The sequence below is a fragment of the Cupressus sempervirens genome, chromosome 1, assembly GCF_028749045.1.
Source record: "Cupressus sempervirens isolate cs-2001-9-10 chromosome 1, ASM2874904v1, whole genome shotgun sequence".
NCBI classification, from domain to species: Eukaryota; Viridiplantae; Streptophyta; class Pinopsida; order Cupressales; family Cupressaceae; genus Cupressus; species Cupressus sempervirens.
This window is the reverse complement of record NC_143118.1, coordinates 247,871,645-247,943,733: the sequence shown is the minus strand read 5'-3', so window position 1 is coordinate 247,943,733 and position 72,089 is coordinate 247,871,645. Positions and strand designations below refer to the sequence as shown.

General features: G+C 33.4%; 1 pseudogene; it reads right to left on the bottom strand.

The window, feature by feature from the left end:
- Positions 1-44,728: 44,728 nt before the first annotated feature.
- Positions 44,729-52,217, bottom strand: LOC149577087 (uncharacterized; annotated as a pseudogene).
- Between the last annotated feature and the right edge of the window lie 19,872 nt (positions 52,218-72,089).

Sequence of the window (72,089 nt, the reverse complement as noted above, 5' to 3'; positions counted from 1 at the left end):
GTCAAAAGATAGAATAAAGAAAGTGGCTTATCAAGAGTGCTCAAGAATTTATAGCACTAATGATTATAGCCTAGAATTGAGAAAAAATATTGATAGCAAGTAGCCAAGGAATAAGGTAGCCAAATATTTGACTACTGAACAAAAAGAGATGTCAAGCTTATATACAAGAGACTAAACCCATCTTTTCAACTTTAGACCATACTAGACATGAAGATTTTAGACCAAACTATGGTAAGACAAGGCAAAGCATCCCTAATTCAACTAAAATGCAATCTAGACTCAATTTTGAAAGAAAAAAGAGCCAGACAATATTTCACAACACAAGTGATAAAAGCTCAACAAATATTATCATATGATATTTTCTACAACAGTCATGTGATACGTTCTAAGAAGATGATACTTCTTGGTAGAGAGTATGACATAACCTAACATACACATTCATTAGAGTTTGTGTAGTAATCTAATACTTTTGTACATGCAAAGTATCACACAATATTTCTCTAGATAGACATATGATAAAGGGCTAGTAAACTCTATAATAGTTGAACAAGGGATAAAGCAACCTTTCCAAGACAAGAACTTGTGATATAAAAAATAAAATACTATGAACACTAATGTTGTATGTATATCAAAAATATTTCCATGGGTCTATCACATTCAAAAACACATTCCAAAAAAAACTACATAAAATTCACAACTCATTACTCAATAACTTGGCCCATGCTTGATGCCCCCTCGCTTCACACAAAGTGGTTTTGCACAATAGATGTTGGCTTTGCCATGGATCTGCCATTGGGAAAACCAAAGGGACACAAATGGTGAATGTAAAATCTTGGGGTGATCTAGGTAGTCCACTAGGATCGATCCTTGCACCAAGATTTTGAGAGGATAACAAGGGTATCTTCTAATCCTAAGGTATTTAGAAAGGTTCCCATTCACAACACTCCTCTTGTACCTATAAATAGGACACCCTACCTTGTGCTAGGTAATGAACCTAGTGGCAAAAGAGTACCTTAAGCATTCTTGCTTAGTATTTTCCTCATGGTCCCAATCCCACAAGTAATTTTACTAAACAATAATAAGTTCTATGTCACCAAGGCTTTGGCCTTTGTTAAGAGGTTTTTTATTATAGTGGGTCAGGTTACTTGGGTTGTGTTTGTTCCCACTTTGGGTCATTCCTATTGGTATCTTTCTACCAATAGCAGGATCTCTAAAGGTAATATCTCAATAGGAGATAGGAAAAAGATAGATCCACACCTAGAGGTCAAGATGTTTGATTCACCCAAAGGGTGATGAGCATACTCTCCTATTCCAAGTGCTTCCCCCAAACACACCAAGAAAAGTTAATTAAGACCACTAAAGAGTGGAACATGACACTCACTTTTGAGACTCAATGAAGGTTCAATATTTCTTATTCACCTCAATTTGTGAAGAGAATACTCTCCTACCAACAAAGAGACCTACTTGCAAGTTTTATGTGCATATGAAAAGAATAACAACTAGTTCATGTTGCACATGGAAATGAAATAAAAGAAAGCACACTTAGATTTTTTGTTTTCTCTTTTCTTAGAAAACCCTACAAAATTTTAGTAGCCCCTTTAGTAATTTTTATTTTCCATGCATTCTTTTAATAAATAATTTTGCAAGAAACCTAGGCAACCCTACAAAGCCAACGAGTTAGCACATAAACAAGGGTTAGCAAAAATATGTAATAAACCTGAAAGGCACTGGTCAGACAAAAAATAATGTATAAAACTTGAAAAGAGATGTTGCAAACACTCAAAATGCCAATAAAAAATGGAAACAATCCTTTGCCCAAAACCAAATGATACCTTTTACTGCACAAATATCATGCGATACTTTGATGTATGGCTAGGTGATATTTCAATCCCATGTGATACTTTGTATTAAGGAAGAGGATATAAATCTTAACTGTCGTGTGGCAAAATCTTACACTATGTAGGATACTTTTAACTCATAAAGTGTCACACCAGTATAGAAAAAAGTATCATATGATACTGGAAGAGTAATGCATGATAACTTTTTCAATAAAAAGAAAAAAATGCCAAAAATAAAAAATGCAGAAGTGACAAAAATGCACAAAGAGGGGAAAAACAAAACTATTTTGTCCCATGGTGGGTACCAAACATGTACACACCAAAATGTGCACTTCTCTAGGTCCTTCTATTCAAGAGATGTCATGGATTGAGAGTCCCAAATGGAAACCTAGAGCTTCCTAGTCATGGAGTGCAAAGGAATGCAAAGTATGAATAAAGGGATATTAGCTAAGCCTAAGAGATGCAACTCCTTACAAGTACACCATGAAATGGGAGGTTCAAAGATAAGAGAAAGGATGTTAGTGTTCAAGAAATACCATGAAATGCTATGAAAATGCAACTAAAGCTATAGAAATGCAAAGAAAATGCAAAGTAAGCTAACACTATGAAAGTATTACAATTCCTCTAATCAGCCTAAGTGTGTTATTCTAATGCACAAAGAAAACCATGCTAATGCTATATGAAGCTAAGATAGAATGTGATGCAAGAATGGATGCCAAGCCACAAATCCTCCATAAGATCCAAGGGTATCTATAGAAAAACTTGCAGCATAACACTAATGCAAAGATGATTCATTCTAGATGTGAAGAGAGCTCTCTAGTTTAAAGAGGTACAGATAGTAGAAATCATGAGACAAGAATATCTAATAAAGGGTGGGGAGTTTAATTTTTCATGATCTATGTGCAAGATCATTTCCACCAATAAGAAAGAGTTGACTATTTCATCTCCATGTGAGACAAAAAGTCATTTCTTTTATTTCTAAATTGGGGAAAATGCTTTGTGTGTAACTTAGGATAAGAAGTGAAAGGGGTATTTTTATTTAATTAAAGGGGGGATATTTTCCTTTTAATTAAATATGAACTTTACAATAAAGTGGTCAAACTATGGGATAAAATCAAATAAATTGATTTTTTAAAGATTTGATCTAGGAAAATGATTTAATAATTTAGCAAAAATGCTGAGAAGGGGGCTAATAGTCTAGATATTCATTTTTGGGTGATTACAGTTATAGCCTAACATAATAAATTAGTCAACATATCAAAGTATTACATTTCAAATATCAAATAAGGGCTAACACGTCTGTAGGAGAGTCATATAGAACATTAACAAATAAGTATACAATTATAGAAAAGGAGGAATATTACACATACAAACCTTATTTCATCTTGAAAGCAATCTTCCACTTATCACCTTCATTGATTTCGATATGATGATACCCACTCTTCAAATCAATTTTGGTAAAATATTTTGCTCCACTCAAACAATCCATTATATCATCCATCAATCTATACTTTACTATTATCTTATTAATAGCGCTGGAGTTAGTAAACATTATCCACTCATGACCATAATTCTTAGGTTCCAATACACTAGTTACAACTCATGGACTCAAAATTTCTCTAATCAAATCTTTCTGTAACAACCCTTTTAATTTCTTGTTATGTTATTCATTCTCGGTAGGGGTCAATCTATAAGGTGCTTTATTTGAAAAACTATCTCTAGGAATTAGATCCATACAATGACTTATACTCCTTATCGATGGAAAATCATCAGGTGCATTCTTTGAAATAATCTCTAATACTCAATGAGCAACCTTTCAACTTCTTCTAGAACTCAAGCAATACTATCATTACCTAATGCACTAGGAATCACAAAAAAACAAACCTTCTCTTTCCTCATATCTTTCACAAATTGATTTCCATAAACCATGTAAACATGTACTATTTGAAAATAACTTTTATCTAGTTCCACTATCAAAGGTAATAGGACTTGTCTTTTTCCATTTTCCCAAATAGTATATTGATTCCATCAATGATCATGCAATGCTTGTCTATTATACTTCCAAGGTCTACCCAAAAGTATATGACAATGATCCATAGGCATTATATCAAAAAAACTTCATCATAGTAATTCCCAATCTTAAATTTCACAAGGCATTGTTCACTTACCAATAGTTTATGCTCATCTATGATCCAAGCAGCTTGATAGGGTTTAACGTGTTTCATTATTTGCAACTACAACTTATTAATCAAGTCCCTTGATGCCAAATTTTTTGAAGTACCACTATCAATGATAACATTACAATATTTTCCTACAATCTTGCACATGGTCTTGAAAATAATTCTCCTCAGGAGGGATTCTTCATCAATTCTCTCATTACACAAAGTTCTCCTTACCATCATATTTTTACCATTCTTTAGGTCCATTTGGTAGACTCACAAATTCTCCATGAACTAAAGTATTTATGCTACCACTTTCAATTTTCTTACATTCAAATGATCTATGTCCTTCACCGCATTTGAAATAGGTTCCAAGAAGTCCTCTTCTTCCATTTCTACATTGGTAAGAACCACCTCTTCCTCAATAAGAGCTACCACCTTTCTACTCTGCCTTACCTTTCTCATTTCTTTTCTACTTGGTTTTTTCTTGCTCTTGTACAATATTCTTAGTCTATTATTTTCTCCATAAGATATAACTCTACCTCTTTGAAATATTCCTCCCCTATCTCTTTGTCTTTTTTCATGAATCTTTATCAAGATCTCCTCAACTTTCAAGGCATATTGATATGCTTCTTCCACACTATCCAATTTCAGAAAATTGATTTCATCTTGAATTGTAATTCTCAAACTATTCAAATATCTAGCTACTTTCTATACCTTATCATCAACATGTCATGATCTAATTTCTAATCTATAGAATTCCTCAATATACTCTTCCACACTCATATCCTTTTGCCTCAAATTTGACATGCTATTACATTGTTTCCATTCCTAGGTCCTAGTTGAATGATCTATAATATGAAATCTCTTGAAATATGTTCAAAGTTGTTGCACTTATATAACATGACTCCATTTATTATGACATTGGTTACACCAATAAGTTTGTTACTGTAAGAAATGATAATGTTGAGCAAGGAACGAGAAACAATCCAAGTAAGTTAAGTGTGAAACAATGTTACCATAAGATAAGCAACTCCAAGATCATACACCAAGATGGTTCAACAATGGAGACAAGGATTTATAATGGGAAAGCAAATAAAACCCCTTGTGAGTATTATGAATGAAGGCAAATGCCTAGAGAAGAGAGAGAGAGAGTGTGTTGGAGCAAAAGTAGCTCAATACAATAACATCAAGTGCTTAGAGTGGTGTTGTAGTGTGAAGAAAGAAGGAGGAGCATCTCTTATATAGAGATGAGAGAGGAGTTGCATTTGTAACTCCCATTTCTATGAATGCCACATTCATAATAGGTGTGTGCAAAGTGTCACAATCCTCTTAAGGAGGATAAACTAAATAAAGAAATAAACAAGAGTTGTCCTCACATGTGGAATAAAGGACAAACAATGACATGTCCTCCACATGTGTACAAGTGGACAAACTACATGTAGGGACCCTTGGAATATCCCAATTAAAATATATCCAAGGAAAAATTAACCTTTCTAACAGTTACCTATAGGGTTAGTACATTGATACATATTATTATTGAATCTAGGCTTGCTACATTCATTAGATTTATTTGCATGGTCATAAAAATTATAATAATAACCAAAAATAAGGTTAGTATACTTACTTGTAAATCCTTCTTCATGGGACCAATCATATTGCACACAAAGAATCTTCTAGTGAATATTATCTTTACTTGAGGTTTTTCATATTGTTTGGTACTTTTTCCACATCTTATTTTTGTTGTTCAAGCTATTGGATCACAAGATTGGGTTCCTCAATAGCTTTAAATCTCTTAGATCATTCTTCTTCATCATGTCTAATACCATTCTTATCATAAGTAGGTATTTGTGCCATGATCTTCTCATAAAGATTTTTAGTGTTGGAATACAATGTATCAAGATTTTTCTTTGTCTATGTAAGCTCTCCTTTCACAATTTTATTGTACTTCTCAAGTTTTTTATATCACAACTTGGTAGTCTCAAATTTAAGTGACACCTTGGTAAGTTTGTATTTTAGATATGCATTCTTAGTTCTCCAATCTAATTGACTTTTCTTTTCATCCTCCATCAAACACATCTTAAGATTGGTAATTTCAAGTTCATGCTTTAGGATCCCATTCTCCTTAATTAGGTTAGAAATTGCATCACTATCCTTGATTTGATCATTTGACTCATTCTTCTTGGAATTAGTAGATTTATTCTCATATTTCAACTTTTGAATATAAGTTTTTTCCTCTTTGTATTTGTTCTTCAAAATGCCTCTTTCTTTTGTGATTGCATCAAGTTCTTCAATAACTTCTTCCAGATTCTTTTGTAACTGATCCATATCCACATTGATCTTACTCAAGCAGTTAGAAATAGGAAAGAATTTGGGGGGGGTGGGGGGGTGAGTGGGCTGGAGGTGAATCAGTATTCCACAAAGTCTTACCCAACTATGGATATCTTTAAAAACCTTAAAACATGTACATATGAATAAACTAAAAAGTAAACATAGCAATAAAACAATGCAGCTCATAACACCATTATTTTTTAACTTAGGAAACCCTAGCCAATGGAAAACCTTGTCAAGGATGGTACCCACAAAATGATCCACTAATTTAAAAAGTATCTTGTGAAAGATATTGGCCCTATTAGGAGTCTATTACATCAATATTGTCTCTCTCTCCATGCTAGAATCCTCAACCCTGTTAGGAGTTGGTATAAAAAAGTATGCAAGATGAGCCGACTTATAAAATAGGCAATTACAATTATATATTTTATACATAAAAGGTATAGATACAAAAACCTTTTAATGCTATTTATATCTTCAATATCTAATTTTTTCTTTGTAGCTCTCTATACACAACTTCACATATACTATCCTTTCTTCACTCTAGCATAAAGTTCACATCATATTTAAAGTAGATTTCAATATCCCAAGACATCACACAACTTTGCATAAAAAAATATTTCCTTTATACCATTCTGATTTGTTCTTTCAACATTCTAGTCTTCACACGTGTCCCAAAACACAAAATTGACTTTTGCTAAGTTAGGGTTAACATCTAGCATGTCATCCCTAATTAGTTAAGCAATTATTTTGGTAAACCAAAATAATTCCTTAACACAAATAACCATTTATTTTCTTCTTCTCTATTCTGCATGTACATGACCATAACTGATAAATCACTTATATCTATGTTTGTACAGCTCATAATGGCTTGCACTCTGAGATGTAGGATCATCATACCCTATTCTATCTTTCCTAATGTTTGCCCATGCCAATTCTCTCTCTATGAACTTTGAAAACCAAAAAGGTGTCTCTGTTGACAATTATCCTTTGTAACATAGACAATTTTTTGCATTATCTCCTCCAAAACATAACTTTAGAATCTTCTCACTAAACATATGATATATATTTCCATAAATGATAACCTCAATATATTTTCATACTCATCTCTTAGCCTATTTTCTAACAATACTTACATACATATAAAAAATAATTAGCATGAAGAAAATGTAGGAAAAAAGGAAGAAGACTCCCGAAGAAAAAATAACAAAGGAAGACTCATGAAAGACACTAAATAACATGAACGTGAATAACACCCACACTAATGACATAGAGTGATAGGGAGAAGGAAGGTTGAGGAGGGGGAAGAGGAGAGAAACCAAGACATACAAAAAAATGAAGAAGTGAAGGGAAGGGGGGTGGGGGCTAGAATGACCAAGCATGAAGCAAAAGAGGGAAAAGGATCAACTTCACATAAGATGACTACTATCAAGAAAGGAAAAAAAAGTGTCCATGAGGGGATCAAGATCCAACCATCATCTTGATTGAGGTTGATATGATGGTTGTTAATTTGCACTACTTCCTTTTAAAATAGTTATCCTGATTAGCAAGGATTTGTGTGTTTTCAAAATGAAATATGATATTTGGTTGAGAAACAATACTTAACTAAGGAAAACTTGTGGATCCTATCATTCCTAATGTCACCACTATTCTCTTTATTTATAGTGTGAAAAGAGTGGCTACTTTTACCAATATAGGGAGTGTGACAAGAACAAACCACCTTATAGACTCCTAAGTTAGCAAAAATGTCTTTGGAGTCTTTCATGGAGGGGGGGTGTTAATTTACTGTAGAGAACATAAAAAATAATCCTTTAATAAAAACTTGCATTCATATGTGTGTACCAAAAATGTGTAAATGTTTATTAACATCTAGCATCATCCCCTTTCTAGGCAAGATAAAATAATCCCTTGCATGGTATCTCATTATCCTCTTCCTAATGAAAATCATTGAGAAAAAACTAACTCATGGGCATATACACCAAGATCTTGTGCAAAAAAGTGGACACCATGAAAAAAATGTCAAAAGTACACATAATGTGATTATGTTATGTGTAATTTTCATCAAATTTCAAAATGGGCCTTGGCTCATTAATGAGCCAAGAAAAAAACATTAAAAAAATTGAAGTTGGAAATAATAGGATCATGTTATGCTTAACCAAACACAATTGTATTATTAAGATCTAAAAGTATTGCTTCTTGTTCTCCATAACCCCATCAAGGTTATAAAGAACCAAGATATATGTGAGTGAGATATAGAGAGAGAGGGTGGATAGGTGGTGGTTAAAGGAGAGAGAGAGAGAGAGAGAGAGAGAGAGAGAGAGAGAGAGAGAGAGAGAGAGAGAGAGAGAGAGAGAGAGTTCACATTGCTCTATAGATAATTCCACAACACTTATCACTTCTCTATATATAATTTTATTTTGAGTGAATGTGCACTAAAGACCTTCTTTCACTACTTGATCTACTAATAGATGGTGAGTATTCATCATCATCATCATTTGACATAGGCTCACATGCATATCTTACTTATTTCCTTTGTTTCTTTCCCCTTTCTAACTCTTCACATCCTTATCTGTAACTTCTATCATGGGTTGAAGAAGTTGTTCCCACTATTTTCCATTAACTAGGTGGGCTTTATCTCTTAATCCTAAGTAATTATAGTTTAATTATTAACAAAATTCATAACCAAATTCTCCATAGCTAGTTTTCTTCTTGATTGCTACAATATTTCCTCCTCAACTAAACATTTTGTAATCAGCTGATATACAGTCACAATTTTTTCTTGGCCAATCGTTTAATATCACAATTGAGGATGCAGATGCACAAAATGGTTGAAATCTAGATCTGGTGGAAGAATAGTATTAGATCTATCAAGTGTTCCCTAAGGGGTTGTAAGCCCCCTTATGTAACACTTGATGGTTTTAATGTATCCCAAGTGGTCATATGGGATGATAAGGGGTTAGCTAATGTCCCTTTTGAGAAGTTCTAGGACCCTTTATGGACCCTTTTGACACATTATAGCCATCAAGTGTTCCCTAAGTGGATCTAATACCATTCTTCTGCTAGATCTAGATTTCAACCCTTTTGTGGATCTACAAGCTCAATTAAATGCCTAAAGGATTGGACAAGAGAAAATTTTGATTGTATATTAACTAATTACAAAATATTCAGTTGAGGAGAAAATATTGCAACGATCAAGAAGAAAACTGGCTATGGAGAATCAGGTTATGAATTATGTTAAGAATGAAACTATTAATGAATTACATAGGATTAAGAGACAAAGCCCACCTAGTTAATGGGAAAGAGTGGGAAGAGTTTTTTGGACCCACAAAAGAGGTTACAAATAAGAACCTGAAGAGCTAGGAAAAGGAAAGCAACAAAGGAAAGAAGTAAAATATGCATGTAAGCCTATGTTAGATGATGATGAATAATTACCATCTACTAGTAGCTCAAGTAGTGATAGAAGGTCTTCAATACACATGTACTAAAAATTAAATTTTTAAGGGATCTTATAGGATCTTAAGGGGTTCTAATGTCTCTATCAACATACTAAGACCCCTTTTGATACATTAGAGCCAACAAGTCTCTAGATGCACTTATATTTGTCAATGGAGGACATACACCAATTGGATCTACAATAATCTTAGATATCTCACCTCAATCGATGTCGTCAACTCTGAATATTTCTCTAAACTTGACTTCCTTTTCCTTTTATAGTACCTGCATGAAAACAAAATTTTGAATTTCAATGATAAGCTCTACATTTACCTTGAAAAAGAAGGTGCATTGTTATGATGGAAACAAGGTTATGTATACAAGTAACAAAATGATTGCAACATATGAAATTAAGTGTACCACATAGGATAATGATGGTTGCATTTCCATGCCCTCCAAATCTAGTGGTGGTGGCATATTGGTAGGCTCTAATGATTCCTGAGATTTTTGAGACTAGAAAGACCTAGTTAACATTCACCTTGGTTGCACTTAAAACGTGATATGCATGTGAGCCTATGTTACATCATGATGATGATGAATACTCATCATCTACTAGTAGCTCAAGTAGTGAAGAAAGGTCTTTAGTGCACATGTACTTAGAAACAACATTTTGAGGGATCTTATGAGATCTTAAGGGGTACTAATTTCCCTTAAGATACACTAGGACCCCTCATGACCCCTTTCAACATATTAGAGCCAATAAGTCTCTAGAATACTTATAGTTATCAATGGAGGAGATACACCCATTGGATGTACAATAACTTTATATCTAGAGAGAGATGAATGATAGGGGTAAGGAGGAGAGAGAGAAAATGGAGGTTAGGGGTACAAGGAGAGGGAGGGAGGGAGGGAGAGAGAGAGAGAGAGAGAGAGAGAGAGAGAGAGAGAGAGAGAGAGAGAGAGAGGTTGTGATGAAGATGTCACCTGTAACTAATAGAATATCAAGGAAAAATTGTGATGAAGATGGCATCACTAACTACTAGAGTGTCATAGAAAACTTGTGATGAAGATGGTACCTACAAGTACTAGACTATCATGGAAAACTTGTGATGAAGATGACACCTACAACTACTAGAATGCCATGGAAAACTTGTGATGAATATGACATCTCCAACTACTAGTATGTCATGAAAAACTTGAGATGAAGATGGCACCCATATCTATTGGACTATCATGGAAAACTTGTGATGAAGATGGCACTTGTAACTACTAGATTTTCATGGAAAAATTGTGATGAAGATGATACTTGCAACTACTAGACTATCATGGAAAACTTGTGATGAAGATGACACTTGTAACTACTAGAATATCAATGTAAACTAGTGATGAAGATGACACCTCTAACTACTAGTCTATCATGGAAAACTTGTGATGAATATGACACCTCCAACTACTAATCTGTTATGGAAAACTTGTTATTAAGATGGCACATGCAACTACTAGACTATCATGAAAAAATTGTGACGAAGATGGCACCTCCAACTACTATACTATCATGGAAAAATTATGATGAAGATGAAACCTACAACTACTAGAATATTATGGAAAACTTGTGATGAAGATGAAACCTCCAACTACTATACTATCATAGAAACTTGTGATGAAGATAGCTCCTCAACTACTAAACTATCATGGAAAACCTATGATGAATATGACACCTCCAACTACTAGAATGTCATGGAAAATTTTATCTCTCTTGTTTTTAATTGAGAGAGAGAGAGAGAGAGAGAGAGAGAGAGAGATGAGAACCTCCACAATTATATCCACCAGAGCACTAATCAACATGTTTCATTATTTCAAGATCTACACTAAATTGGCTATCAATATTGAGCATCAATTTTTATTTCATCTCAGCAAGAGCTCTAATAATTTATCTAGCCATTTGAGAAGAATATTGTTGTATATTTCCTTATTTGTCATGGAAATCCACCCTTGGCTCAATTTTAGACCCTTCTTCCTCCTTTTCTTGACATACACACAAAAACCCATAACTAAATTTTCCTACATGATAAAAATCAAAGAGAAAGTTGACTGAAATGAATTGACATATGTTGCAACCTTCAAAGAAAGTCTTTGTCATTTCTTTAGAAGATGATTTATCTTCTAGTTCAACCACAATTATCTCTCTCCTATATCCCAACCTTACATTGTGTTTTTGCATTGCAATTAGGTCTACCTTGTAAGGGTCACCATTTTGATGAACAACAAGCTGAATGATTCCGAGATTCACAGTTTGAGTTCTAGAAGCTAAGATTTTCTTGATAGAATTGACACTTGAATCTTTGGATAAAACCCACTGTGCATCTTCCCTACACCATACTCTTTTTGTGGTGGGATATGGCTAGTCTTTGGTAATACACATATTTTCCTTACACAGTTTTTTCTAATTTCTCTCATAATATTTTGAACTAGACAACGAAGCAATTGAAAAAAGTGACGGTTCTAATGTGTCCCATGCATGGCTCATTCAAAGCATGAAACTCATGATTTAGAATTTTTTATAGTTCCCTGGTTGATCCAATCATTTATTTGATGAAATCAATTCATTTTTGGGTAGCTTCTTCATTAATTGGGCCTCATTAGGCTTATTAGGCCTTTGAACAATTGACTATACTTTTACACAGACACAACATGATGACATTATTGCTAGCATAGTCATACTAGACATAACATGATCATGTTATGTCTAGTATGATAGTTTAGTCATACAAAGCATTACATGATCATGTTTTGATAACAAAAAAATATGATCACGTTTAGGCTTGGTAATAGGCCTTTTAAAGTACCCAAAGACTGGGGTTGATGTTTTCCCTACATTTTTCATTGTTTTAGACATTTTTTCATCTTCTAAGATAAATTGTTATCTTTGACTTCATTAGGTTTTCAAATGGTGAAGTAAGTATCTCTTAAATTATCATCATAATCTCACACACTTTCTTACCTTTCTAACCATATTTTTAATTTTTAGAAAATATTAGCGTTGTGAAGTTAATTTTTCTATATCAGTGTCTTGATAGTCCTCTTAGACACATGTCTACCATCTTTTTAATAACTTGTGATCTACTTAACCAAATAGAAAAAAATTTATATATTATTGTTCTATACCTGATTCTATAAACTTTTATTAAAAAAGTGTTGATTTTAAATTATTTTGGTGCAAGTTATGCCCAACACATGAAGAGGTACTAGAATTTTAAGATGGAGTCACTTTAATAAATCATAGAAAAGAACTACCCATCAGAAAATTATAAAAAAATACACAACTTATAGATCTCACTCTTACCTATCATCCTACCAAAAGGGTTTTTCAAAATACTAAATAAAACTATATGTTTTGTTGAGCACACATAAACATCTATGTTATTTTTTTCAACAAAAAATAGGAACAATTTTTTTGTGCACGTGTGTTTTGATCCTCTTAATCTTATCCATTTAAAAAAAATCCTTAGTGTTTTGGAAAATAGATTTAGAGTACTACATTTTTTGTGTTTTACACATTTTCTCATTTTGAGTGAATGATCCTCAAATGGGTATTCCAAGATTAGGTTTACCTGATTTTAGAAAAAAGTGTCCACTTATACCCCGCTTCTTGCACACCATCATGATGTAGACACATTCCTATTTCTAAATTTTTTGGAACCAACCTATTAGAGACACCAAATACCACATCTTAGCACCAACTTAGCAAGAGACACCAACCCTTCCATTAGGAAGCACTAACTTCCAAACTATGCTTCCACCTTCAATGTTGCTTCTTCAATATATGATAGATAATCTAAGATCTATTTGAATATGATGTACTCTACCTTCAACACTTCTCACAAGTTTCATAACAATTTTTCATAATCTTCTTTGACAAGACGATCACAAATATTGCATTACCTTCCTTCAAAATCTTCTCTTACATGCCACCTATATTCTTAATCATGTAATCTTTAAGCATGAGTTGCACATAATCTTTAATATAAATTAGAAACACTTTTCATATATTTCCTCCTCGTCTTTGCCTACATTATTGTCTTTTGACAATTACATAGAATTTTTTTCTTAAATTTATTTGTATGCAAAATGATATTTCTTTTTATCTCTCATCTCTCCCTTATTCCTTCTCCATACACATTTCTTATTGATGTATCTTACATACTTATATTTATTCTCATGAATGTTATCTCTCCTTACCCTCCATTAATCACAAAAAGACCATCCCTTATTAGCTTAGTTATTAAAGAACCAAGCAAACAATATGGTAATATAATATTTTATTTATTTAATTAACATAATAATATTTCAAGATACTCCTATAGCTTCCTTATAATCATTCATTTATTATCTCATCTTTGCTTTGCATTTATACTTAATTATAATACTATGACAATGTTGCCCATTTAACTTCTCATTTGTTGCATATTAATTATGATGCTCATCACTCATATTCATAGAAGACAATCGGTGGCATATAATGTTGATGTCTTTCTTGGTTAAATTTTCTGTTGAATGGGAAAAATAAAAATAAAAATTGATTTAATTCTAATTTCAATTTCAATTCCATCTCTTGAAATGGAATTAACAAATCCTCATTTCAAGACCAAAATAAGAATTAAAGAAACTCATATTCCAATTCTGATTTAATACATCCAAACTGAAGATCATTTTTTTTAGAATTTGTTACTACCAATTTGAATTCAATTCCAACAAACAAAGAGGCCTTATTGATTACATTCAAACATTTTTACCAAATTTGAAATATTCAAAAGAAAAATAATTAACAACAATTTTACAAATATTCACAAAAATAATAATAATATAAAAAAATGTTATGCATTGGGCAACTCCCAAAATCAGCATTATCATATTTTGTGCAAGTTTCATTACATCCTTTCAAAAATGGATTGCAATTTCCTCTATATGTACCACTATAATAGCTGCAATGCCCCTCGTAGTCATATATCATGGACTCTATGTAACTATCCTAAATAAATTCAAATTAATAAATTATGCATATTACGAAGTATTTGGAAAATAAATATTGATTGAAGAGGGAAAAAAAAGAATGTATAAATATTTTAGGAGAGGCAAAAGCTGAAAAGGCCACAACGAATAAGAAGAACACATACACAAATGCATCTCCCTTCACCATTTGTTCTTTCAATCTTAGTATGTGAGGAAAGAAGTTAAATAATGCTATACTCTTTATAGTTGAACTAGGCAATTTAAATGTTTATTGAATCTTGAGAATAAATTTACATTGCCAATAAATGAATCGGCTTTTACATAGATGAGATGGTACTTGCAAAGCTTGAAATATTGCCCAATTCGGAGTTTGCATTTGAATATTAAATCAATTACTTTGGAGTTTTGCATAATATTTAGCTAATAAAGAAATGAGCAATATAAATTTATGTGAAATTCTAATAACTAGGAGTTACACGCTTTTTTGATTACAACGATAAGCTAATAGGTGTTCCATAATAAAATTATTATTTAAAATATTATCTTATGTGAACAAATTAGATTATCAATTATTTTTAATTTAAATAATAGAATATTTACTAAAATAATTTAGGTAGATTAATAAATATTATTTATTAAAATTCAATTTATCAAATATTAAAAAAATCATTTAAAAAACTATCAAAAAAATATATTATGAAAAATTAATAAGAGAGATCGAAAAAGGTAATATAAAAAATAAACGATATCCCTAACAAATATTCTATTGACTAAATAAATTATAGAAACAAAAAAATAATATTTAAAGAAAAAACTAAACTAATATAAAAATAATAATTTAAATATTAAAAACTAAATCAATTTAAAAAATCAAAAGTTAAATAAATAGAGATCACAACATAAACTAATATGAAAATCACAAGTAATTATTATTTTAAATAAATAGGAAAAGAAAAACAACAATTAAAAGTGGAGATTTAAAATATAATCTTATGTGAACAAATTAGATTATTAATAATTTTCAATTTAAATAACATAATAATTACTAAAATCTTTTAAACATTTTTTTTTTTTTTTGTTGAAAAAGAGGGGTTAAAACTTTATTGAAAATCAAAATAGAACATTACAAAATAGCAGAGGTCCAAAACCCTAGGGACCAAAAGAACCACAAGAAAAGCCAAGAAATAGATCACCCTTCCCCAATACCATTCACATCCTCTGCAAGAATCCTCTCCAAATCCTGAACTAATTAATTGGAAACCTACTCCCACCTATAAATCTTCTCACCATTTATACTCTCTAATGCCCACTTGGCCAAACAATCATTTGCCCTATTCCCAACCCTTGGAATATTGACATATGACACTGACTCCATCAAAGACCTAACCTGTAATATCAATTGCACCATCCTAGCCAACTGCCAGCTAACACCAAAAGTCTTCCTCTCAAGAAGTAAATTGACCAAGACCTAAGAATCTAACTCACAAATAACCTTATGCCATCCTAAAGCATACACCCACTTCAAGGCATAGAGGATAGCCAATCCTTCCATCCTATTGATAGTTTGTATCCCTTCATAAGCAAAGAAAATAAAAATCGTTGATCCAGAAGAATCCCTACCAACCCCATTGATCCCAGTGGGTCTAGGATTTTCCCTAGAAGAGCCATCCATATTGATTTTCAAAAAGCCAATAGAAGGGGGCAACCAACTCCCCTCTCACTAAACTCTTTGTCTCACACTCCTACCTCTCCTAACATAAGTAGACACCAACAATAGCCCATGAATTCCTAACCAATCCACCATCTCAACATTGCCTTTCTCTAACAATAACAGAATCTCACCTTTAGTTTCAATAGTATCCTGGATCATTCCCAAAATTCTAAACCAAACTTCTTGAATCTCCAGCTTTTCATCATGAAAGATTCTTCAATTCCTTTCCAACCAAACTTTCCATAGCAGAAAGATGGGACCAACATACCACACATCCTACAAGAAATAGGTTGAGGAGGGGGGTCTCCCCAGACTAGTCCAAAACTCAACCAGGGAGGAGGTATGAAAGCATGAGTGTTTCCAAAGACCCCACTAGAAATGCTAGAGCTATAAGGTGAAGGAAAAATGAAAGAACAAGTGAGAAGAATCCTCCTCCCCACATCCGTAGAGAATACACCTAGATGGACTAGAAAAACCCCTCTTCTAGATATTATCCCAAGTCAAACACCTATTCCAAGCCAAAGTCCAAATAAAGCAATTACACTTCAGCCAAGAAAACTTATTCCAAACTTTCTTCCACCATGAAACCTCCTCCCCCACAATCTACTTGGAGAGCAACACTTGATACCCAAAATAAATAGTGTAAGCACCCTTGGGGTTGGGAGACCAAGCTAGCGCATACCCATCCTTGAGGATGCTATAGCATTGAAAAGAAATAATGTAATGAAGCTCAATGCACTCCTCCACCAAATCAACAATAGGCCATTCCTCTTAGTTCTTCCATCTCCTCTCCACTAATTGCCCTTGAAAGGAAAGAGACTTAAATTTTCACACCCTTGACCATCTTGCTTCATAGAATATTTGGCACAAAGTAAGAAAATAAGGATACTAAGTAACAATGGGAGAGTGACCATCCCAAGTGTCATACCAAAAATGTGCCTCTACCCCATTCTTGCAAATCTAGAATAAGCCCCCTGTCATGTCCCCTATTCAAATAATTAAAAAAAAAATAAACTTTGTTAAGGCAGGCAGGCTCCAAAAAGGTGAAATTTTGGAAAAAAGGGTTAATCTTTGGGAACCAATGGACTAATAAATAAAAATTATTATTAAATTATATTTTATTAACCCCTCTTGGACGTGAGTTAGGGTTATGCCCTCTTTAAAAGGGGTTTGGAGGCATTTTGGGCTCATTCTACATCTTGATTCTTGCTAATTTTCTTGTTGTTCTTCAGAGGCTGCCAAACCTGTGGAGAAGGAGACCTAAGAATGGGAGTTTGCAGGTTTCCAGGAAGGCTAAGGATGGGAGTTTGAAGCCATTCCATGTGCATGCTCATACAGAGTTTGCCCTTGTGCTGAATAGTGCCGATTTGGGTATTTTCGGGGTTGTTTTTAGTTTGAATTTGGGTTTTCAGTTGAGTGTTTCATATCAGTTTGGTTTGCTGTTGTATTTTAGACTTTATGATGTTAAAATAGAGCTGAATATATGTATTGGGTCGTCATTAAACTTCTGAGATAATTTATGAGTGTTTGTGGTGTTTTCGGGCATTTTTGTGTTAACTTCGGGAGCCCGATTGAGCATAGTTTTGCCCTACATTTGTGATCTGTTGTGTAAGGGCTATACAAATCTGGAAATGTCATTTTGTAGGCTGTTATGCTACTGAAATTTCTGTAAAAATGTCCATTTTCAGATTTATTAATAATTTGTGAAGTTGTGAAGTTTTTGGCACTAATTTGGACATACCCGATTTGGGTTTTATTGGAAAATTGGCAGATCTTTGTAATATTGGTTGTTTGATTTTAAAGTTCTGATTTGAGGCTGTAAATATCATAAAAAAATCAGTAAAGGGACATGACAGTGGTATCAGAGCCGTGATCTTGCCAGCCTGAGGGTTTGTAGAAGTTGCATGTCAGTTTTAACAACTACCCAAATCTTGCATGTCAAGTTTTGATAACTACCCAGATCTTGCATGTCATATTTTATGATTGCATGCAACTAAGTGAAAGAGAAAAAAGATATTTGCAGCGAGAAAAGAATAAAGAAATTTTGATCAAACCCCCAGTTGAAAGAAAAAGTACAAAATCTAAGGAAGAAAAAGGTATGGCTGATCCAGATGAGATGGCAAAGAAATTCTTCTAAGACATCCAAAATACTCAGAAGTAAACAGTGGATGGTTTGGCGGAAACTAGAGAGGCTTTGTGAATATTGACAGAAAAATTACAAGGAATTGCATCTATTAATGAGAAAGGGAGCACTTCAGAGGAGCCGAGAAATGGGAGATCCACACCATCTAAATCAACCAAATCTATTTTCTTGCCTGCAGATGAGCCACCAGTACCAAATCTAGCCATTAATCCAGTGGAAGAGGTTACAGGTAATTTGATTACATTAAGAGCTACTTACAATGGCTTAGATGATGACTTTCATAGTTCAGTTCCTTTTAGAGAATATGTGGATATGATGAACGCTTTGATGCCCAAGAAAGAGAATAGGAGGGAGCATGACACAAGTGGAAGAGAGCTCAAAAATAAAATAAGCAAGTTTACAGTGCCTACTTTTGATGGAACAAATAAAATTTTAGCTAGAGCATGGCTACAAAAATTAAAAACTTTCTTCACACTTAACCCCATGAAAGAGAGTGATGTTATTCAATTTGCAAGTCTACACTTGGAAGATGCAGCCTATGATTGGTGGTATCATGGAATGACTACTCAAGGTCATGATCAGGTAACTACATTTGAAGATTTCAGTCAAAGGGTGATAGATAGATTTGACCTCAAGGATGATGAAGAGTACTTTAAAGAATTGTCAAAGTTGAAGCAAACCAAATCAGTTAATGAGTATATAGAAGAATTTCAAAAAGTGGCTGTTATGGTACCTGATATGAGTGAAAAGAGGATTGTTTATCTTTTTCTTGATGGTTTAGAAGATTCTGTTAAGGGTTTGGTTAAGGCTTTCTCACCCTCAACCTTACAGGAAGCTATCAAAAGAAGCTTGCAACTTGAAACTTGTGTGCCTATGAAATCAATCACTAATCAAAAACCCCCAAATCTTTGGCAACATAAGGGAAATTTTCAGAAAAAGACTTTCCCAACACTACCACCAAAAGATGTGACAAATGTGGCAAAAAAGAAGGTAGATGAAGAGACTAGGAGTGAATTACGAAGGAAAAAGCTTTGTTTTACTTGTAGAGAACCATGGGTTCCAGGACACAGATGTTTGGGGAAAGGTCAAGTGCACTATATTGAAGTTGCTTCAGAATCTGATTCAGATGAGCATGAGGAATTTCATGATACTAAGGAGGAGGTAGAAGAAGAGAAAGTAAAAGAAATCAGCAAGGATGGCACTTTAGCAGCATTATCAAGAGTCCCAAGATACCATCCCTTCCGAATTCGAGGGGTACTAGCAGGGCAAAGGTTGACTGTTCTTCTTGATAGTGGGGCAACTCACAATTTTATTGATGAGGGATTTGTCATGAAAAGAGGGCTTAAAGCAGAAGATTTTGAGGGATTCAATGTTACTGTAGCTGATGGATTCACTATGCCTTGCACACGGGTGGTGAAACAACTCAAGATGACCTTAGGAGATTATGAGTTATGTGATGACTTCTATGTGGTTGGTATTGGGGAGACAGATCTTGTATTGGGTGTTCAATGGTTGCACTCTATCGGAGGCTATTACATGAACCATCAAACTATGGAGTTTAAATTTCATTCCAATGGGAAAGAAGTCATATTGAGAGGGTTATCGAATGGAGCACCTAAGGCGGTCTCTGCAAAGAGGATGGAGAGGACTTTTCGAAGAGGACAAGTAACATGGGCAGCAGGAGTCATAATCCAACCAACAAGCTCTCCCAAGAATCAAGGTAATTTCCATTTTGAAATTCAAAATATTCTTGATAAGCATAGTATAGTTTTCAATGACTTGCCTCTAGGATTACCACCAGATAGAGGTTTTGAGCATGTTATAGAGTTAGAACAGGGTGCCAAACCAGTTATAACAACCCCATACCGCCATCCAAGAGGTTATAAGGAAGAAATTGAAAAAACTATTAAAGAACTCCTGGACATGGGATTCATAAGGCCTAGCTCTAGTCCATTTGCATCATCTGTGGTACTTGTCAAGAAAAAGGATGGTACAATGAGAATGTGTATAGACTACAGGGCTCTAAACAAGAAGACCATAAAAAATAGATATCCCATACCACACATAGATGAACTCATTGATGAGTTACATGGTGCTGTATACTTCTCAAAAATTGACTTAAGATCAGGCTACCATCAAATCCGAATGAGGAGTGAAGATGTGAAAAAGACTGCTTTCAGATGTCACTATGGGCACTTTGAATTTCTTGTTATGCCATTTGGACTCACTAATGCACTAGCAACATTCCAATCTTGTATGAATAAGGTATTCAGTCAGCATCTTCGAAAATTTGTTTTGGTATTTTTTGATGATATCTTGATATACAGTAAAACATGGGAAGAGCATCTAAAGCACATAGACACTGTTTTGGGAATCTTGGAGCAGCAATCCTTCTATGCTAAGCTATCTAAATGTGAGTTTGGTTTGACAGAGATCCTATATTTGGGACATATTATAAGCTCTAAAGGAGTACAGGTTGATCAACAAAAAATCCAGGCAATTTTGGATTGGCCTCCACCCACTAATCTTACACAGTTGAGAGGTTTCTTCGGGTTGTGTAGCTACTATAGGAGATTTGCCAAGGGATTTTCTCAGCTTGCTGCCCCCTTGACTGATTTGACAAAGAAAGGAGCTTTTGCTTGGACAGAAGAGGCACAAAAAACATTTGATAAGCTTAAGGAGGTAATGAGTTCATGCCCTGTGCTTGCAATTCCAGATTTCTCTTTACCTTTTGTTGTTGAATGTGATGCTTCGGGAGAAGGTATAGGGGCTGTCCTAACTCAAAGGGGACATCCAATAGCATTTGAGAGTCAAAAATTAAATCAATCAGAGAAAGGGTACTCCATCTATGATAAGGAAATGTTGGCAATCATGCATGCACTTCATAAGTTTAGACAATATTTGGTATGTGGGAGATTCATTGTAAAGACAGACCATAATAGCCTTAGGTTCTTCTTGAACCAAAGGGATTTGAATGATCGTCAACAAAAATGGGTAAGCAAATTGCAAGCTTATGATTTTGATATTGAATACATGAAAGGAAAGAATAATGTGGTTGTTGATGCTCTCTCAAGAAAGCCCACTTTGTGTTCCTTATCATCTATCTCTGCTGATTGGAAAGTCTCCATAATTTTAGAGTATGCTAAAGATTCATTTGCCACCAAGATTTTGGATAAATTAGTGGATGATAATAGGTACAAGGTTGTTGATGAATTGATTTATTACAAGAACAGGATCTTCTTAGTGCCAGGGTCAAAAACTAAGGAGAGGATATTGAGGGTCTTTCATGACACACCTTTGGCTGGTCACCAGGGATACTTCAAGACATACAGGCAAATTCGAGAGCGGTTTTCATGGAAGGTTATGAAGGAGGATGTCCTTAAACACATTAAGGAATGTATGGTATGCCAACAAAGCAAGAGTGAGCAAAATTTTCCTGCAGGGTTGTTGCAGCCACTTCCTATTCCTGAACAAAAATGGGAAAGTATTTCCATGGATTTCATCACTGGGTTGCCCAAGGTTCAAGGTAAGGATTGCATATATGTGGTGGTAGATAGACTAACTAAGTATGCACATTTCTTTCCTATCACATCTGATTTCAAGGCATCACAAGTGGCCGAATTGTTCTTCAAGGAAATTTTTAGATTACATGGTTTGCCTAGAAACATTGTTAGTGACCGGGACAGTAGATTCCTCAGCTCTTTTTGGAAGGAGCTCTTTCATTTGGCAGGAACTGAACTCACTCCCAGTACTAGCTATCACCCTTAAACAGATGGACAAACAGAGATAGTTAATAAATGGATAGAAGGATATTTGAGGAACTATGTTTCAAATCAACAACATGCTTGGGTGAAATGGTTACACCTAGGGGAGTATTGTTACAATACATCTCATCACATGTCTATTGGTATGCCTCCTTTTCATGCTCTTTATGGTTACGATGCCCTTTCCTTTGTTGATCTAATACTTTTCGATAGCAGAGTACCCGCAGCAAGTGATTTCATCAAGCAAAGCCAAGACATAATAAGGTCCCTCAAGGATAATCTACAACATGCACAAAACCAACAAAAGATATATGCTGACAGGAAAAGGATTGAAAGATCTTTTGAGGTGGGAGATTTGGTATTTTTTAGGTTGCAGCCATATAAGCAAAGCACCTTGAAGAGAAGTGGGGCAGAGAAACTCAAGCCAAGGTTCTATGGGCCTTATAAAATCATCAAGAAGGTAGGAGAGGTAGCTTATGAATTAGAGCTCCCACCAAACAGCAAAATACATAATATTTTTCATGTATCTTGCTTAAAGAAGGTTCTAGGCCAACAAACCATAGTATCTACAGAATTACCACCTCTTGATGATGAAGGGAAATTAGTTTTGATACCAGAAGAGATTTTGGATACAAGAGAGAAAAGGTTGAGAAATAGGAGCATCACAGAGCATTTGGTCAAATGGAAAGGATTACCACTAGAGGATGCAACTTGGGAAGGAGAACATATTCTTGAGAATTCCAACCTTCATTGCTTGAGGACAAGCAATATTTGGGAGGGGAGGACTTGTCATGTCCCCTATTCAAATAATTAAAAAAAAAAAAAACTTTGTTAAGGCAGGCAGGCTCCAAAAAGGTGAAATTTCGAAAAAAAAGGTTAATCTTTGGAAACCAATGGACTAATAAATAAAAATTATTATTAAATTATATTTTATTAACCCCTCTTGGACGTGAGTTAGGGTTATGCCCTCTTTAAAAGGGGTTTGGAGGCATTTTGGGCTCATTCTACATCTTGATTCTTGCTAATTTTCTTGTTGTTCTTCAGAGGCTGCCAAACCTGTGGAGAAGGAGACCCAAGAATGGGAGTTTGTAGGTTTCCAGGAAGGCTAAAGATGGGAGTTTGAAGCCATTCCATGTGCATGCTCATACAGAGTTTGCCCTTGTGCTGAATAGTGCCGATTTGGGTGTTTTCGAGGTTGTTTTTGGTTTGAATTTGGGTTTTCAGTTGAGTGTTTCATATCAGTTTGGTTTGCTGTTGTATTTCAGACTTTATGATGTTAAAATAGAGTTGAATATATGTATTGGGTCGTGATTAAACTTTTGAGATAATTTATGAGTGTTTGTGGTGTTTTCGGGCATTTTTGTGTTAACTTCGGGAGCCCGATTGAGCATAGTTTTGCCCTACATTTGTGATCTGTTGTGTAAGGGCTATACAAATCTGGAAATTTCATTTTGTAGGCTGTTATGCTGCTGAAATTTTTGTAAAAATGTCCATTTTCAGATTTATTAATAATTTGTGAAGTTGTGAAGTTTTTGGCACTAATTTGGACATACCCGATTTGGGTTTTATTGGAAAATTGGCAGATCTTTGTAATATTGGTTGTTTGATTTTAAAGTTCTGATTTGAGGCTGGAAATATCATAAAAAAATTAGTAAAGGGACATGACACCCCCCTTAATGAGTGCAGCCCCTTTCTTGAGTGTATTCCAAATCACAGAACCCTTCCTTGTCAGGCTATAACAAGGGATATCACTTGGAAGAATTCTTGGGAAGTACTTTTGAGTCAAAATTCTAGCCCACACCTAGTCTTGTTCCACAAACCAACACCAATACAATTTAGTAGCCAGAGCTATACCACATAGCAATGACTACATTAGCCCAAGGCCACCAAACTGTTTAGGACTACATACAACATCCCATCTAACAAGGCTCCACTTGGAAGATAATAAACTAGCAACCCATAAAAATTGTCTTACTACGGTATCTAGATCCTTAACAAAACCTATTGGTGCCACTTGAATCATACTCCTATAAAGAGGGAGAGCCTGAACCATAGATTTGAGCAACTACACTTAACCTAAAAAAGATAGCCAATGAAGGGTCCAGTGAGTGACCTTAACACAAAAAATTTCCAAAATGGCCTACCAAATATCCCTAGACAACCTACTCACTAAAATGGGAATCCCAAGGTAGGTCAACAGGAGGTCCCCAATTTGAAATCTGAGAATATGAGCAACTCTCCTCTGAATGGAGTGCAGAGTATTAAAGAAAAAGATGGAAGACTTACCCTCATTAATTAATTGGCCTGATGCAGCAAGATAAACATCTAGCAACTTGTGCATGTTTGAAGCCTCCCTAATGGTTTCCATGCCCATCAAAGCAATGTCATCCACAAACTGTAAGTGAGATTGCACAAGTAGGCCACCTCCCCATTTCCATCCTTGAATGGATCCCTCCTCCACGTAAATTTTTATCAAATGACCCAAACCTTCCACCAAAAGAGGAAACAAGTAAGGAGAGAGGGGATCACCTTGTTGTAAACCCCAAGAAGCATCAAAGAGTTCAGAGTGTTCCCCATTAATCAAAACAAAGAGAGAAACTGAAGTCACACAGCTCATAACCCAATGAATCCACTCCTCCTCAAAATCAAAGGCTCCTAGAACCTTTTGGAGTAAGAACCATCAAATTTTCATAAGCCTTAGACATGTCTAGCTTGATGAACATAGCCTTATCCTTGAATTTGGAAATAGAATGAATAGTCTCAGTAGCAATAACCACCCCATCAAAAATCTGGTGGCCCACCACAAAACCACTCTATTACTTAGAAATCAGCCATGTAAGCCACTTTTTTAACCTATCAGCAATCAACTTAGAGATAATTTTATAAATAACATTGCAAAGAGAAATGGGGCGAAATTGACTCAATCGATCAAACCCCTCACCTTTGGGGATGAGAGCAAGGAAGGTAGAATTCAAGGCCTGAAGAATTTTCTTATTCTTTTGAGACTCTTGAATGACTACCAATAAATCCAAATTGATAATCTCCAAAAATTCTTGGAAGAACTTAATCAGGAAACCATCTAGATCACCAAGAGATTTACCCTTCTTCATCTGGAAAAAAGTCTTTTCCAACTCCTCCAATGAGATAACACTCATAAGATGCTCCTTCATCTCCCAAGCGACCAAGGAAGGAATACAAGAGAGGACTTGAGCCTCATCAACTAAGCCCCCCTATGAGTCCTCCCTAAATAAAAAAGCAAAATACTATATAGCTTCATTTGAAATATCTTGAGTCAAAGAAAGAACCTCTCCCCTATCAGTTATGAAAGCCAATATAGAATTACCATGTCATCTGACCTTCATTGAATTGAAGAAGGCAATATTCTTGTCTCCCTCCTGAAGCCATTCAATTTGGGCTTTTTATTTCTAGCAGATTTTCTCCCTCAACTTCCACTCCTCTAGAACTTTTAATGCCCTAACCTTATCCTGCAATGAATTCTTAGACATCCTATCCTCCCTATCAACCTAGTAATACCATTAAATTTAGCTTGTGTAGCATGCTTCGCATGTAAAATGTTTCCAAAGCATTGTTGGTTCCACTACTTAAGCTAATACTTCACATATCAGAGCAGCTTAGCAAAATTATACATTGCAATACCATAAGTAGGCCTACCATTCATCCACCATTCAGCAACACATTCATAAAGGTCTAGATCCCATAGCCACATAAGCTCGAATTTCAAGGGTGGCTTCTAAGGCATTTGGGTAGAAGAAATACCTAGCTTTATAGGCTAGTGATCTAATCCTCTCCAGTCTAATATCTTAGAACTAGAGGACCACAATCCCCCAACCCAAAATTAGGAGACCAAGAAACCATCAAATCATTTGGCAATGCAACTATCTCCCACCCTTCTGTTATTCCAAGTAAATTGATCATTTCTAGGTTTGATATCCACTAGATTGAGAGCTGAAATATTATCCCAAAACAACAACACAAAAGGCTCAAGACTTGCATTACCACCCCATTTCTTAGGTAAGTTAGTAATAGCATTAAAGTTTCCAGCAATGATCCATCACAGATAGGAAAATAAGCTACGAACAAAGCAAATATTAGTCCAAACAAGAAGTTTACCTTGGAACTAAATAGGAGCATAGACATTAGAGAAAAGAATAGACTCTCCCAACTTGGAACACTAAGAAGGCATGGAAAGAGAGGACTTAAAGGATAACACCCCCCAACTTGGAACACTAAGAAGGCATGGAAAGAGAGGACATTGTATCTTCTGAGGGTTCTAGAGACAAGACACACCCCCCAAAGATCCCTTAGCCCCAATACACTAGCATTGATCATTCTCCATAGCTTAGGTGCTATGCCCATCATGCATTCAAAAAATAACTTGGTCTCCTAAAGAAAAAGAACATCAGGAGAATGACTTCTTACCAACTCATGAACAAGTTTTTGTTTAGGGCCACTATTCAAGCCCCTTACATCCCATGAGATAATGATCATTTTGACAGAGTCAAAAACTGAGAATCCAAGGTCTTAACAGACCCTCCACCAAATTCTCCTATATCATCTTAATCTTCTCCAAATCTTTCTTCTTACCAAGTTTACCACTTTTCTCTTAAAGCCCCTTCTCACCATCCTTTTGCAAAATGCCCAATTGAGGAGAAGGCTTTCCATTCTTAGCTACATCTTAAACAACAATCCATGTAGGAAAAGAAGTGCCTCCATCCCCCTACCCCAACTCAATATTTGGACTCAACATCACTTGGGCAGCAATCTGCCCCTCTATGACCACAAGCATAGAAGATTCCTCTTGTGGAGTAGAAGGGGTAATGGAAGTGTGATCCTCCAGGCCAAAACCCACCACACCTAGATCCCCACTTATTAACCTTGGATTGACTTCTTATCAACCCTGGATTGACTTTTTGCTGACCCAAATCATCTAGGACCTCAAATCTATTAAAAGTATCCTTGTCTTGTCTCTCCATTAAAGTCCTCTTATGAACACTAATTTTTTTATAGGCCTTAATAGGAACATAACCCTCTACATCCATCCCCTCACTAGAATAGGTATCTTCCCCTTATCAGCACTAGGGGTGTTATGAGGAGGAGGTGGAGGCTAAGTTTCCATAGGCTTAGCCTTCAGGCATCTACGTAGTAGGTGACCATATTCATGATAGAGGTGACATTAGAAAGGGAGGTTCTCGTAGTCCAATTGTTGCACCCAAGAATGGGAACCCGCATACATATCCAAAGCATCTGGTAGAGGTCTACTCAAATTAATTTCCACACAAATTTGAGAAAAGCTCATTACTTTCTTACCTAGGGTTTGTGTTCAAGACCCTACCAGCTTCCCAAGAATTGAAGCAAGCATGTGCAAAACATCGTCATGGCAACATTCAATTGGAAATCTAGGCAACCAAACCCACACCAATATGTGATTTGGAAGCTCCTCAGCAGGATTAAAGCTTGCATGCCATGGCTTGACAAGAAATCCAACTTGATTGTAAAAATAGGGCCCCCCCCTCAAAAACCCTATTGCGATTAGCCAGGTAGATAAATGTGACCATGAAAAAATTATTTGCAAGTAGAATGACCTCCATTTCGCCCTTAAGTTCCCAAGTCCTTCAAGCCCATGATTCCAAAAATTGTAGAGACACTCTTAGTCCCAAAAATTTTCAATACAAAGAATGCTTTGAATAATATTCAATATCCTCAGCAATAATCTCAATCGGAATTACTAGTATAGGTCTCTCTTTGCAGTGCTCAAGGCAACTGTTAATCTTTGAGATCCAAGATCCACCAGACAGATTTGATTTTGTAGACCCTAAGCTTGGAGTGCAGAGGGTGTTGTCAAAAACCCTTGCTCCTTTACTTGGTGATTTTAAACCAATGGCAACCTGAAAGTCCATGTCAAATGCTGCCCTAGATGGCTTGCCTTGAGACATAGCCATTCAAAGGCCCAAGATAGACTAGTGCTACACAGATCATACCCCAGGCACCCCCAATCAAGAGAAAGCTACACACGTAGGTTAAACAAAAAACATGACTAGATCAGAGATTAAAGAAACAACCGCAACAAAAATTGCCCTCCCTGCAGATCAAAATAGACGCCCACCCTTACCTTCGCACAACCAAGGATCACATTCACAAGCTAGGGCACAGACACCCTAGCTCAGCTCCTCATAAACCAAAATGCCATCACAAGCAATAAGTCATTTTATTATCCATATCAATCATCTTGTAAATAGATTAATAAATATTATTTATTTAAACTCAATTTATTAAATAAATAAATAAAAACCATTTTTAAAAAATCAATAAAAAATCTATTATGAAAAATACAAAAAAGAAAAAGAAAAAATAGCAAAGCATCTAACAAATATTCTATTGACTAAATAAATTATAGAAATTAAAAAACAATATTTAAAGAAAAACTAAACTAATATTAAAAAATAATTTAGAATAATTTAAAAACTAAAATCTAAATCTATTTTAAAAATGAAAAGTCAAATAAATAGACATCACAACATGAGTTAATGTAGAGATCACAAGTAATTATTTTTTTGAATAAATAGAAAAAGAAAAACAATAGTTAAAAGTGGAGATAATAACTAATAAATATCAAAACAAAAGTTAAAAGTGGAGTGAGATAAAAGCTGACTATAAATAATTAGGTAAATAATTAAAAGGAAATTGGAATGATTTATACTATTTTGGCCAAAGTGACAACTTTTTTGACTACTTGATAGCTTTTGTATCAAAAATTTAATTTATGTGAACAAAGTTCCCACAAATAGCCTATCAAATAAATTAATCGATCAAATCAATTAATAAAAATGAAAAAAAAATTCCACCTAGCAGTTAATTACTTGTAATAAAATAATAAATATAAAATAAAAACATAATTTTTCAATTAAGTTATACTTCTATTAAACTTAAATATAAGTTTTATAGTTTATTTAATTTTAAAAATATATATTGCATTAAAAATAAAAAAGATGGACCTATTCTAATATTCTTTAATTATCTTTTCTTATCTCTAATATTATTTTTCTAATTTTCTATTTATTATTTTATTATTAAAATTGTATATTATTAAATTGTATAATTACAAATCATATCTAATTAAAATAATATATAATATCAATCATTTATAATAAATAAGGAAATAAATTAATAAAATGTATAATTAAAATAAAATATAAAATAACTAAAAATGCATTTTCAAAATAATAGAAAACTTTTAGAAAATACATAAACATAATATAATAAATATTTGAAATATATAATAATAATAAATCTAATATTCTTACATCTAAATATACAATCAAATAAAAAAATTATTTAAAATAACCATAGTTTAAAATGTGGTAGTAAAATTGTTAGTTTTTTCTTTTTCAAAAATTATGCATATAAGACTCAAACTTTCATAACCAATCACATTATCAATAAATATTTTTCACAATTCATTAGCCTCAAAAGTATGCATGTAAACTATAAAAAAAATAAAAATTTGCAGATAAAAAGAAGGTCATTGGTAGAGATTGGTTGTAATGCCCCACCAAGGGATCCAAAGAATTTTACTAAGTTTGCCAAACAATTTTTTTTTTAAACATGAAAGATAAAACCATTCATAACATTTGCGGAAGCAATAGCAACAATTCAAATGAAAATAAACATAACATATATACATAACAGTCTACATTCTTTAAAGATCCCTTAACGTTGTATCACATCTAAATTAACTATTCATCTAACATCCTATCCTTATGAAATACCAATGATACATCCAATGTACTTAAACAATATACAAGTGTCCTTTTGTAATTATATTTTAGTTTAGCTCAATCATCCACTGTACATATCACAGGGTATGAAAAGCTTAAAAGAATAAAAATCCAAGTAAATAAAGTACATCATCATCATCTAATATTAATCCACGATGCAATAACATAAATGAAACCACATATCATACATGATACATCATCACAAAAGATATAAACATCCATCACAAAAGATAATCATATATCACAAACATAAATAACTAAGTGCACGGTTCCTCCCAACCGTAAATAACATCATTAGACCATCGTGGATCCTAGCCATCCCTCCGTGCGTAACATTCCAAAGCACCAAAGAGATCATCGGTATTAACATAGTAGGAATGTCACTCCTAAAACATCCTACTAACATGCAAAGTAAAGCATAATAAATCATCAACTAACATATGCAAAGTAAAGCAAATCATCAATATAAGAAACATACCAGTAAATACATCCATCATAAGGTATATTATCTATCATAATGCTCCAAGAACATAATGAAGAATAAATAACAACCAAGGATACTCTAGCCACGGTGTCTTGGATGGATCTCAAATGATAAGAGTGAAAATACACTACCACCCGACCACGTGGAACCTAAGTGGTCCACTCCCACCGTGCTGAGGAGATAATCTCAAGTCCCAAACCAGATATCAATACAAATAACATAAAAAGTTCAGGAATCCTAAAAGTATACTAACTCAAAGGTTCCAACACACACAAAATCGACATCTAATTTCCAGAGGCACACAATGACATGTAGGAAACCTACTCTGCAAGTGAAAAAGTGTCATCGCATTTATCACGTACAAGTTACCTTGGTAGTTAGCTAAACTCTACGGGTCCATACTGATCTCATGCGGCCACTAGTATCCTCTCATACTGACGAGGCATACTATGAAATGCACAGTCGCAACCATGTGTTCTCACTATTCCCATCCTAACCTGTACAAGCACTCAAGGCATGGGCGAGAACATCAACAATTATATTTTTAAGTTCATTTAATCCACATTTAGTGTGTAAATATTATCTCTTATTAACCAAACTTACAATGAGTTATCCTGGCAGCCACTTAGGGCCCCGACCCCCATTGCAAGCTACTTCCTGACACTACAAGTAGATTACCTACCCTAAGCTCATGGAATCATAAATCTCACAATCATAAAAAATAATTCATAATAAAATCATCAAATATGCATAAAAGCATCAAATATCCATAATAAGAATCATCAAATCTCCAAAATAAGAATCATCAAATCTCCATAAGCATCTGAAAAAGCATCCATAGAAAATCATGACCACAACAGTTCTCTATTGGCAATTGAAGGCATCACTGATAATCATAAGTATCAATTAGTTCTCAATAATCAAAATATATCTCAAGATAAATGGTTCTCAACAAGCAACCAAGAATATCTCAAAATCATACTAATCGAAGACTCCAAAATGGTTGAGTCAAACATGTCACAACATGACATCATCAAGAAATAAATCCATATTTTAGTCCCATCATGGCAACTAGAAAATAATCCAAGGATAACTGATCAATGACTCAAAAATGATTAGCTCAAGTGTCTCATACACATACCTCTCAGCTTCACACATGAAGATTGATGAACAATAACAATCAGTAAATACAAACATTTCATAGAGCATACGATCACATTACCATGGCTGGGCTTATAAAGATCGAGACCAAATAAGATCAGCATGCCATCATATCTCATAACCCCCGAGCCTCTGGTAACATCTTAAGACTGCTCAACACTAGTCAACCCAAAACCCAAAACAAGAAGCATATAGAATACACAATGCAAACATATGTTATGGTTTACTAAATTCACATAGTTGAATAATGTGTAGGGGTTTTTAGTTTTCTGTTTGCAAGTATACTTTCAAGTGTATAAAGTTATCATTTGACCTACAAGTCAACCCATTTGTTCCCTAATACCATTATTCTAAGAATAACTTAAGGATAATTATTTACTCATTAAACTAATGATCACTGACTTTTAATTAAATTGCTTTCTTTATTTAACTAAGATTCATATTCTAATTGATTAACTCTTCTTCATAAATCAAGGATCGTTATTCATTTATAAAAGAACCAATTATCAAACTAAGAAGAATTATAACTTTATTAAAATGATCAATTAAATCAAACAATTAACATAGGTACACCATCCATGACCTATTAACATCTAATAGTTTCCAATTCAATAATACTAAGTCTCACCATTAAAACATCTAAGGTCGTTATTCAAGTCATGAGAGTACGACTTATCAACCTCGATGTAAATACTTCACAACTTTGCTAGAGGAATCGATATTAGCATATCAATTAAAACACTATTACATAACTTGATTATTAATTAAATCTAATTAACTCTAATTAATTTAATTAATAATTACATATCCAAGACAACATTCCAATTAATATCAGTTGACTAACAACTAACTATAATTTTGTAAGTTAAAAGTCATCTATAATTTAGTACACACATATTCATATTCATAGTTCAATAATAATAACTTGTTAATATTTAATAACAAGCTATATTGGAAATCTTATTAATAAATCTATAATGACCACATTCGTCATTCTTTCAACAATGTTCCCATTTTATTTTAATAATAACAAGTTATAATAAATCTCCAATACCAAGTATTATTATCTCAAATAAGTTTCTCTTATGTACGATAATTCAATTAATTAATACTCCAAATTATTAACCAATTCAATTTGATTAATATCTTTTACAGTACTTTAATCATTAACTAATCTCTTCTAGATTAACACTGATCGTATTAATTAATAACTATTTAAACTATTTACACTATTATTTATTAATAGTTTGTTAGTCCCAACAAACACTAATAAATAATAAACTCATCAAAACTATTATTAATCGATTTAGAGAACTTTACATAAGCTTCATTAGTTAACTCTTAATACCATTAAGGTATATCAATAATTTAGTTAATAATATATAACATATTAATAATACCATAGTAATTCAAATTATAACAATGGTATAATAGTGACTTCATGTCAATTAAATCTTAATCCATTATCATTAAAGTCTTTTCATTTAAAAAATGTAATATAAAATTAACATCTATAATTATTTAATATATATTAAATAGTATTTAATATACATTACAAAAAATCCACTATATAAACTATATTAAAAATATCTTTTCTTTTAATTTTCTCTCATTTAAAAATCTATTTACTTAGATTGACTAATAATTAATTACACTTCTTCTACTATTAATTAAACTTAATTAAATTAAATTTAATTAGATTAGATAATAAACCATATAAAACTAATGCATATTAATAAGATTCTAATAAGAGAAGATTGCAATAATATCTTAATTCATTCCATGCTTTGATATATATTATTTTTGTAAAGTTTAAGCATAAAGAACTCTTGGTTATGGAAAATGGAGAAATATCTGTTCTTTAATAAAACAGTCTTAGTACGACGGTCATATCTCCCTAATGAACCATTGGATCGAGCTAAAATTGAAATATGTTGGAGAGGGCCAAGTTGCGCCAAATCTTACTAGAGAGATCGAATAAATTCGATTACGATAAAAAGTTATGAATAATTGAGTTTGGGTCGATCCAAGGGGCAGCGACAGAGCAGTTTGTGATGAATTAAAAATTTTCTCTTAAAAAGGTAATTGTTCTCTAAATTTATCCAATAATTTCACTAATGAATTTGGTCATAAATCTTGAAACTATTTTCAAATCTATTTCAATTTGATTCTAATTCGAACCCAAATCCGTTTTCTTTTTTTTTAAATCCATGCATATAAGATTCTCAAATAAATTTAATTGCCCAAATTGAAAATGCATACAATAAAAATATGAAATTCCTCAGAAGACATATGGAAGACACAAAGAAGACAGGAATGCATGATGCAAAAATAACATAAGAAAAATTACAAGAATCTACCCAGATTCTGATGCTAATTCGCTCTTCCTCAGAAAACCCGCAGAGCAAGCTCCCTTCTTCAGAGTTCTTGAGTCCTCCAATCCTCTAATTGCTCTCCACCCCCTCTCTAAGCTTCTATGAATGCTTGAATATAAAGAGCTCTCAAGAAACTTTTGGATTGTTTCTTGAAACCGCTGAAAGGTGTTACCAACTAAGCATGGGTCTTTTCCAATTTTTTTGATGAGTCATAGAGTTGTAGACACCTTGTGCTTAATTGATGCACTAACCCTCGTGTTGTTGACACATGTTAGTTCCCATGCAAGCTTATAGCTCCAATTTACTTTTTAAATAATCTCTATTTAAATTTTATAACTTTCATTTTAATTTTTATAACTTTTATTATTATTATTTTATTTATTACTTTATTATTATTTTATAATTATTATTAATTTTAATTTCTAATTTTCTTTTATTTAATTCATTTTTCCCAATAATTCACATTTAATTAATTACAATCAAAATATCAAAAATCATGATATTTTATTAATTTTTTTAAATAAATAATTTATTAATTAAATCTATTTATTAAGACTTAATTAATGGAAAATTCACCATAGACCTTCAAGATAAAATATGAAAATCCATCATAGAATAAATCATACAAAATAAATTTAAAGGGTTAAAAATCACGAAATATATCATTCGACACATTTAGTGGGTATTCAACTCAAATACTTGTCCTAATTTTTCAATTAGGACAAATGACTCAAAGGGTTGGGATTTGGACTTGAGAATTTATCCCCCCTCTCTTATCATTGAGATAATGTGATAGGGTACGCTCATCCTGGCAATTCAGGGAAGTCGATACCCGGTACGTGCAACCTACATAAAAATCATGCATATACAAACACAATATATACTAAACTAAACAGATAATGGTAGGAAGTGGTGCATTGTGTAGATCCTGACTAGCAGGTGACTACGACTCCCTTCCTTAACCACATCAGACATGCCATACAAAAGAAAACACGCAAGGCAAATAGGCACACCATACACATGCAAGTATGGGGTAAGTATTCATAAGAAAGCACATATGATAATAAATTATCTTACTAATCATCATTAATTATTGAAAGAAATGTAATAATCATCATCAATAATTGTGAACACTAAAAATAATCATCATACATACATGAAATGTAGAGTCTAAGTAATCTCATCACATAATAAACTGAATCCATAGCACAATATCTGATAATCTCAAAAGAATGTTGCTAACCAACAACATAAAACTAATTCTAAAAGAGTTCAGCAATGATAACAAAATGTGAACCAGGGGCAGGCACTACATCCACCTCCCTTGGGATTGGGCTTACTCTTAGAAGCCTACAAGAATGAAAAATTAAGATACTCACTATGTGGGTCCCATTGAACCCTTTCTCTTTGTAGGAAAACATGTTTCCATTGAGGATATTACAACACCCTTAGAGCAATATGATTTTGGTTTAATGGTAAACTAAAAATCATATCGATCCAACATTCATTCTTTTAACAACTACTAAAATAGATCCCTTAATTCATTCTAAACAAGAGCAAGTTAATGATTGCAAAGATAAACAGAGGTTTACTACCTTACAACATAGATAAAAGATATATGTTTTGCAGCTAGAATGAGTTTCAATTTTTAGTTTTGTCTTCGTTTAGATTTTCAATAAAATTTTTAGTTTTGAAAGCTAAGTGGTGAAATATAAAAAAAATATGCAAGTAACAGTTTTAAGTTTTGTTTTAGTTCACCTAGTTTCAAGTTTTCAGTTTGAAAAAGATACATATGATAGTTTTAAGTTTTCATTTTTTTTTTCAACTAGTTAATAACTAGTAGCATTCCAATATACCTAGAGCTCCCAATGTTGAAACTCGGGCTCTGATACCAAATGTAATGCCCCGCTAAGGGATCCAAAGAATTTTACTAAGTTTGCCAAACAATTTTATTTTTAAACATGAAAGATAAAACCATTCATAACATTTGCAAAAGTAATAGCAACAATTCAAATGAAAATAAATATAACTTATATACATAACATGCTACATTCTTTAAAGATCCCTTAACGTTGTATCACATCTAAATTAACTATTCATCTAACATCCTATCCTTATGAAATAACAATGATACATCCAATGTACTTAAACAATATAGAAGTGTCTTTTTGTAATTATATTTTAATTTAGCTCAATCATCCACTGTACATATCACAAGGTATGAAAAGCTTAAAAGAATAAACATCCAAGTAAATAAAGTACATCATCATCATCTAATATTAATCCATGATGCAATAACATAAATGAAACCACATATCATACATGATACATCATCACAAAAGATATAAACATCCATCACAAAAGATAATCATATATCACAAACATAAATACCTAAGTGCACAGTTCCTCCCAACCGTAAATAGCATCATTAGACCATCATGGATCCTAGCCATCCTTCCGTGCATAACATTCCAAAGCACTGAAGAGATCATCGGTATTAACATAGTAGGAATGTCACTCCTAAAACATCCTACTAACATGCAAAGTAAAGCATAATAAATCATCAACTAACATATGCAAAGTAAAGCAAATCATCAATATAAGAAACATACCAGAAAATACATTCATCATAAGGTATATTATCTATTATAATGCTCCAAGAACATAATGAAGAATAAATACCAACCAAGGATACTCTAGGCACGGTGTCTTGGACAGATCTCAAATGATAAGAGTAAAAATACACTACCACCCAACCGCGTAGAACCTAAGTGGTCCACTCCCACTGTGCTGAGGAGATAATCTCAAGTCCCAAATCGGATATCAGTACACATAGTATAAAAAGTTCAGGAATCCTAAAAGTATACTAACTCAAAAGTTCCAACACACACAAAATCGACATCTAATTCTCAAAGGCACACAATGACATATAGAAAACCTACTCTGCAAGCGGAAAAGTGTCATCGCATTTATCACGTACAAGTTACCCTGGTAGTTAGCTAAACTCCACGGGTCTATACTGATCTCATGCGGCCACTAGTATCCTCTCATACTAATGAGGCATACTATGGAATGTACGATCGCAACCATGCATTCTCACTACTCCCATCCTAGCTTGTACAAGCACTCAAGGCATGAGTGAGAACATCAACAATTATCTTTTTAAGTTCATTTAATCTCCATTTAGTGTGTAAATGTTATCACTTCTTAACCAAACTTACAATGAGTTACCCTAGCAGCCACTTAGGGCCCCGACCCCCATTGCAAGCCACTTTCCGACACTACAAGTAGATTACCTACCATAAGCTCATGGAATCATAAATCTCACAATCATAAAAAAAATCTATAATAAAATCATAAAATATGCATAAAAGTATCAAATATCCATAATAAGAATCATCAAATCTCTAAGATAAGAATCATCAAATCTCCATGAGCATCTAAAAAAGCATCCATAGAAAATCATGACCACAACAGTTTTCTATTGGCAACTGAAAGCATCAATGATAATCATTAGTATCAATTGGTTCTCAATAACCAAAATATATCTCAAGATAAATGATTCTCAACAAGCAACCAAGAATATCTCAAAATCATACTAATCGAAGACTCCAAAATGGTTGAGTCAAACATGTCACAACATCACATCATCAAAAAATAAATTCATATTTCAGTCCCATCATGGCGATTAGAAAATAATCGAAGGATAACTAATCAATGACTCAAAAATGATTAGCTCAAGTGTCTCATACACATACCTCTCAGCTTCACACATGAAGACTGATGAACAATAACAATCAGTAAATACAAACATTTCATAGAGCATATGATCACATTACCATGGTTAGCTTATAAAGATCGAGACCAAATAAGATCAATATGCCATCATATCTCATAACCCCCGAGCCTTTGGTAACATCCTAAGACTGCTCAACACTAGTCAACCCAAAATTCAAAACAAGAAGCATATAGAATACACGATGCAAACACATGTTTTGATTTACTAAATTCACATAGTTGAATAATGTGTAAGGGTTTTCAATTTTTTGTTTGTAAGTATACTTTCAAGTGTATAAAGTTATCATTTGCCCTACAAGTCAACCCATTTGTTCTTCGATAGCATTATTCTAAGAATAACTTAAGGATAATTATTTACTCATTAAACTAATCATCACTGACCTTTAATTAAATTACTTTCTTTATTTATCTAAGATCCATATTTTAATTGATTAACTCTCCTTCATAAATCAAGGATCATTATTCATTTATAAAAGAACCAATTATCAAACTAAGAAGAATTATAACTTTATTAAAATGATCAATTAAATCAAACAATTAACATAGGTACACCATCCATGACCTATTAACATCTAATAGTTTCCAATTCAATAATACTAAGTCTCACCATTAAAACATCTAAGGTCGTTTTTCAAGTCATGATAGTATGACTTATCAACTTCGATGTAAATACTTCACAACTTTGCTAGAGGAATCTATATTAGCATATCAATTAAAACACTATTACATAACTTGATTATTAATTAAATCTAATTAACTCTAATTAATTTAATTAATAATTACATATCCAAAGAAACATTCCAATTAATATCAGTTGACTAATAACTAACTATAATTTTGTAAGTTAAAAGTCATCTATAATTTAGTACACAAATATTCATATTCATAATTTAATAATAATAACTTGTTAATATTTAATAACAAGCTATATTAGAAATCTTATTAATAAATCTATAATGACCACATTCATCATTCTTTCAGCAATGTTATCATTTTATTTTAATAATAACAAGTTATAATAAATCCCCAATACCAAGTATTATTATCTTAAATAAGTTTCTCTTATGTACGATAATTCAATTAATTAATACTCCAAATTATTAACCAATTCAATTTGATTAATATCTTTTACAATAATTCAATTATTAACTAATCTCCTCTAAATTAACTCTGATCGTATTAATTGATAACTATTTAAACTATTTACACTATTATTTATTAATAGTTTGTTAGTCCCAACAAACATTAATAAATAATAAACTCGTCAAAACTATTATTAATCGATTTAGAGAACTTTACATAAGCTTCATTAGTTAACTCTTAATACCATTAAGGTATATCAATAATTTAGTTAATAATATATAACGTATTAATAATACCATAGTAATTCAAATTATAACAATGTTATAATAGTGATTTTATGTCAATTAAATCTTAATCCATTATCATTAAAGTCTCTTCATTTAAAAAAAGTAATATAAAATTACCATCTCTAAATTATTTAATATATATTAAATAGTATTTAATATACATTACAAAAAGTCCACTATATAAACTATATTAAAAATATCTTTTCTTTTAATTTTCTCTCATTTAAAAATCTATTTACTTAGATTGACTAATTATTAATTACACTTTTTCTACTATTAATTAATCTTAATTAAATTTGATTTAATTAGATTAGATAATAAACCATATAAAACTAATGCATATTAATAAGATTCTAATAAGAGAAGATTGCAATAATATCTTAATTCATTCTATGCTTTGATATATATTATTTTTGTGAAATTTAAGCATAAAGAACTCTTGGGTATGGGAAATGGAGAAATATATGTTCTTGAATAAAATAGTCTCAGTACGACGGTCATATCTCCCTAATGAACTGTTGGATCGAGCTAAAATTGAAATATGTTGGAGAGGGCCAAGTTGCACTAAGTCTGACCAGAGCGATCGAATAAATTCGATCACGATAAAAAGTTATGAATAACTGAGTTCGGGTCAATTCAAGAGGCAGCGACAGGGCAGTTTGTGATGAATTAAAAATTTTCTCTTAAAAAGGTAATTGTTCTCTAAATTTATCCAATAATTTCACTAATGAATTTGGCCATAAATCTTGAAACTATTTTCAAATCTATTTCAATTTGATTCTAATTCGAACCCAAACCCGTTTTCTTTTTTTTTTAAATTCATGCATATAAGATTCTCAAATAAATTTAATTGCCCAAATTAAAAATGCATACAATAAAAATATGAAATTCTTTAGAAGACATATGGAAGACACGAAGAAGACAAGAATGCATGATGCGAAAATAGCATAAGAAAAATCACAAGAATCTACCCAGATTCTGATGCTAATTCGCTCTTCCTCAGAAAACCCGTAGAGCAAGCTCCCTTCTTCAGAGTTCTTGAGTCCTCCAATCCTCCAATTGCTCTCCACCCCCTCTCTAAGCTTCTATGAATGCCTGAATATAAAGAGCTCTTAAGAAACCTTTGGATTGCTTCTTGAAATCGCTAAAAGGTGTCACCAACTAAGCATAGGTCTTTTCCAACTTTTTTGATGAGTCATAGAGTTGTAGACACCTTGTGCTTAATTGATGCACTAACCCTCGTGTTGTTGACACATATTAGTTCCCATGCAAGCTTATAACTCCAATTTACTTTTTAAATAATCTCTATTTAAATTTTATAACTTTCATTTTAATTTTTATAAATTTTATTATTATTATTTTATTTATTACTTTATTTTTATTTTATAATTATTATTAATTTTAATTTCTAGTTTTCTTTTATTTAATTCCTTTTCTCCAATAATTCACATTTAATTAATTACAATCAAAATATCAAAGATCATGATATTTTATTAATTTTCTCAAATAAATAATTTATTAATTAAATCTATTTATTAAGACTTAATTAATGAAAAATTCACCATAGACCTCCAAGATAAAATATGAAAACCCATCATAGAACAAATCATACAAAATAAATCTAAAGGGTTAAAAATTATGAAATATGTAATCTGACACATTCGGTGTGTATTCAACTCAGATACCTATCCTAATTTTTCAATTAGGACAAATGGCTCAAAGGGTTGGGATTTCAACTTGAGAATTTATCTCCCCTCTCTTATCATTGAGATAATGTGATAGGATACGCTCATCCTAGCAATTCAAGGAAGTTGATACTCAGTACCTGCAACCTGCATAAAAAACATGGATGTACAAACATAATATATACTAAACTAAATAGACAATGGTAGGAAGTGGTGCATCGTGTAGATTCTGACTAGCAGGTGACTATGACTCCCTTCCTTAACCAGATCAGACATGCCATACAAAAGAAAATATGTAAGACAAACACGCACACCATACACATGCTTGTATGGGGTAAGTATCTATAAGAAAGCACATATAATAATAAATCATCTTACTAATCATCATTAATAATTGAAAGCGATGTAATAATCATCATCAATAATTGTGAACACTAAAAATAATCATCATATATACATGAAATGTAGAGTCTAAGTAATCTCATCACATAATAAACTGAATCCATAGCACAATATCTGATAATCTCAAAATAATGCTGCTAACCAACAATATAAAACTAGTTCTAAAAGAGTTCAACAACGATAAAAAAATGTGAACTAGGGGTAGGCACTACATTGGTTGGAAAGTTTTTATTTTAATAACTACTTAAGAATAACAATTCATTAAATGATACCTATGTTTTTGATGTGAATTGTTAAGGGTCTATGTGGTTGTTTGTTGGTTATTTCACCACTGTTGTAAAGAGTCAACCCCCTAGTTTTGGCTACTTTATATTAAAAAACAATTTATTAAATGATACAATAGTACTTAGCCTACCGACAAGTACTAACAAGTTTCACATAGTGGCTTGTATTTGTTGTAAATTTAGATAGTTTTATTAGAATAATACATTAATCTCAATAATTAATAAGAGAGAAAATTTGTTTGGTAGTAATGATAATATTTATTAGAATTTGATCAATATTTTTCATAATATTCTAAATGAAACTTTAACACTAGCAATTGCCTACTTTTGTGCTTGCAACGATGAGCCGATAGGTGCTCGACAATAAAATTATTTTTCAAAATATAATCTTATGTTAACAAATTAGCTTATTAATATTTTTGAATGTAAATAACATAATATTTAGTAAAATATTTTAAATAGATTAATAATTATTATTTATTTAAATTTAATTCATCAAATATGAAAAATAATCATTTAAAAAAAAATTCATTAAAAAAATTATTATGAAAATTTAATAAGAGAAATACAAAAAAGAAAAGAAAAATAATGATGTCTCTAACAAATATTCTATTGACTAAATAAATTATAGAAACTTAAAATGATATTTTATAAAAATACTAATATAAAAAATTAATTTAAATAATTTAAAAACTAAAACCTAAATCAATTTTTAAAATCAAAAGTCAAATAAATAGAAATCACAACACGGGCTAATGGGAGATCCAAAGTAATTATTTTTCAAATAAATAGGAAAAGAAAAACAATAGTTAAAAGTGGAGATTTAAAATATAATCTTGTGTGAACAAATTAGATTATTAATAATTTTTAATAGAGAGCAATATAGGATAATAGAGAAGAAAGATAAAAGAATGAGGTTTTTTTTAGTTTGATTAATTTTACATATTTATGATTAATTTTGATACTCATGTTGGTATAATTAGGAATAGATTACATGATGTTTTGAAAATTCTAAAGTTTAGCTAAATCAATTAATGCAACTCCACTATAAGCCTAAACATATATAAAAGAAATTGATAAACTTTTGTGTTAATAAATAAAATTATAAGTTACCTATTTGTTGTACAACTTTTGACACGTATTTAGAATTATCTAAATTTAAAATTAATAAATGTAATATAAAATTTGAGAAATTTCAATAGGTACTAGATTTTAGAGGATGATTTTGATCATTTGAAATCAAAAATTTGTGTAAGAATATATAAAGGTAAGTTCACTTCTCTAGATCTATGGATAGTAATTTTTTATATTTATTTTTAGCATTATATTAAAATAAGGTTCACTTTTTAAATAATACTTCTTATAAATAATATTGATTGTATTTATTTTTTTAAAACAGAAACAAAATATTGAATTTGATGATACTTTTGAAAAGTAGGCAAATAAAGATAAAATAAATGACTATTTAAGCCCTTAAACTAAGAAAATGCAATAGAACTAATCTAATGCAATTATTACTATAAGCAGAAAATCTAGGCATCAAAAGTATGTATGTTGATAAGCAGGAGATAATTTCCACAACAAGTCAAATTGTAATATTGCTATCAAGATTTAACTGTGTGATTTTTTAGTCAAACTCATTGATCCATTTTTCATGAGTAGTGATTCAACATGAATCCATCTCTCATTAGAATAATTGGAACACTTAGCACTCATTGGATCTAGGTGATGATCACAAGGGTGAAGCATTGGGACTTCCTGGGAGGTCATTCATCCCAATACTACTCTAGCCTAAGCACGCTTATCTACGAAGTTTCCTCCATGGTTAAACCCAAAGCTTGCAACCCCATTTGCAAGCTTTTTTAATCTTGATAGCAATATCACAATATGTATGTTGTTGAGATAAGACACGTTTAGTCAATTTTTAGAAGTTTGAAAATTTATTATTTTTTCAAGAATTTTCTTAGTGCATTCTGATTGCTTGTGGTAGTCACTTATACATGAATATAGTAAAGAGCTATTTTAGATTAATTTTTTAATTTAATGTCAAAATCTTGAATATATATTTGAAGTTGATTTTTTATAAATGTAAATATCTTTAAAACATAGTTTAATCAAATAATTATTTTTACATAATAGTTATATACATTGAATGAACCAATCAGAAGTAGAGTTGATGATAAGATATATTTGTTGAAGTTATACTTTATTATTATGAAAATTATAATTAATCAATAATTATTTAAAAACTTTTAAACCTTTCAAATTTCCAAAGTCTTAATGACATTATATATAAAAAGGCCATTTGTACTCCTAATTATATTTTTGTTCTTTCTAAGTTATGATTTCAATTTATAATAAAAATGTAAGAGGAGTCTACATTAAGTCAAATCACAAGAGTAGATTAAATCAAAATCAATTTTATTATACAAATAAAATTAACATGTTTTATCTATTTCAGATTTTCATATATTTGTGTTTCCAAGAATGTTGCTTGCCTATAAGGGTATGCTTCCTTGAAATTCACCCCTATAACACCCCAACTTTATGAGCCAATCAAATTGAAAGAAAATAATTTTATTTATTTTAGAAATTAAAAATCTCACATGTACATTAGAAAAAATAAAAATAAAAATTCAAAACAAATATAGTTAAATCTAATTGGTTGAAAGAAAAAAGATTAATCACTAGATAAGTAGAATAGAATGCAATAGTATATTGCATACTACAAATACAATAAGGAATACAACTTGTTTTCATACATCTTTAAACTTCCCTAGAGTGTACAAAACATATATCTAGATTTCAATGTTTGCAACTTGTGCAATAATTTATGAGAAAAATATAGGTTGCATGGACTTACATTTTAGGGATGCATACTTATATACCCAATACTCGATACTTAGTGAACATAATCATAGCTAAAGATCTTGATTAAGATTTCTAATATATGTTTTAGTTTTAGTTTGTATAACAACTTGTTGTCTATGAAGTTGAAAGAAAGGGACCCTCAGCAAACTTGCCCATGCAACCAATCGTTGCATCTCCCACATTGCTCACCTTGTACCCATTTGGATAACTCCATGGCTTGTACACCTCATATCTCAATTTGTACACCTTCTCTTCTTCTCCCTCTTCCTCCAATGGAATCCTCTCCTTCAACCAACTCATCAACCTTGCTGGCAAAAACTAGCCAACAAAAGTGCCACCGCAAAATCTCACAACATTCTCCACAGTCCAGACAAGCCACAATGGTTGGCGTGGATATCCCATGGTAGCCAATAGCCTCTCATCAAACAGAGCAAACACAATCTACCTAATGCCATGTTGGACAATAGTAGATCCAACGTGGCATCCCCAATCACTCTATTGGAATCTGAATACACCATGTTCAAGGATTCATAATGCCTCTTAAATTGACCCCATCTCTTCCAAACTCTGTGGAATGTTTTTTATGCCCATGAGAACTCCAATGTCATGCCACACACAAAACTGTGCCCTTTTCTCCCCTTCACTATTGCAATATTAGATTTTTTCTAATATTGAAAGAGCTTTCTTTCCTAACCTATTCTTTCCTTTCCTATAGCTTTCCTGTAGTTATTTCCTTTCTTGTAGCTTTATGAATTTGGCACACAACTATATGTACCTATACAATTTTATGTGAATACAATGAATGGAAAATATTCTTCTGTATTTTTTATTTTCAAGTTGGTATTGGAGCTTTGAAGCTTTAATTATTTGTATCCCTTCATTGAACTATGGTTGATTTAGATTCAAAAGTATTTGAGAGCAAATATACTCCCATTATTATTCAATCCAAAGGTTCATCATTCAAGGCAAGGATGCCACTTGATGAAGCAAACTATGATTTTTGGTCTCATATCATGGAGATGCATATTGTTTAGAAGGAGAAACTCTCTTTCATTCATGGAAACTCATAGCCACCTACTGAGAAGGATGATGGATATGACAAGTGGTATGCAAATAATCAAAAGGTCAAAAGATGGTTGTTGATATCTATGTCCCCATAAATTATGAAGCAATACATTTGTTTACGCACTACTTGAGATATTTGGAAAGCTCTTTCTAAGGCTTTTTATGATGGAGTAGATGAATTATAGGTGTTTGTCTTGAATCAGAGGGCTTTCTCTACCAAAGAGAATGGTAGAGCACTCTTTTTGTATTATGGAGAATTAGCTAAGATTTTTGGTGAGTTGGATCATCATGATAATGTTGGAAATGATTGAAAAGATCATGAATGAAGAATGGAACTAGTAAAGAATGTTTTCAATCATTGTTTTGTCACTGATGTCAAACTTGCTACTTGTAGGAATAACAATTGCTTAAGTGATCCAAATATTATCAATTGGTTGATTGACAAGGAGAAGGTAATCAATAAGATGTAACTAGAGCACCTAGAGAAAGGTTGAAGTTATGATGTTGTAATGAAGTATAAAGATCAGCTAAGCCATTGATGAAATAATGTATTGATGACATACTCTAAGAGGATGGACACACTAAGACACATCAAAGATGTAAGATTTAACTAAGTCATTTGTAAAGCCTAATTAAGTTCATTTGAGAGAGTCAAACTAGCTAGTTAGTGCCGAGCAAATTCTTAGTTGAAGCCGAGCAAGTTCAACTTTAGTGTGAGCCGAGTGATTATTCAGGTGTCAAGTAACACAAAATCTTTCAGGTGTCGAGTATCAAAAAAGGGTAATGGATGCCAAGCAAGTTTCTTAAGGTGTCGAGCATCAGTAAATATAGTAGGAGCCAAGTAACACAGAAGGTGCCAATCATCAGTAAACCAATGATGCCAAGTTGTTGCATCATTTGTTAAGTCAAAGATTTGCCAGATCAATAATGATAAGTTTGTTACATTGAATTTTTTGAATTAGTTGGATGATAAGGATGATGAGTAGATGTCACAAAATTTTATGTGAACCATGCAAACCAATTCAAGGTGAATGCTAATGGACTTATCATGAAGTTTCTAAAAGAAGCAATTTGGAGGGAAAATAATATCATTTTCTCAGATCAAATTAAGATTTGAGCAGAAAATGAAGAATAGAACTTCTTTATAAGGAGTTACAGGTTAGAGATCATGAGCATGTGAGAGGGAGTTGGTCATAAGTTTAGTCATGTGAAGAAGCCAAGAGAAGGCTAGTGTGAAGTGTCAAGAAGAGGACACAGTGAGGAGTAAGAAAAAAACATCAAGACTCTGAGTTGATCAAGTGACCATAGAATGCATTGGAATAATGAGTGGAAGAACTCAAGGAGACATATCTTGAAGGGTGAACAAGCTATCAACACTGCAAGGAAGAAAAGCCAAGAAAAGAAAAGAATTGAAGAGTGATCTGAAATCTACAAGGTTAAAGTTGCAATCTTTATCAGGTCAAAACCTTTCTAACACTCTTTTACCATTGTATTAGATATTGAAATCCTACATTGCTGGGTTAGCTTAATAGCTAGGTGGATAAGCCTCAGGAAAAGGATAGAAGATCCCTAGGAGAAGGATAGGAGATTCTCAAGAGAAGGATAAGAGGTCCTTAGGAGAAGGATAAGAGATCCTTAGAGAGGGATAAAAGATTCTTTTGAGAAGGTGACTATAAATCCCATGGACTTGGGTGGGCCTAATAGCTCTATGTAAATCCTTTAACAGCATAGCATTCTAAGTTGAATGTTCTTAAGTCCTCTAATAGGGCACACTCCTAATAGGGTGTAAAAATCCTTTAACAGGGTCACATTTAACAATGTGTTGTAGCCTTTAACAAGGCAGGCCTTTAACAGGGCTGACCATCAGAAGTGGTTGAAATCAATTGCGTAGTTATTTTGTGGGTATCATTCCCACCCTAGTTTTACCTTCTTATTCCTAGAGGGTTTCTGGGTCATCAAAATCTTTTGTGTTATGTCATGGTGATGCATGATTACTTTTCATGATTGTTTAATGTTTAATTGAATGCATGATAATTTCAATTATATGTCATTAAGGATTTGACTAAAAGTTTTTGGATTGGACATTATTAGACCTTGGATAATTGATTCACCTCCCCTCTCAGTTATTCTAAAGAATTCTAACAGATGAAGTGATCATGGAATGTGAGAACGACGTTGAATATTACCAAAAATTAGTTCAGCGACAAAGGGTGCATATTTTTCTTGCTGGATTAGATGGTTGACTTCAAACTAGTTCATGGAAAAATTTTGAGAACAGATCCTATTCCTAAATTAGAAGCATGTTATGCATTGGTCCACTGTGAATCTGTTCGACGTACAAAAATGATTGGAGAATTAGAAAAGAATAAAGCTTCAGCCATGGTGACTCAAAACTAATCTAATCAAAATGGGCCTTCTCAAAATCTGCCTAAGATCACTAATGGTGCTGATAAATCCACCTACAAATGCACCCATTGCAACCAAATTGGTCATACCAAAAGTCACTACATTGAATTTGTTGGGTATCCAGAATGGTGGGATCATAGCCACAATTCATGGAAGGAGAATCCCAAGAAGACTTCCAGTGTAGCATTTGTTGAAATAAAGACAGAGGATAATGTTGTTGGACAAATCTCAGCATTAGCAGTAGCAAAAGGTAATGGTGGTGAGTCTTTAAATATGTCTACACTTGTTTCTAATAGTGCATGGATAATTGATTTTGGTGCTATAGATCATATGAAATTTGATTCTAGATAGGTCTCATCCCTTAAACTATCCTCACAAAAATTTGTTTCCATTGACAATGGCTCTCTAGCCCTAGTTATTGGAGAAGGATCCTTACCTCTCACTGATACTTTGAATCTAGATTCTATTTAAGTGGTTCCATCTTTGGATTACAATCTATTGTCAATTTCCCAAGTCACCACTAATTTACTCTGTGTTGTAATTTTTTGGCCTAATTTCTATGTATTTAAGTATATCCAAATGAGGCAAATTATTGGTTGTGGTGTTAGGTGAGGAAATTTTTATTACTTGGACTTGGTGTCAAAGAGTTTGGACAAGCTACGTCAAGCTCTAGAAATGGATGGCTCTAAGGGGGACAAGCAGAAATCTAAAATCTAGTTATGGCATTGATGTTTGGGACATGCTTCCTTTGGTTACTTAAAGAAATTATTTCCTAGTTTATTTGCAAAATTTGATGTTTCTAGCTTCTAGTGTGAAGTTTGTGAACTTGCAAAAATTTATCGTACTTCTTTTCCATTAACTTTGAATAAAAGTCCAGTACCATTATGATCATACATTCTAATGTTTGGGGTCCATCCAAAGTCACTACCTTGGGTGGATCATGTTGGTTTGTTACTTTTATTGATGATTGTACTAGGATGACTTGGGTATGCTTAATGAAGTCTAAAAGTGACATGAACTTATTATTTCAAAAAATTTATAACATGATTCCTACTCAGTACAATCCACAAGTTCAAGTTCTTCGTAGTGACCAAATATTTGAGTTCTAAACTTCAGCAATATCTAGAAGCACATGGAACTATTCATCAAACTACTTGTTCCAATACACCTAAACAGAATGGGGTAGCCAAGAGGAAAATCATCACTTTTTGGAGGTTGTTCATGCTTCTCTAATAGAATCCCATATGTCATTATCCTATTGGGGTCAAACACTTACCTCTATAGCATATCTAATCAACAGAGTACCCTCCAACACTATTGATTTCCAAACACCATCCCAGGCTCTTGTTGAGGGGTTTGTTGCTCCTAATGTCCCAAATTTACCTCCTCATGTCTTTGGTTGTGTAGCTCTCATACACCTCCATAAGCATCAGCGCAACACGTTATCTCCTTGAGCACTGCAATGTGTCTTTCTAGGATATGCTACTTATCAAAAGGGGTACCAATGCTATCATCCTCCAACTCAATGAATGTTTATTACATCAGATGTAGTTTTTCATGAAGACTTGATATATTTTTCCTCTAAGTCTAAACTTTAGGGGGAGTACCAAAAGGAAATTTAGACTTTAGACTATGATGGTCACATCTCTGAAGATGTGGATGCTCACATCTCTGAAGATGTAGGTAGCTTGAACATCTCTGAAGATGTGGATAACACCTCTAAAGATGTGGATGTTCACATTCCTAAAGATGTGGGTAGCTTGGACATCTCTAAAGAAGGGGAACTCTCTGAAACTATTAATCAAGAAGTAGGTGAAACTTTGGATCAAAGCAGTGATGAACACCCAGAAACTGAAGTTGTGGGTCCACCTCTATCTAAGTCCCTCACACCACACTAATCACTTACCAAGGATGTTCCTAAACCATCTAGAAAACTACTACCTCAATGTCTCACCAGAGGTATTATTAAATCCACATATGAACTTGAACTTTCTAGTAAAGTTAAATATCCTATGAGTCATTATGTGTCTAACCATTGTTTCTCACAATCAAATCAATCATTTGTAAATCAATTATCTATTGTATCTATTCCTAACAATGTGCAAGAAGCCTTAGCTGATCCAAGGTGGAAAGTTTCTATGAATAAGAAGATGAAATCATTACAAAAAAATAATACCTGGGAACTTGTTGACCATCCACCAGGAAAAAAACTAGTTGGATGTCAATGGGTTTATACTGTTAAGTACAAAGTAGATGGTACAATTGAATGCTTTAAGGTGAGATTGGTGGCAAAATAGTACACCCAAACCTATGGGATCGATTATACAGAGATATTTGCACTTGTAGCTAAAATTAATAAAGTACGAGTCCTTTTGTCTCTTGCTAATAACTTGGGTTGGCCATTACAATAGTTTGATGTGAAGAATGCCTTTCTACATGGAGAGTTGTCCAAAGAAGTCTACATGGAACTCCCACCCGGCTGCATGATACCAGAAAGGCATAGTCTGAAGGTGTGCAGCTTAAAGAAGTCACTATATGGGTTGAAACAATTTCCAAGGGCATGGTTTGGAAGATTCACAAAGTCAATGAAAGCCTTTGGTTACCATCAAATCAATTTAGACCATAGTTTATTCATAAAGAATCAGTAGGGTAAGACCACTGCACTTATTGTGTATGTGGATGACATGATAGTTACAAGAAATTATCCTAAAGAAAGGAGGGCTCTCAAGGATTACTTGTTCAAAGAATTCAAAATGAAAGATCTTGGTCCCTTGAAATATCTCCTTGGGATCAAAGTGTCTCGATCTGATAACAGGATCTTTTTGTCTCAAAGAAAGTATGCCTTAGACTTGTTATAGGAAACTAGTATGTCAGCATGTCAACCCACTGATACACCCATGGAAGAAGGATTGAAGTTATGTATTGAGACTAATCAGGTACTAGTTGATAAAGGAAGATACTAGAGACTCGTAGGAAGATTGATGTACTTAGCACACACAAGGCCAGACCTTGCCTATGCATTAAGTATTGTTAGCCAGTTTATGCATAATCTTGGAGAGCAACATATGAATGCAGTTACACAAATTTTGAGGTATTTGAAGTCTGCTCCTAGAAAAGGAATTTTATTCACTAAAAATGAGGATTATCAAAGTGTGGATGCATATATTGATGTTGACTGGCCTGGAGCAGTAGATGATAGGTTTTCTACTTCAAGCTATTTCACCTTTGTAGGAGTTAATCTTGTTACATGGAGAAGAAAAAAATAGAATGTTGTTGCACCATCAAGTATGGAGGTAGAATTTTGAGGTATGGCACTTGGAATATGTGAAGTTTTGTGGCTACAACTTCTCCTGAGAGATTTGGGTTGTCTGCCTAGGCGACCAATTCAACTATATTGTGACAATAAAGCAGCCTATGATATTGCTCATAATCCAATTCAACATGATCGTACAAAGCATGTGGAGGTAGATAGATTCTTTATTAAGGAGAAGTTGGATGAGAAGATTGTAGAGCTTTCTAAGATTCAATCAGAAGATTAGCTAGCCTATATTCTTACCAAAGTGGTTTCAAGTTGAGTGTTCTCAAATTTTTTGGGCAAGTTGGGCATATGGGATATCTATGCACCAACTTGAGGGGGACTATTGCAATATTAGATTGTTTCTAATATTGAAAGAGCTTTCTTTCCTAAACTATTATTTCCTTTCCTATAGCTTTCCTGTAGCTATTTCCTTTCTTGTAGCTCTATGCATTTGGCACACAACTATATGTGCCTGTACAGTTTTATGTGAATACAATGAATGGAAAATATTCTTCTGTATTTCTAATTTTCAAGTATGCCACACAAAAAATTGTGCCCTTTTCTCCCCTTCACTCCACTTTCTGTATCTGTGCCTATAATTTCACAAATAGCTACTTGAAATCCTTATCTAATCTTCCAAAAAAAATATGAAAGAGCTAATAAAAAAGTGATCTTGGTGATTAATTACTCATCTGCAAATCTGATGGGCTCAAGAATGAACAAAGAGAGAGTGTACAAGTAATCATCGTTGGGGATTTTGTAGTGCCCGTGGATGAAATTGAGGTGTTGGATTGCATGAGATCCCTTGGTGTTTTTGACATGATGAAGAACAAATTATAAATATAATAAGAAGTGAAGAAATTGAAGCACTAGTTCATAAGATGAAAAGAAGGAAGTAAGATGAACCACTGGTTCACAAGGCACAATACTTAGTGAATGGTTTGCATAATGGAGTTACAAGTAGAGTAGGTTTCACCATGAAGGAAACTTTTTAGTTAAATGCATTCAAGTTGGAGTAGTAATGGGATAGGTGACCTTATGGGAAGTCCAATTCTTTCACCTCTGTGAGCATCACCTAGATCCAATGAGTGTCAAGTGTTCCATTCATTCTTAGGAGAGATGGGTTTGTGTCAACCACTACTTATGAAGTATGGCTCAATGAATTTGACTCAATAACTACTCAATTGAATCCTATGACAATATCTGTGGAAAATGTCTCATACTTATCAACGGAATAAGAAATTATAGTAGTTCTTATAAAAGGTAGATACTAATTCAATATTTCAATTATATCAATCATATCATAGAATTTATGCAACTTATGATTTCTATATCTATTTTAAATATTTTATCATTATATAATTAGTTTTCCTTTAATTTGATTATACTAATTTGGTAGACAAAATTCAATTTGTTTTTAAAGATGAAAACCTACCAAAGGTATTAAATATGTTGATGTATTTTTCTATCCTTATATTTTTACTACTTGACTAGAGGAATAAATTGAGTTTCTAGTGACTTGAAGAAATATAGACTAATTTTACAAATATAGGTTTTGGAGCATTACAAAAGTGTGGATGACTATTAAAGGCTATTCTTTAGATTTTTCCATCTTACACTTTGCTCAAACTATATTTAATGTAAATTCATAATTCCATAGATAACACCTTATCCAAGACTATTGGAAACTTTGGTACCATAGAGTCAATAGTTTCTCACTTTTCTTTTCATTCTTTAGAATATTTTTTCTTCATTTAAAAAATAAAAAAAATGTTTGATTAGGTTTTTAAAGTGATTTAAAGAAATGGTTTTGATAATTCTAGAAATATGAATATTTTATCTTGGGACTAACTTTAAAATAAATTAGTAATTGATGTAAAATAATTAAAATAGTTGTCAAAGAAATTTTAAACAATATGTATTTTAGTTTTAAAATTTTGATTAAAAAATAAATACAATTTTGATGTTTATAATAAGGACTTTATAAGTAAATCAAGTATCTTAAATTTTATTATTATTTTTACTTATTAATATATATATATATATATATATATATATATATATATAAATTTTAATTTAATTTATTAAATTATCTTTACTCCTTTCTTAATATTTCACTTTATATAAGGATGATGATTGTGATTGATGAGCTGGATGAATATGCAAGTGATTCCTGTTAGGGTCTATGTGGGTTGGTTGCTCAATGAAAGAATATTGGGTTGGTTGCTCAGGAGGAACATGGTTTACACATGGTTTCTTCAAAGGTGAAGGTGGAATCACATTCTGATAATTTGTGTTGGGGTGGTTTCCCTATTGAGGAGGAAGACTTGGCATTTTTGAAATCTTATGGTTGTTTGCCACAATGGGTTCTTCAGCAAGGAGTCTAGAGGGATAGTGTTAAGTCAGGGAAGTTTTTTGTGGTACAAGTCCAAGCGATTCAAGTGAGGGTTTGGCTTGCTTTTCCACCTAGGGCTTCTATGTTTAGAGGCATTATGGGTCCTCACCCTTCTTCTAGTGTGCATCTTGGTAAGTCTTTTGTTGGTGTTCTTGCCCCTTATCCTTCTCATCATGGTAAGCATCGTCAGTTTGTTGTTCAAAATTTCAAGAGTAAGAAGCCTTTTATTTGTCCACCCCCTTTTAACATTTGCCAAGATTTGCAGCATGCGTCACCTATTTCCATGTCGTTGGGTAGTCCAATTCCTTGGTTTGTGTCTTCTCCAAATAGGACCTAGGTTCATAAACCCCCTTCTCAGCCTTGTCAAGCTCTCTTCACTCCAAAGGTTAGGAGTTTGTGCTCTAATTCCCCTTTGTTTCCTTCCTAGGTTCAAGATTTACATGTCCTGATTTAGGGTAGCCCATCTCATCAGCCATTCAAGCCTCGAGTCATTTTTCCTTTTGCTCTGATCAGCTCAAGGGTGGAGCTGTTGTATTCGTCGATGCTTATTGGTATGCTCCAATCTTCGATGGAGATTGAGACTTTTCTTTCTTGGGCTAGCTATTATTGGGTGGCCCTAGTAGAGTTATTTTTGTTTGATAAGGATTCTCTAGCCTTTGTTGTAATTTTTTATTCCCATGATCATAAAGTAGATGTGCATAAGTTTAAGGGTTGGTTCTATAAAGGGATTGGTATTACTACTATGGGCTAGGTGCCCCATTTTGATTTTTTGAAGATCTACCACGATTTTATCCCCAGTGAATTGCACTTTTGAATCTTTTGTTGGAATACAAAGATCCTTCTTTGGTTGAGATTATTGCTAATAAGTTAAGCATTTTTGTTAAGCATGACTTGGTTTGGTTTGTTCAGTTGCATCTGGCTGTTAGCATATGTATTCTTATGTAGAAGAGGGAGCATTTTCCTTCATAGATTTCAATTTGTTCGAAATTTGGTACATGGGTACAAAAGATTTAGTATTTGGAGGCAGCTACTATTGCCAAGAATGCCAATTTATTGGGTTATTTTTTACATTAGTGCCAGAATTTTCTCTCGGTGTCGCATGAGATATGGAAATATTTTAATTCTAATCCTAAGTTGTGTTTTTTTTCTTTTCATTAGTTAACTTCTAAATCATATCCTTTGCAGTTGGTTCTTGATAATCATGGTTCTTTCTGTGATGTTGGCTTGGTGGAAGAGTTTGATTTTTCTTCTCCTTGGCTTGATTTGGGCTAGAGATTTGAGGTACAAGTTTCATCGGCATTTCAGAAGATTATATTTCTTTTCTCACCTCTGCATTCTTCACTTGTCTCATTATCTTTTTTGGGTATGGATGGCAAGTCTGCACTTTCTTGCTCTTTTTCTTTTTCTAGTGACCTTGGTCTGTCTTTTGGTGAATCTTTAGCTTCCACTATTTCCCTTTTCTTATCTCTTCCTCTAATTGGGTTCATTGCTCCTTGGTGAGTCAGGCTTTTCCTCTTCTAGAAGAGTAGGGTATCATTTAGAATTTGATAATTTGTAGCTAGTCCTTTGTCCCTATTTCATCCTCTCTTTTTTCTCTATTGGTCAACCAAGATACTCATTTGTAGTCTGGTAGTGTTGTTATCTTGGTTGTGACTCAGGATTGTGATGATATTTTTTTGGAAGAAGGTTTGGTTGTGAATGGAGATTTTGAGCAAAAGTGTCTATCTGTTGCCAATTTCTTTAATTTTTTGCATGAATTATTCATTTCGTAATTAGAGAGCTCTTTGTCCCAGTGTCTCTTGTGTCAGCCATTAAAAGAAAAACCCAAGAGAAGGGGTTGTAAGCCTCTTGCTTGTAAGGTTAAGGAAGAAATTGAAGTTGGTATTCAATTGACTCTTTTGGAGACTTTTTTGCCTATTATTCGAACCAGGAGTGTGACTTGCTCTCTTACTTCATTATAAGGATTATGTCTTGGAATGTTACGGGTTTAAGTTACCCTGACAAGAGTAGTAGGATTAGAAATTTTATCTTATCCTCTTAGGTTGACATCATTCTTCTTCAAGAGTCTAAACTTTCTCAGGAGTCTTTTGTAAAATTTTCTAGCTATTGACCTTCTTGGAAGTCAGGTTGTGTTCCTTCTTCTAGTGCTTCTAGAGGTCTTATTATTTTGTGGAAAAGTAAGTGTATTTCAAAGGTTATTCTAGTGTCAAAATCTAATCGATAACTTATTGAATTCAAATGGTTTGATGTTAAGTTTTTTGTTTTTAATGTTTGTGGGCCTTCTTCAGCCTAGGATAAACTCATTTTATGGGAATCAATCACTAATAAATTAGTAAAATTGATGACTTCCCAATTGTTATCAGAGGCAATTTTAATGCCATTTCATCATCCAGTGAAAAAATTGGGGGTAATGTTACTGCTCAGAGGGTCATAGAGGAGTTTAATTTTTTTATTTAGGATAATGCATTATGTGATGTCCCTTTTTTGAATGGAAGTTTTACTTGGTCTAATCATAGATCGGTTACTCCTATCTCCTCTAGATTGGATAGATTTCTTATTTCTCAAGGTATGAAACTTTTGATTTTTTATCTTTCTGCTCAAATTATGTCTTCTTCAGAATCTAATCATTTTCCTATCTCTCTTGAGTTGAATAAATTAGATTTGTCAAAGCATGGTTATTCCTTTAAGTTTGAAAGCATGTGGTTCACTCATCCCCATTTTCTCTAGTTGCTTCACCAATGGTGGATTAGTGCTCCCTTTTGTAAAGGTACCAAAATGTTCCAATTTTCTAATAAGCCTTCTTTCATGAAATCCAAAATTAGTATATAGAATAAAGAAGTATTTAAAAATGTGTTTCATAAAAAGACTCAGGTTGAGAATGACCTTAAGATAATTTTAGATCATGTTATGAATTTTGGGATAGATGCAGAGGTAGTAGAAAACCAAAAATCCTTCCAATGATATTGGGAAACATTATGTGCGAGGGAAGAGATTTATTGGAGGCAGAAAACTCGTGAATTATGGTTAAAAGAGGGAGATAGGAACACAAAGTTTTTTCATGCTTTTGGTAAAATTAGGAAAGATTCTTTGTTTATCTTGGCCATTAAAAGTGTTTCAATAGGGGATACTTTGGTATTGAAACAAGACATATGTAATGAGGATGTTGAATTCTTCAAAAATTTACTTGCTCCTAGTGAGACCCTAAGAGATAACAAGGGTGATAGGAATTTGTTATTGTATTCCATCTCATCTTTAGTTACTAATTTAGACAATGACAATCTTATGAAGCCTTTTAGTGTTGAAGAGATCCACTCTGTTGTTTTCTCTATGGCTCTTAAGAAAGCCCCTGGTCCTAATGGATTTATCATTCTTTTTTACCAAAAGTGTTGGGATGTGGTTAGTTTTGATCTTCTAATGGCTATAGAGGAATCTCGTAAGAGGGTGATACATTATTAAAAGCTTTAACAAAATGAATCTCTCTTTGATTCCTAAGTTGAAATCCCCTCAAATGTTTGTAGATTTTAGGCCCATTTCATTATGCAATTCCGTTTAGAAGATCATAAATAAAGTTATATATCTTAGGCTCGAATATTTAATTCCTATATTAGTCTCCCCATAGCAAGAAGGTTTTGTTCTAGGCAAGGATAAATCTGATGGGGCTCTTGTTGTTCTAGAAGTTCTACATACTATTGAAACTTATCAGATGTCATTTTTTGTTGCTAAGTTAGATATGATGAAAGCCTATGATAAAGTGGATTGGGCTTTTCTCTTTGTAGTCCTCTCCAAGTTTGGTTTTTTGGCTCCATGGTGTAAATGGATTAAGAAGTTCCTTTCTAGGGCCTCTTTTGCAGTCATGATCAATGGCATTTCTTCTCCCCATTTCCAAGCTACTCAAGGAGTTTGACACGGGGACCCACTTTCTCCTTTCTTATTTATTATTATGGTTGAAACTCTCAGTAGATCTATACTTAGAATTTATTAGCCAATTGGAAAGGTATAACTATACTGAATTTAGATGTCTCTGTCACATAATTTTTTTGCTGATGATATGTTTCTTTTTGTTAGATCCTCTATTAGTGAGCCCAGGTGTATTAAGTAGATTCTAGATACATACACTAATGGGTCTGGAAAAGTCACTAATCTGAATAAGTCTAAAGCTTTTATGCTCTTTAAACTTGATTCAGCTAAGAAAAGAATAATTAACATTCTTCACTTTTTGGTAGATGATTTTCCATCAATTTATCTAGGGATTCTATTCTTCATGGGTTTAGTGAAACCTTTATTCTAGGATAATGTGATTAATAGATTAAAGGGTAGGATCTCGACCTGGAAGGCAAGATGGCTTTCTCTCTTTGGTAGAATTTTATTAATCAAAATAGTTCTTCTAGCTATCCCTAATTATTATATTTTAGTTCTCCAAGCTCCATCATCTGTTATTGCTCAGATTGAAAAAATCATTCACAATTTCCTTTGGTCATCTAACATGACTAATGCTAGAAAGATTCCTTTAGTATCCTTACAGAAACTATACTCAAGTAAATTTTCTGGAACAGTTGGTGTACATAATCTTTCTATGAGGAATAAACGATTTGGGGGGAAACTAGTTTGGAATATGTATTCCAAATCCCAATCATTATGGTGCCAAATTATGCAAGCCAAATATTTAGATTCATCTTGTCCTCATAGAATCTTTACTATTTCAAATCCCCTATCTAGTTTTCCTACTTGGAACTTTATGATGTCATCTAGAGAAGTAGTCACCAATTTTTTGTCTTAGTGGGTTCACTCTGGCTTTAATGTATTCTTTTGGAAGGACTCTTGGAATGGATGTCCTCCAAGGTGTCACATTCTCTCTTTCAAGGATGTTATGGAGGTTTTGTCTCTAGTCTGGGGGGATCTTTTAGTGGATTATATGGATTATGTTGACATTGTGTCCCACAAGGTATGTTGGAAAGATCCTTTTTCTCTTCCTATTGGAAGAAAGTTGGCTAGGAACCTAGTTGATATCCTGGCAAACAAATTGGTTTTTTTTGTCTGGAGATTGTGATAGAATTATGTGGTGTCCTTCCAAAAGTGGTTCATATTCTGTTAAATCTAGATATGAGGCCCTCTTGGGTATGTTAGAGCAGCATGTTGCTCATCAAGACTTTATCTTTTGTTGGGATAAATGTGTTCTTCCAAAAGCTACAATTTTTTCTTGGTTGGCCATCCAAGGTAGAATTCTTACTAGTGATAAACTAGGAAAATTTCATATAGTTGACCCATTTAAATGTGTTTTGTGTGGACTTCATGATGAATCAGTTGATCATCTATTTGTGCATTTTTAATTCTCTATACAATGCTCACACTATGTCTTGGGGAAACTATCTATCTCTTTCCCTTTTCCCAAATCCTTATGGGAGTTGTTTTAGTCTTGGTTGGTTCTATTTACTAAATATTTTCTTGTGTATGGATTATTGTTCCATCATCAATTATATGGTCTATTTGTTGGGAATAGAATAAGAGAATCTTTAGAAAAGAGGTGGCTAATGTGAGCCTTTTGATTGCCATAATTGAGTGGCTTATCTTTGAACTAGTGAATAATTATGTTTCTAGCCATTTTAATAGGAATGACATATTTTCATCTTGGGATAGTTTAATAGTTCAATCTTCAAAGCTTATATCACATCCATCCTCTCCTGTGTTTCCACAAGTTGGATCTATTCTAATTTTTAGAGAGTTAATTAAATGGAAACCTTCTGATTCATCCTTTGTCAACCTAAATTTTGATGGGTCATCAAGTGGGAATCCTAGTGAATTAGGTATTGGGATTTCTTTGAGAAATCATCATGGAGAGGTGCTAGCTTTTTATGCAAAACCTATTAGTTATGGCACTAATAACATGGAAAAATCAACTACTTTGTTAGAAGGTCTGATTTTGGCAAAGAAAATGTCTTTTTCTTGTTTAAATATAGAGGATGATTCTTTTGTTGTTATTAATGCCTTCATTCACATGAAGACCAATAATTGGCATCTTGGGTATGTCTTTCAATGAATTTGGGATCTCATTGATTATCTAGATCAATACATTTTATCACATGCATATAGGGAAGGAAATGCATTGCCACATTGTTTACCTAATGTTAGTTTTGATAGGAATATTCTTGATTCTTGCTCTTCTAGTTTTGATAGGAATATTCTTGATTCTTTCTCTTCAAATACTTTGCTAGAAAAGTTCCCTTACATTGTTTCAATCATTCAACGTGAGTCTTATTTTTTCTGCTAGGTGTGAGCTGCTAAGTTTATGTTAGCATTTTTAATGCCATTATGTATGACCTATTTATGCATATCTAAATTATTAGTAGATATGGTTTTAAGTAGTTAGGTATAATGTTTGTATTAACCATGGTAATATATAGTTAGCAGTTGATAGCTAGGGGGGAGGTTGAGATGATTCGTGGATGGGACTTGAGGTTTGAGGAGCTATTATGAATTATTATGTGGCTCTATCATTTGTACTTGACATGACTACATCATGAGATGGTTATGTGGTGATTCCTAAGGTGGACTTTTGGTTATTGTGTTGTACTCTAGGTTTGTGTTTACTTTTTGAAAGATGGTGTTTGGCTTGCCTTTTATTTGGCATTATGCTACAGCAACGTTTATCATCTAAATTTGGTGGTTGGTCTCAATATTTCCCATACTTTTTTTCTCTTTTCTTAAGAGGTGTCAACCAATTATTTATGAAGTAGTTTGTGTGAAATTTTAATATCTTTAATTCCCTCTTGGGTTTAAGTACTTCATAGGCGTGTTCTGATTTTTACATATTATGTGATGGATTTCATATATTTTTTTATAAAGGTCATCATTGATTGCTTTAGCTTTTATTGCATCAAGAGCAAGAGTCATTTTGGCTTTCTAGGATTTCTAGGCTTGAGATTTGGTCTCTGCATTTTGCGGTAGCTATTTTTTGTTATCAATGGTAGCACTATGTCAAACTGTCCTAGTTCCTTGGTAGGAGTTAGCTACCCAGTCAACATTTGATCAACTTGCTTAGCATTACATATGGATTATTATCCAAGAAATTACAAAGTATTCTTGGAAACTGAAGAATGGGAATTGTCTTTTCTGGGTTGTATTAAAGATGATATGTTGGCAACTATCTTTTACTATGAGAGTCCACATATTTGAAGAGGAATTAAGAGAATTATTGGACATGATATTCTCTTTCTGTGGGAAAATATTAATTTATCCCTCTCAAATTTTGTTGATTTTCTTGTCAAATGCCCTTGATCTGTTGCAGTCTCCATTTCATTTGGAGTTGATGGTTTCTAGATTTATTAAACCTAGTTTCTTGCAGGGTGGTAAGCTTGTTGAACCTTGCCTAAAATATGATCTTTGGAGTGGTGTTTATCTCATTGGGAGCTTATTTCACCATCATGCGGGTATGTGCAGGATCATGGTGTACCAAACTATGGCTTTAAGTGGCAGTGAAAAATCAGCAAATCAGGTTTATGTCAACTTGACACATAATTTTAAAGTGGTTATGGACTTTATATCAAAAAGTTGTAAGAAAATAATTTGTAGAAAATTGAATGTAGTTTCTAAACTACTAGGCCTTATTAGAGAAAAAAAATAATTGATTGGTCAAAATTTTGAATTTTAATGCAGTACTAAGAAAATTTCAAGGCAAAAACAAAAAGTAGGTGTATGTCTGACCACCTTAATCAAAATCAAATCATAATATTTTTTTAATATAATTATAGATATGAAAACTAGACTCATGCCCGAATGTGACACATATTTTTTGATATTTTTATTCCAAATAAATAATTAAATATGAATTTTCTAGAAAAACTTTTTCGGATTAAAAAAAGTCTCGTGTCTGACCACCCTAGCTAATAGAAAATTTGACCAAATTTAATTTAACTTTTTTTTTTATTATACTAGGTGAAGTACAGAATGTGACACAACTTTTAGATTTAAAAAATGTTATACCGTTTGAAAGTTATAGCTATTTTTCATTCAGTATGTCAATCAGCACTTTACAATAACCTTCATTGATAATTAACTAATAAATACTTATCGACCTCAAAATTTGACAGAAATTATATTGATGGAATCTAGAGAGCAATATTAAAAAACTCATTTTGTTTGATTCAATTTTGATCAAAATAACATTGTCAGACAGCTACCCAAAGTTTGAGTATCACTAAAACTCTATAAACACATCTTTGGGGTTGACCGGGCAGGCTTGGTAAATACCAAGATTGATCGAATATCTAATTCCAAATCGGATCTCCAATTTCAAATCAGATATCCAATTTGAAATCGGATATCCGATATGGCTCGGTAGTCAAATTTCAAAAAATTTTAAATTTTGGAGGGAAATTCGATTTAAACGTTCTAGTTTTTTATTTTTAAATTATTTCACTTATATTAATATGTAAAGGCATATTTTAATATATTATATATACATATAATAACGTAATGTAAACATACAAGATATAATCTAATAATATATAATAATATCTTATGTTAATCTTATTACAGTCTATAAATATAATTTATATTATTATTATTTTTACTAAATATAATAACATAATTTATATATATATATATATATAATACGTATTATATATTATTATATTAATATGTATGTTATTAATATATACAATAACATAATATTTTTATTAAATGTAATATGTATTATATATTATTATATTAATATGTATAATAATTTAATAAATATAACAACGTAATATATTTATTAAATATAATATATATTATTAATATTATTATATTAATATGTATGTTATTAATATATCTATATAATAATGTAATATTTTCATTAAATATAATAATGTAATATATATATATATATATATTATTAATATATAAGAGTCAAAGGGGGTCATAGGGTGACCTATGACCCTCTTTGACCCATTAAACGATGATATATGTCTCGAGGGGTCCTAGGACCCCTAGGGACATATTCAAATGGGTAATATGGGTCAAAAGGGGTCATAGGGTGACCTATGACGCTCTTTGACCCATTAAATGATGACATATGTCCCTAGGGGTCCTAGGACCTCTAGGGACATATTCGAATAGTTCATATGGGTCAAAGGGGGTCATAGGGTGACCTATGACCCCCTTTGAAACACTAAATGATGACATATGTCCCTAGGGGTCCTAAGACCCCTAGGAACATAGTCAAATCGTTCATATAGGTCAAAGGGGGTCATAGGGTGACCTATGACCCTCTTTGACCCCATTAAACGATGATATATGTCTCTAGGGGTCCTAGGACCCCTAGGCACATATTTGAATGGGTACTATGGGTCAAAATGGGTCATAGGGTGACCTATGACCCTCTTTGACCCATTAAACGATGACATATGACCCTAGGGTTCCTAGGACCCTTAGGGAAATATTCAAATCGTTCATATGGGTCAAAGGGGGTCATAGGGTAACCTACGACCCTCTTTGACTCATTAAATGACGACATACATCGCTAGGGGTCCTAGGACCCCTAGGGACATATTCGAATAATTCATATGGGTCAAAGGGGGTCACAGGGTGACCTATAACCCCCTTTGACCAATCAAATGATGACATATGTTCCTACGGGTCCTACGACCCCTAGGGACATAGTCGAATCATTTATATGGGTCAAAGGGGGTCATAGGGTGACCTATGACCCTCTTTGACACATTAAACAATGATATATGTCTCTAGGGGTCCTAGGACCCCTAGGGACATATTCGAATGGGTAATATGGGTCAAAGGGGGTCATAGGGTGACCTATGACCCTCTTTGACCCATTGAACGATGACATATGTCCCTAGGGGTCCTAGGACACCTAGGGACATATTCGAATCGTTCATATGGGTCAAAGGGGGTCATAGGAAGACCTATCACCCCCTTTGACCTATTAAATGATAACATATGTCCCTAGGGGTCCTAAGACCCCTAGCGACATAGTCAAATCATTCATATGGGTCGCAGGGGGTCATAGGGTGACCTATGACCCTCTTTGACCCATTAAACGACGATATATGTCCCTAGGGGTCCTAGGACCCCAAGGGACATATTCGAATGGGTAATATGGGTCAAAGAGGGTCATAACGTGACCTATGACCCTCTTTGACCCATTAAACAATGACATATGTCCCTAGGGGTCCTAGGAACTAGGAACATATTTGAATCATTCATATGGGTCAAAGAGGGTCATAGGGTGACCTATGACCCTCTTTGACCCATGAAATGACGACATATGTCCCTAGGGGTCCTACATATTCGAATCATTCATATGGGTCAAAGGGGGTCATAGGGTGACCTATGACCCCCTTTGACCCATTAAACGACGACATATGTCCCTAGGTGTCCTAGGTCTCCTAGGGACATATTTGAATGGGTAATATGGGTCACCCATTAAACGATGACATATGTCCCTAAGGGTCCTAGGACCCCTAGGGACATATTTGAATCATTCATATGGGTCAAAGGGGGTCATAGGGTGACCTATGACCCTCTTTGACTCATTAAATGACACTATGACCCTCTTTGACTCATTAAATGACGATATATGTCTCTAGAGGTCCTATGACCCCTATGGACATATTCGAATGAGTATTATGGGTCAAAGGCGATCATAGGGTGACCTATGACCCTCTTTGACCCATTAAATGATGACATATGTCCCTAGGGGTCCTAAGACCCCTAGGGACATAGTCGAATTGTTCATATAGGTCAAAGGAGGTTATAGGGTGACCTATGACCCCTTTGATCCATTAAACGATGACATATGTCCCTAAGGGTCCTAGGACCCCTAGAGACATAGTCGAATCGTTCATATGGGTCAAAGGGGGTTATAGGGTGACCTATGACCCCCTTTGATCCATTAAATGATGACATATGTCCCTAGGGGTCCTAGGACCCCTAGGGACATAGTCGAATCGTTCATATGGGTCAAAGGGGGTCATAAGGTGACCTATGACCCCCTTTGACTCATTAAACAATGAAATATGTTATTAGGGGTCCTAGGACCCCTAGAGACATATTTGAATGGGTAATATGGGTCAAAGGGGGTCATAAGGTGACCTATGACCCTCTTTGACCCATTAAACAATGACATATGTCCCTAGGGGTCCTAGGACCCCTAGGGACATATTTGAATCATTCATATGGGTCAAAGGACCCCTACGGACATATTCAAATCGTTCATATGGGTCAAAGTGGGTCATAGGGTGACCTATGACCCCCTTTGACCCATTAAATGATGACATATGTCCTTACGGGTCTTACGACCCCTAGGGACATAGTCAAATCATTCATATGGATCAACGAGGTTCATAGGGTGACCTATGACCCTCTTTGACCCATTAAACGACGATATATGTCTCTAGGGGTCCTAAGACCCCTAAAGACATATTCGAATGGGTAATATGGGTCAAAGGGGGTCATAGGGTGAGCTATGACCCTCTTTGACCTATTAAATGATGATATATGTCTCTAGGGGTCGTAGGACCCCTAGGGACATATTCGAATGGATAATATGGGTCACAGGGGGTCATAGGGTGACCTATGACCCTCTTTGACCCATTAAACGGTGACATATGTCCTTAGGGGTCCTCAGACCCCTAGGGACATATTCAAATGAATAATATGGGTCAAAGGGGGTCATAGGGTGACCTATGACCCTCTTTGACCCACTAAATGACAACATATGTCCCTAGGGGTCATAGGACCTCTAGGGACATATTTGAATCGTTCATATGGGTCAAAGCGTGTCATAGGGTGACCTATGACTCCCTTTGACACATTAAATAATGACATATGTCCCTAGGGGTCCTAGGACCCCTAGGGACATATTTGAATCGTTCATATGGATTAAAGGGGGTCATAGGGTGACCTATGACCCCCTTTGACCCATTAAACGACATATGTCCTTAGGGGTCCTAAGACCCCTAGGGACATATTCGAATGGGTAGTATGGGTCAAATGGGGTCATAGGGTAACCTATGACCCTCTTTGACCCATTAAATAACAACATATGTCCCTAGGGGTCCTAGGACCCTTAGAGACATATTCAATTTGTTCATATGGGTCAAAGGGGGTCATTGGTCACCCTTTGACCCTCTTTGACCCATTAAACAAGGATATATGTCTCTAGGGGTCCTAGGACCCCTAGGGACATATTTGAATGGGTATTATGGGTCAAAGGGGGTCATAGGTCACCCTATGACCCTCTTTAATCTATTAAACGACGACATATGTCCCTAGGGGTCCTAGGACCCCTAGGGACATAGTCGAATCGTTCATATGGGTCAAAGGAGGTAATAGGGTGACTTATGACCCCCTTTGACCCATATGAACGATTCAAATATGTCCCTAGGGGTCCTAGGACCCCTAAGGACATATTTGAATCGTTCATATGGGTCAAAGGGGGTCATATGGTGACCTATGACCCCCTTTGACCCATTCAACGACGACATATGTCCCTAGGGGTCTTAGGACCGCTAGGGACATATTTGAATGGTTAATATGGGTCAAATGGGGTCATAGGGTAACCTATGATCCTCTTTGACCCATTAAATGATGACATATGTCCCTAGGGGTCTTAGGACCCCTAGGGACATATTCGAATCGTTCATATGGGTCAAAGGGCATCATAGGGTGACCTATGACCCTCTTTGACCCATTAAATGACGATATATGTCTCTAAGGGTCTTAGGACCCCTAGGGACATATTCGAATGGGTATTATGGGTCAAAGGGGGTCATAGGTCACAAGGGGGTCATAGGGTGAGCTATGACCCTCTTTGACCCATTAAACGACGATATATGTCTCTAGGGGTCCTAAGATCCCTAGGGACATATTCGAATGGGTAATATGGGTCAAAAGGTGTCATAGGGTGACCTATGACCCTCTTTGACGCATTAAATGATGACATATGTCCCTAGGGGTCCTAAGACCCCTAGGGACATATTGGAATGGGTAATATGGGTCAAAGGAGGTCATAGGGTGACCTATGACCCCCTTTGACCCATTAAATGGCAACATATGTCCCTAGGGGTCCTAAGACCCCTAGGGACAGTCAAATCGTTCATATGGGTCAAAGGGGGTCACAGGGTGACATATGACCCTCTTTAACCCATTAAACGACGACATATGTCCCTAGGGGTCATAGGACCCCTAGGGACATATTCGAATGGGTAATATGGGTCAAAGGGGGTCATAGAGTGACCTATGACCTATGACCCTCTTTGACCCATTAAACGATGACATATGTCCCTAGGGGTCCTAGGACCCCTAGGGACATATTCGAATCATTCATATGGGTCAAAGGGGGTCATAGGGTGACCTATGACCCCCTTTGACCCATTAAATGACAACATATGTCTCTAGGGGTCCTAGGACCCCTAGGGACATAGTCGAATTGTTCATATGGATCAAATGGGGTCATAGGGTGACCTATGACCCTCTTTGACCCATTAAACGATGACCCTCTTTGTATTATATATTATTTTATTAATATGTATAATAATATAATATATATATAACAATGTAATATTTTTATTAAATATAATATATATTATAAATATTATTATATTAATATGTATAATAATATAATATATATATATAACAATGTAATATTTTTATTAAATATAATATATATTATAAATATTATTATATTAATATGTATGTTATTAATATATCTATATAATAACGTAATATTTTAGGATATATAATGTAATATTTTAGGATATACTATCTATACTATTTTAGGATAATAATTATAATATAAATAAACACTAAATATTAATATTATTATATCTATAGTAATAATAATAATACTATTATAGCTATAATAATAATATATATTAATACTATATATTGTAGCTTAATATAAATAAACACTATATATTTACACTATTATATCTATATTAATAATATTAATACTATTATAGGTATAATAATAATATTGATACTATAGGTATATTAATACTATTATATATTAATATTATTGATACTTTATACTAATACTAATATACTATTAATTTAGTTATAAATTAAAGTCGTTTGCCTCCAAATATTTTCATAATATTAATATTATTGTGGCAAAGGAGGAAAACCTTAGCAAGTTTTCCCCCGAAAAGTCCTTTTCCTATATTGGATATCCGATTTCATATCAGATATTCGATCCTAGATCGGATATCCAATTTGAAATCGGATATTCGATTTTACTGGCATCATTTTCTAATATTTGACTGTCCCTACAGACTTGACAACATTACTTTTTTACCTCTTTTTTCACAGGATTTGTAAAAAGTCGCATTTTGGGGCCCAACCAATCGAAAAAAAAATTTAAAATATAACCTTAGGTGTTTGAATTGGTCATTTGAATGGGGAGCAGCAGTCATCGAAAGGATAAATGTAAAAGGAAGATATCCAATGAAGATATTGTGGCCTATAGGGAAAGGGACAAAATGAAACACCGAAAAAAAAGACAAGGTATGCTAAATATCAATCAAGTTGACGATGAATTAATAGAAGGTGAAATCATAGAGTCAGATAATGAAAATGTGCAACTGGAGAATGAAAATGTACCTATTGAAAATGATAATGCGGAAATTGAAAATGTAGAGATTGAAAATTTTAAAGAAGAAATGCCACCAGGTCATAATCCAAATTGCATAATTGACCATGTTGAAGATGAAAATGCACAAGAACCTTACATATCTCCTAATTATAATCAACATGAAGGTTCTAAAACACCAAAATGAATAATTGAAATTGATGAAATGATTATGACTAGTTTGGAAGGAAAAAAAATTAGAAAGAACCATTCGGTTATAGGCTTCAAGACTATATCGGATGTTTTTCGGCAACAAGACAGTGGTAGAGAAATGTCATCTTTTCATGCACTTATTAAAGATGCAAAAGATGAGACCTATGCTTTCCAAATTGAAAATTCGTGTCAATAAAAAGTTGGAAAGAAATGCCATTATTGTGAAGAATCTTTTCAGTGCTCTTAATAGCGTTGGAAAAAATAGCAGAGAGAAGGATAATAGAGCTGCTTGAAGGGTTATTACAACCTCTTTGGTAAGTCATCATTTGAGAAAGGGTAGATATATGAGACAAACTTGTATTGATTTGAATCTAAATCGTACTACTTTGAGAAGAGCAGTTAGTCGACGAGAGAAAATTGATGATCCTCTTCAAAATGAAACATGAGCATTTGGTGGGAGACTTCCACATTTTGATAAGAAGCTATCCGACGATGTGAAGGAAGAAATTATACAATTTTGGCACTCTAACTCACAAGTATCACCCAATGCTAAAGATATCTTAAAGTTGAGAATTGGCATCAGAGACCGCACGCCACATCCTAAACACTATTTGGAGGTAAGTTAAACTATGTTGTTCAAACAATTTAGAGAGAGTCATCCAAGTGTTCATATATAACAAAGGGCTTTTGAATCTTTGAAGCCATTTCATTGTGTGCCACTCAAAATTTGAAATACATGTTGTTGCAAATATCATGTTGAGTTTTCTATGCACCATGAACTATTACGCTCCATCTGTTTTACTTTGCATAGTAAAGAAATGTTGGAGGATTGTGGGGCTAGTGGGCTTCCAAAATCATCAAGAGACTTGTTAGATCAACTCTTATGTCATAGAGTTGATGGTCGTTCCTTTTATAAAAATGCTTGCTTAAATGAGAAGTGTTTAGAATGTGCTGGCTTATCCAAGTTTGACACATGTTTCCATGAGGGTTGTGAACAAGATCTTGTAAAGACAATAGTGAAAAAAAGGGTTTATGAAATGGTGAAATACACATTGAAGAGTGGGAGTGAGAGCTCTAGATGTGAATTGGTTGGAAAAGATATCAATGTGGCTAATTTTATTTCAGATTTCAAGGCAAATATTTTTTACAACTATGCAAGACATAGTCACAGGTCTCAGTGGTTGGATCAAATATTTAGAACATGTAAGGAGACTGTTCTTATTGGCACTATTATATCAGTTGTTGATTTTGCTGAGAACTACACATTGCAACCTCAAAATGAGACACAATCTCAGTATTATAACTCTATTCAGATTGCAATTTTTGTTCACATAACATATAGACATGCCCCTGATAGTGCGGAAGATAATCAAAAGATTATTAGAGAGTATCATTTTTATATGAGTGATGATAGATCTCACTCTCACGAGTTTGTGCAACATTGTTTCAAGAATTTTTTTGATTTCTTACATGAGCATGCAATTGCTATGGATAGACATATCGTTTGGTCAGATAACTGTATAGGTCAATTCAAGAATGCTCACATCTTTTATTGGTTGTGTAGGATGCATGTAGAGAGAGGGTTGCCTCATATTTGGAGTTTTTTTAAGTTCGTCCATGGAAAAGGGGAACATGATGGAGCAGGGGCATGTGTGAAGAGAGCTCTAGTTAAGGAGCAACTGAAGATTTCAACAACAGAGCTTCTTGATGCTCGTAGCATTGTTGATTGGTGTAGTTTAGCATTATCACAGGGGGGGACTCTTAATTCAGTGGTACGCAGGTTCTTTTGGTTGGTTGAGGAAGGGTCCATAGGTGATAGATCAGATTGTGTTGCAGTGAGAGACTCATCAAAATTGCATTCATTTCGAAACTCTAATTCTAGTACATGGACCATTTGGACACGACAACTAGCTTGTTTTTGTCGTACTTATTTTCACTATGATTGGGATCACTGTGAGTCAAGTGAGTGGGTGGACACATGGGCTCCACATTATCTTACTCCATTGTCTATCATACCCTGTATCAAAAATGATGACATGGAAAGTTCACTTGAGCATAACCATCTATCAGATCTACTTCAGCCAGGACATGTCTTTGCATTGGTTGCACCACAGGGGAATGATGAGAAATCTGATTATTGGTTAGCACGTTGTGTAAGAGGCAAACAAAAACTTTCACAACCGATCATAGATGATGATGGATTCACGTATCCTACTGGTTCAGTGGTTGTTGTTGGAACATGGTTGCGGACATACATGCTTAGAAGGAACAAAATTCCTGCATTCGAAGACTATCAGAAGCACAAATTAATTCTCATATATTCGCATCTCATTATAGCAACAAATGTAAAGTTATTGAAGCATCAAGGAAGACCAAAAGTAAAAGAACTTTTTACTATTGCTAATGCTGATCATGAAGCCTTGTTGGAGACCCTAAAACAGAGAGAGGACCCTATTGGAATACTCGACTAGGTATATATACTTCTTATGTTATTTTCTTAATAATGATTTAATGAATTGATGATTATCTTGTTTAATACAATAAGTTACTAAATTTTGTATGATATTGGAATGTAGGTACATCATGAAGAGTTGGAGGGGGGTGGTTACACAAAGAACCTACCAAAATACAAAAACCATTTTGGTAGGTTCTTTGTAAGGAATTATAAGAGGAAGATATTGAACAAGTTCTTCCAAATCATATTTGCATGTGATACAAGGCTATAACGACAATTTTAAGAGAATTTATAACTATATGAAAGATAATTGCATGCAAATATTTTATTACAAATTTGGTTTTTTCCTTATTTGACATAAAGCTGACATTATGATTATTAAAACTATTTTTATCAAACTAATCAAATAAGAAAAATCTAGAAAGTATGGATGAACAATTAGAATACTTGATTTCTTCCATTTTGCAACCAATCATAGCATTTGAAAGCATAAAGATTCATAATATTGTATAATGTTTTGAAAGACTTTCATATTGAAAAATTGTATGAAGCACATTTGGGACAAGCCATGAAATCCATGAAAGAAGATAGCATGTAGGATAAGCAATTAAAGCCAATAAGCAAGATAGCACATGCATAATGACATGATATGAAGTTGGATATGAAGGCTATGAGTGGATGAGTCATTAGAGGTATCAACAATCCCATCATAAATGAGATCTTGGATTTTATGTTTCAACACTATGGAATCTTTAGTTTTATGAAATTTTCTGCCATGGAGATTAATTTAAGAATACCCCGTGTGTATGTAAAGGTCTTAAGGGAGATTAATTTAAGAATGCAATATTCTCCTCTAACCTTTTCTCAAATTTAGAATTGATTTCTATCATGTTCTTAGAGAGATGAAGGTAAGAAAGATTATTTGTCTCTTCTAGCTCTTTATATTGAACATATAGAAAGAGAGATGACAAGTGAACAAATTTAAGTTTAGTCAATAGATCAAGGAAACCATTTAGTGAAATAAATTCTTAGTATGCATATCATAGACCATGAAGTTAGAAAATACCAATAGCTCTAAGA